The 69,769-nt window shown below is 43.1% G+C and overlaps 6 protein-coding genes and 3 long non-coding RNA genes across 17 annotated transcripts in view; 2 read left to right on the forward strand and 7 right to left on the reverse strand.

The window, feature by feature from the left end:
* Positions 1–3,200: 3,200 nt before the first annotated feature.
* On the reverse strand, positions 3,201–6,713 carry LOC145555169 (CD48 antigen-like). Its single transcript, XM_081616576.1, has 2 exons — positions 6,503–6,713; positions 3,201–4,339 (listed from the first exon to the last, which is right to left on the reverse strand). Exon 2 carries the CDS (start codon positions 4,329–4,331, stop codon positions 3,525–3,527), a length of 807 nt encoding a protein of 268 aa, XP_081472702.1. The 5' UTR covers positions 4,332–4,339; positions 6,503–6,713; the 3' UTR covers positions 3,201–3,524.
* Positions 6,714–6,822: 109 nt separating this feature from the next.
* LOC103477383 (NACHT, LRR and PYD domains-containing protein 3-like) lies at positions 6,823–19,969 on the reverse strand. Of its 8 annotated transcripts, XM_081616557.1 has the most exons (12): positions 19,821–19,969; positions 18,259–18,390; positions 17,799–17,912; positions 17,592–17,714; positions 13,020–13,098; positions 12,631–12,859; positions 10,706–12,497; positions 10,439–10,612; positions 10,136–10,309; positions 9,109–9,191; positions 8,017–8,063; positions 7,784–7,900 (listed from the first exon to the last, which is right to left on the reverse strand). In XM_081616557.1, the coding sequence occupies exons 2-11, from the start codon at positions 18,345–18,347 to the stop codon at positions 8,035–8,037; spliced, it is 2,886 nt and encodes a 961-aa protein (XP_081472683.1). In that variant the 5' UTR covers positions 18,348–18,390; positions 19,821–19,969; the 3' UTR covers positions 7,784–7,900; positions 8,017–8,034. The 8 variants fall into 8 exon arrangements, 7 of the variants coding, with proteins under 7 accessions (XP_081472680.1, XP_081472678.1, XP_081472682.1 ...); XM_081616554.1 differs by lacking the exon at positions 9,109–9,191 and having other exon boundaries at positions 6,823–7,900; positions 19,821–19,961; XR_014091264.1 differs by lacking the exon at positions 9,109–9,191 and having other exon boundaries at positions 7,851–7,900; positions 10,025–10,309; positions 19,821–19,967.
* Positions 19,970–20,559: 590 nt separating this feature from the next.
* On the reverse strand, positions 20,560–36,388 carry slc22a15 (solute carrier family 22 member 15). Of its 2 annotated transcripts, XM_081616573.1 has the most exons (13): positions 36,108–36,381; positions 35,497–35,646; positions 35,283–35,415; positions 34,746–34,910; positions 34,544–34,673; positions 32,598–32,658; positions 29,569–29,735; positions 28,684–28,824; positions 26,733–26,818; positions 25,389–25,497; positions 25,239–25,311; positions 22,350–22,499; positions 20,560–22,204 (listed from the first exon to the last, which is right to left on the reverse strand). In XM_081616573.1, exons 1-13 carry the CDS (start codon positions 36,189–36,191, stop codon positions 22,160–22,162), a joined length of 1,494 nt encoding a protein of 497 aa, XP_081472699.1. In that variant the 5' UTR covers positions 36,192–36,381; the 3' UTR covers positions 20,560–22,159. The 2 variants fall into 2 exon arrangements, with proteins under 2 accessions (XP_081472699.1, XP_081472700.1); XM_081616574.1 differs by lacking the exons at positions 20,560–22,204; positions 22,350–22,499 and adding an exon at positions 22,506–25,145 and having other exon boundaries at positions 36,108–36,388.
* A 3,081-nt stretch (positions 36,389–39,469) lies between these two features.
* Positions 39,470–40,396, reverse strand: LOC145555171 (uncharacterized). Its single transcript, XM_081616578.1, has one exon. The coding sequence runs from the start codon at positions 40,269–40,271 to the stop codon at positions 39,546–39,548; it is 726 nt and encodes a 241-aa protein (XP_081472704.1). The 5' UTR covers positions 40,272–40,396; the 3' UTR covers positions 39,470–39,545.
* Positions 40,397–44,428: 4,032 nt separating this feature from the next.
* LOC145555155 (uncharacterized) lies at positions 44,429–49,812 on the reverse strand. Its single transcript, XM_081616538.1, has 3 exons — positions 48,766–49,812; positions 45,047–45,227; positions 44,429–44,941 (listed from the first exon to the last, which is right to left on the reverse strand). The coding sequence occupies exon 1, from the start codon at positions 49,596–49,598 to the stop codon at positions 48,870–48,872; it is 729 nt and encodes a 242-aa protein (XP_081472664.1). The 5' UTR covers positions 49,599–49,812; the 3' UTR covers positions 44,429–44,941; positions 45,047–45,227; positions 48,766–48,869.
* An 8,563-nt stretch (positions 49,813–58,375) lies between these two features.
* LOC145555123 (uncharacterized) lies at positions 58,376–59,359 on the reverse strand. The gene has a single exon (XM_081616505.1). It carries the CDS (start codon positions 59,166–59,168, stop codon positions 58,452–58,454), a length of 717 nt encoding a protein of 238 aa, XP_081472631.1. The 5' UTR covers positions 59,169–59,359; the 3' UTR covers positions 58,376–58,451.
* A 728-nt stretch (positions 59,360–60,087) lies between these two features.
* Positions 60,088–62,056, forward strand: LOC145555124 (uncharacterized). Its single transcript, XR_014091212.1, has 3 exons — positions 60,088–60,443; positions 60,949–61,146; positions 61,483–62,056. It is a non-coding gene; the product is annotated as an uncharacterized LOC145555124 (long non-coding RNA).
* Positions 61,761–64,168, reverse strand: LOC145555125 (uncharacterized). Its single transcript, XR_014091213.1, has 2 exons — positions 63,478–64,168; positions 61,761–62,504 (listed from the first exon to the last, which is right to left on the reverse strand). It is a non-coding gene; the product is annotated as an uncharacterized LOC145555125 (long non-coding RNA).
* A 4,390-nt stretch (positions 64,169–68,558) lies between these two features.
* Positions 68,559–69,769, forward strand: part of LOC145555065 (uncharacterized) — a 7,739-nt gene continuing 6,528 nt past the window's right edge. The window contains exon 1 of the long non-coding RNA XR_014091139.1: positions 68,559–68,854. This is a non-coding gene — a long non-coding RNA (uncharacterized LOC145555065). The remainder of the gene's footprint in view (positions 68,855–69,769) is intronic.

The raw sequence follows: 69,769 nt of genomic DNA on the forward strand, positions 1-69,769 counted from the left end.
GATGCCATAAAGCTTCCTGCAGAGAGCAGCACAGTGTGAGTCCGTCTGTCTGTGGGGACAGGTGGACACGTTCACACGCCAGTAGCTGAACTGGTGAGACAAACAAAGAGATCCAGAAAGTTTCTCCGGGGAGACGATGTCCAGATCCAGCCTAGGATCTTTGAAACTAGACTGATTATCAGCTTGGTTGTGGAAACATGAAAGTCATTTCAGTGACTCTGATCTAACAAGCCATCAGTCAGGATGACCTTTGACCTTCAGGGAAACATTTGAGACCCTCCTGAACTTGCTGATTACATGAAATAAATAGAAAATGGATCTGAAACAAGATGGGCACAGAGCCAGGTGATCCAGACTGAAGCTAATGCTAATGCTAACACCTCACCTGACTGCTGACTGACCCTGGACAGGATGGACAGTTACATCCAGCTGAGAACTGAGAGCGGTCTGCTTTTCTCAGAGAATCAGCAGGAAGCAGCAGCTTTGCTCCCTGAGGAAACATCTCCTCTGCTCCGGCCTGCAGCTGCAGCAGGAGAAGGAAACACAGGAGGAAAACTGCAGCAGAGAGCAGAGCAGCATCATTTAGAGGAGGAATGGAGAACAGGACATGAGGAGGAAAACTGAGGAAAAGCTCAGAGATTTTCCCCAAAGTGACTTCATGTCATCCACGTCTGAATCACTGGGAGCTTTTTGGCTGCAGCTGAACTTCCAGCAGAGGTGAATAAATCAATGTTAGAGGTCAAACGTTATAAGAAACTTCAAGACTTGAGCTGCAGAAAGTGGAAGAAGTTCACAACAGATTCAGTTTCAGACCAGAGGCTGTTGAAAACTCATCTAAAAGCTTCGGAGCAACATCAACTAGAGCTTGATCTGTTAAAACCAGGCAGGATCAGCTCTCTGACTTACAGGGACAGATTTCCTGAACTTGAATGACCTTGAAGATGCTGCGTTTCCATGGAAACATTTGTAGCTCCATTTGGCCGCACATAGAAAGTGGGAATAGACGTTTCAAACTGCTCTCAAGAATCATATTAGTCCAGAGTTTACAAAATAAAAGGATGTTCTATGGAATCAAAGGCCTTGTGAGAATCCAGGAATAGTATCAAACTGATATCTAGAACCAAATCATGGCTGCAGCTGCAGCAGGAGAAGGAAACACAGGAGGAAAACTGCAGCAACGAGGAGAGCAGCATCATTTAGAGGAGGAATGGAGAACAGGACATGAGGAGGTTCCAGCTGAGGCAGGAGACTTCCCCCGCCTTCCTGTTGGTTGAAGATCAGCCTGGTGGTGGCGCTGCATGGCAGCCTCTCCTCTGACAGTGAGCCCCAGGGCAGCTGTGGCTACTATCCAGTAGCTCCCTCTCTGTAGATCTGGTTTGTTGCTGCAGTCTGGTCCAGTCCTGTGGATCATCCAAACCACACAGTGATGGACGGACACAGGACAGAGAGGCTGAGGGTTGGGAGAGCGGGGAGAAGTCCACAGTCCACCATCTCAAGCTGCAGTGGGCGAGGCGATCCACCATGACACATCTTCATGTCTTCATGGACCCGCAGGAGCAGAACCGTCACATGGCCTTCCTGTTTCCAGTTCTGCTTCCTGTCAGCTCGCAGGAGTTTCTTATAATAAACTAATACCTGTGTCTGTTCTCCAACCACAGAAGCTAACCTCAGTTTGAGTCTTCCGGTTTCGCTTTAACCCAATCGTTTCCTCCCTCCATCCAACGACAGTCATATTCAATATATTAGAATATGCAGTCGAGGAGTCTCGTTTGTCAGATTAAAATGTCCTTTTGAAAAAGAAAGACAACTTTTAAGCAGCCAGTAAACAAATGCAAAACTATATTACTCACAATGTACAGGGAATTAGCACAACTATGTACAACAGAAATGAGTTTCTTCCTTCTGTTTTACTATTTCCATTATTAGTAGATTATTATTATTTTATTACCATTATTATCAGTCAATCAAGTTTATTTTATAGCACATTTCAGCAAAGACCTATTTAAAAGCACTTTACATCATAAAAACATGACAATAAAAGCCAATAAAACATCATACAGTCACCAATTTCTGAAAAAGGCAACATTACATTTTGATGGACGCCATCATCGAGATCATTGATGCACATCAAATATGTCGGTCGATTAATTATGGAACAAAAGCAAACAGCTGGGTTGTTTGTCTAGAAAATCAGTGTTTCAGCAGGTTTTCAGCTTCCTGGAAGTTTGTTCCAGATTTGTGGTGCATAGAAGCTGAATGCTACTTCTACATGTTTGGTTCTGGTTCTGATGCAGAGCAGAACCAGAACCAGAACCTGAGAGGTCTGGAAGGTTGATACAACAGCAGCAGATCTTTTAAGCCTTTCAGCGATTTATAAACTAACAGTATTTTAAAGTCTATTCTCTGAACTGCAGTGGAAGGACTTTCATTAGTACTATTTTATAAATACGTTTTAGTTTATATAAATACTATAAAATTATAAATACAAAATTAAAAGTATAAAATACTTATACAAGTTTATATAAGTATTTTATAGTGCGTACATTGGACAGCAGTTGGTCATTATTCTGACTGTATCTCCAGTTGTCATTACTACTATTATGGGTTGGTAAATTTTCATTTTGTTTTAATGTAGTATAACTTATTTGTTAGTTTTTACCACAGTAAATTGAGCAGGCTTATTAATACCACAGCAAGTTTTTAATTACAATTTTCTGATACCGAGTTGGTAAGTGACATATTTCACTAAACTGAGATAAGGGATATGATTAAAAAAGTACTTCTTTTTACTACTTTTCAAACAGGAAATTAACTACTTTGTTCTGGTTGTGTATACACATTCTCTCTTGTCTTACTGGTTACTTGTTTTCTTTGTTTTTAAAAATCTGTTTGAAATAAATAAATACTTTTCCACATTTCTGTTTTAAAAATAGTTTTTTCATTGGTTTGATATAATATTCTAAGTTTAAATGTCATATTTTAATTTTCTGTTAGAAAATCATCATGATCAAGAAAAATAAAGGTGTTAAAACATCTGTCTTGTTCTAATTAGTAATGTGTAATGGACTTACTGAAATAAATGAACTTCTCAGTAACAGTCTAATTTATTGAATGGGTCATCCACCTTAATGCAGACCTGAAACACAGATTCTGTAATTCTCAAGCTTTAGATCGGCTTACTCAGAAATTTACCAAGAAGATTCTTGAGAATCCAAAACTTTAATGTTTCTGGTTAAAGAGAACAGAAGAGGATTCTGTTAGCACAAATATAACATCAATTTAATAACATATTAGGCAGAAAATAAAAACCACAAGCTTCTTGTTTTTAATAATATGCATCATTAATAACATGCATCATGAGTACAAAATGAGGAGGCTGATTTGGAGCTTTGTCAGCTGCAGAAACATTTCTCCAGAATACTAACAGCTTCACACAATTATTTATTATTTTCAAAGAAAAGTTTTTTATTATATGAATTATCCAAGTTTCTCTCCTCTAAAGCTCCAACATTCCTGAAGTAAATCTAAGCTTGGTTATCCTCTCTGGTTCTGCACCTGGTGCTCCGGTTCTGCCAAAAGAACCAAACAACGAGACTGAACAGAACCAGGAGAGCCACAGATCTCATCACAACACCCAGAACCTCAGAGATGAAGCTGCAGCGTGGAGGTTCTCCTGGGAAGACGGGGATCCTCGTTGGTTTATTCTTCTTCTCCGGTTCTTCAGGGAGGTCCAGGATGTGCAGAGGTCCGCTCTCCCTCTCACTGATCCGGTTCTGAATTTTGCAGATGATCTTTTCAACCGATGACATCTGAATCTTGGTGAACATCCAGTCCTGTCCTGGTTCCTTCCAGGCTCCATCTTCTACCAGCTTCCAGAAGTACTGAACGGGTCCAGAGTCTCTGGTGTCCCCATTGCAGGTCAGGTTGCATGAGTCCAAGTTCTTGAAGCATGTTGTTGGATTTTTCAGAACCACTGCAGGTTCAGGGACACGACTGATCCCCACAGCGTTAAAGCTGACAGGAAGGACTCTGTTGTTGATCTCCACCGTGAACAGCCCGTCCTCAGATTTTCTCATGTTGCTGACGGTCAACACTCCGGTGGTCAGGTTCACGTTTGCTCGGCCTTTTAAGTCACCCAGATATTGCATAGGAACCGCATCGTTGATGTATTCAGCTACAATGTTCCCCTTATGCTTCCAGGTGATGCTGCTGATGGCCTCAGAGGTCTTTGGGTTGAGCTTCAGAGTCCCGCCGATCTCAAAGTATTGAAGCTCCTGAGCCGCAGCCTGCAGCGCCATCAGCAGCAGCACAGCAGCAGATCGAACCTCCATGTTCTCAACTGTAGAAATGATGACAGAAACACCCTGAAAGGACCAACAGCGGCTTAGAGCCACATCCCCTCCAAGCTTCCTGTTCCGGTTTCTGATAGAGAACTTTACCTTTCTGATGACTACAGAGAGCTGGTAGGAACTACTCACATTTACTTGAGTAACCTTTGAAAGAAATGTTACTTTTAGGAGTATTTTTATGACACTTTACTTTTTTATTTTTACTTCCATACTATTTTATGAAGTGTCACTACTCTCAATTGAATAAAATGAATGGATACTCAACTAACTGCAAGTAACTTCACTGAATAAAAACCAAACACATTTTAAGCAAAATGTTCCAGATTCAGTCTCAAACTCACAGTTTATGTTTAAGTGAGACCTCCTGTTTGTACACAATCTTTGTTGTTCTGTTATTTTCTATTTGGAGATCAGGTGAATATACAGTAACCTGTTTACATCAATGGAAGTATTTCACCCTGTGCACACATTAACATATGTATTAATTGAATACATTTTATTCAGAATAACTAATTTGGAAAACTTTCTTCTCCCTGAACGTTATAAATGTATTCATGCTGATTTTTGTTCGTCTAAAACATGAGAATTTGCACATAACTTTACATTTTTGTCAGTATGATTATGATGACATAATTTTAAATATTAAATATGATTTGACTTGAGTAGCTTTTTTATCAAATACTTTAGTTATTCAGATGGCTACTTTTTACTTTTATTTGAGTAAAAATGTATTGAAGCTATTGAGTAAATTTTGTTGTACTCTACTCGCCCCTGATGTAGCAGAAATAAGCATAAAAAGTCTTCATGTTCTGCCTGGTAACAGTTTTTATCTGTCAGATTGTCCTGGAGGTGTTTTAACAGCAGCAGCAGATGGACTTCATCACTTCAACCACAGAAGGTTGTTTTTAGACTTCCTGCTGAGCATAAAGTCCTGACTGCACATTTAACCCACAATTCCACTGCAGAGCTTCAGCTTGAAACATTCACATGAGTTCAACTAAATAACTCATTGAAAAAAATCAAGAAAAAAAACACCAAGTCAGAACTTTTCTGCTGCCTCATGTAACTCAGATCCAAATGGATTCATTTAAATCGCTACAGGAGATGCAACATTTTTATGGTTTAGTTTTACTGTTTGAGCCCTGGGTCTTATCACATGACATGAGCATGCTCTCCGATTGGCTGAACCTCACTGTGGGCTTCACATTTTTCATTTAATAATCTGATACTTTCAGGTCCGACTGTCAAATTTTAAGGCCCTGATGCAACAAACCAGGCAGGTTTTAGAAGGTCAGAGTAAAATTTACTCATCACTGTAAAAGAAAAAAAAATACAGCAGTCAATAATATTGACTGTTTCAACATTAAATACAATTTAATGTTGAAAATACATAAATAAACTTACTCTGCACAACAAAATACAAACACACAGGGATAGATGACTGCCAAGTCAGAAACAAGAGGCAAAATACCAACTGTACAAAAGACTGTTTTCAGCCTTCTAGTTGTTTTCGAAAGGTTTTATATGTAGTATTTTATTTGCTCCATCATATTTGTTCATAGATCTGAGATTTGTTTAGTGCGGATATCAACTAGACATCGTTTATTACCGCTTTCAACTTTGTGCGTCCATTGAATGTAAGTAATACTGTTGGTGGTTTAGTTAATTTTCTTAAATGTCTAAGAGCTATATTTGCACTTTGTAGAATATTATGGTCGTTTGGTGTAGTTTATTCGTATGGTGGAGAGCTAACTGCTAGCCGTTTACATTAGATAATTAAGTTCGGTTTCAGGTAATTAGATGCAGCTGTTATCATTTTCCAATTAAAATGCCATTTTCTCTTATGTTTTATCGTGTGACACTATTATTAGCAAGGTTGATTATGTGTAATGATGTACATTCTCATGGCCTGTATTAATCAACTGCTAGTTTTATCTTTACCTCTTTAAGCACGTTTAAGACATTTTAGTTGTCTTTGTGAAAAAAGTATTTACAGAAAAGTACTTAATTTATATTCGTTTATTTATCTCTATAGAAAACCACACACACCTCCACGCATGCGCTTATTTATGTGCATGTAGGAACCTCAATAGTTATTTAAAGTCACGTAAAACTCAATTCTGGACTCGGACAGCCTCACTTCATTAACTCACCTGAATATATATCAGCTGTCCTACCCCGACACCATGGAGTGATTGCTAATCCAGTAACAAACGATCTTCAGTCTTCCATCCATCCATCCATCCATCCATCCATTTTCTTTAGAACTTTGTCCCTAATGGGGTCGGGAGGGTTGCTGGTGCCTCTCCAGCTAAAGTCCGGGCGAGAGGCGGGGTCACCCTGGACATGTCGCCAGTCTGTCGCAGGCTTCAGTCTTCATTACACTAATTATTTTTAAAACAATTAATGTTCATGCATTTAAAGAGACACAGACCCTGAAGACTAATAAAAAAGCTCCACAGAATTGCAGATATCAGTGAAAGCAATACTGTATTCGGTATAACATTTTGACACTTCAACCATAAACTATTCATATATTTTTGGATGTAAAAATAAAGTAGATATTGATATTTTATTCAGACACATAAAATTACCCTCCTTTTTTGGATGTTAAATAAATGAGTTTAAAGAATATATTTAAAAAAACAAAAACAGGAGTTGACAGAAAGAGATAATGTCCAGTGATTGAGAAAAACTGATCAACATTCTCTGTGATTTCATTGAAATGTTGAAAGGACAAAAAAACACATGAGAAAATCACAACATCCCGACTGGAAACAGAAAAAACATGTGAATCCTGAAGTAATCCTGGAATATTCCCAGCTTCCATTTTTAAAGGACTGGAAGAGGAAAAAGTTTCCAAGGAATCATTTAGAGTTTCAAACAGAAACGGATTGAATCCATAAATCTGAAAATGTGTTTCTGAGTGAAAGAGACAAACATGTAGAAACTGAACTATCTGTTAAACCGAGGGAGAGTTTCTCTGACAGGAGGACAATATTTAGACTCTTTAGACTCAACTCGGCACAGAAACACTGAAGAGGAACCAGGAAACCAGACTGTAAACCCAGCATAGAGAGGTTCAGTGAATGTGGTGTTGAAGGTGTGTAGGTGGATCAGAGAGTCAGAGGAGACGCTGTAGAAGGACAGAATGCCAGCAGGACAGTTCACATACACTGATACTCTGTTAGAGGCAGAAGAGGAGGAGATAAAGGTCTCTTGGTTATTGTGCCAGAAGGAGTAACCTTTATCACCATAACATCTCAGACTCCAGGAATGATCATTCCATCCAAACCAACAATCTCTACCGTCTCCTTTCCTTCTGATTCTTCTGTAACTCACTGATATCTCAACTCCTCCTCTCCACTCGACCTCCCAGTAACAGCGACCAGTCAGACCAGTTCTACACAGTAGCTGAGGCCAGTTATCAAATCTGTCTGGATGATCAGGATATGACTGAAACTTCTCCACACATATCACCTTCCTGTTGTTTTCAGACAGTTTCAGTTTTCTGCTCACTGTGTTTGTGTCGATGGTGAGTTGACAGGAATCTGATGGAGAACAAACACAATGCAGCTTCAGTTATTGATCTTTGATTTCTCCTGAATGAGTGATGTGACAGTTTGAGCTGCTTTGTTGTCATGAATCAGATGAAAAACACACTTACACTTCCTCAGACCTGGTGTCAACCATCGGACTCCAGCAGGCTCCACCCTGAAAGGAGGAGGGGGATCAGACCATCAGTTTCTCTCAGCAGCAAACATGGACATTACATGTAACACAAACACTGTCCTCCACTGAGACAGTCCAACATTTGGCTCCAAAAGCTCCAACAGAGAGGAGAAAGGAAGTCCCTCAGTAACAACCTGAAGAAACTCACTGAAGCCTAAAAGGACATCAGGAAACATTTCTGGAAGCTCAACTTGATTTAATAATCATCATTTAAATACAATCAATCTAAACTCTGATCAACACCTGGATACCTGCTCCATCCACTCTGATGAAGGAGTGAAACACTAAACAACCTGCTGCTAAAAACCTGCTGTGGCCTCACTGTGATATCCTGAAATACGAACATTAAAAAGGAGAAGCTGCATCACATCCAACAGAGTTCAACAAGAACCAAAGATTTGATCTCTGAGCTCAGACTGAAACCAGGGAGAGGCTTCCATCTTCACACACCTCTGACAAACACCTCCAACCTCTCAGCACTTCCTTTGCTAATCAACACCACCATGTGGCGCTGTGCACATTTACAATGAGACCAAGAAGAAGAAGCAGCATCCTGAGTCCAGCAGCTGCAGTTATGGGTTGTGAAAGAGTCTAAGGAGCATCAAGAACCATAACCAGCAGATCAACAACCCAGCAGATCATGTTTGCATCTTTCCTCTTAATTTTCAAGTTGTTCTGAGAGGGAGAGAAGTCCTGTTCTACTGATGATGTCACACTCTGATGTCACTGATCAGGAGCTGATGGACCTCTTCATTTCCAACATGGAGGACAGAGAAAATCTCAGCTCTGGCCTTCCTTCAAACTGATTCAGGGTCATAGAAATATTTCCAGATGAAGTCAGACTAAAAGTTTGGATTGTTGCAATCAGACCAAGAAGAAGCTTCAAGTTCTTTTCCTGTTCAGCTCCACGTTCCTGTCAGAGACTTCAGCTCCTCATGAGAACAACTAAAGCCTGGAGCAGACTGCCGCTAACATCCTGACATCCCTGAACAAAGCTTTGCAGCTTCAAGGAGACTCTTAGCGTCACCTATGGACAGGTTTCCTGTAAAGGGGGCAGAGCCTGGACTGGAGGAACCAGCAGCAGCTTCCAGGAACAAATCTTGGGAACCTCTGGAGGAGAACATGGGGATGAGATTCCTGCTTTAATCAGTGGATTCATTGACAGAACATGATGACTAAAATACCTGATAGCTGCAGATCCATTTTCTACAGATCTGCTGGATTCAGATCTGTAGAACAGCTGAAACACTGGGTGCCTTTAAATCTCAACTTAAAACCCACCTGTTTAGAGTTGCTTATGGCTAAATTAGGGTTAGAATGTGGGTTTTGATGTCTTCGATGTTTTTAATGTTTTTATCTTTACTTTTTATTCATTTATTCATTTTTTATTCCTCTTTCTCACTGTTTATGCTGTATTTAGTATTTAATGATGTACAGCCCACCCCCAGAGAGGCGCGGGTACTGTCCCCCAATCGTAGCCCTATTTGGGTTATAGTCCCTCGAGTAAAACGTGGGTTAGAGTCCCAGTTAAACGGCGTTTAATTGAAGTTCTAGAGCAGGGGTGGGCAACTCCAGGCCTGGAGGGCCGGTCTCCTGCAACTTTTAGGGTGTGTCTCTACTTCAACACACCTGAGTCAAGTAATGAGGTCGTTAGCAGGACACTGGAGAACTTGACTACATTTAGGAGGTGATTCAGCTGTTGGATTCAAGTGTGTTGGACCAAGGAGACATCTAAGAGTTGCAGGACACCAGCCCTCGAGGACCAGGATTGCCCACCCCTGTCCAAGAGGTTGGAATCCTTGTCAAACGGCGTTTTGACTAAAGTCCCAGATCGGGTTTGAGTCCCAGATAAGGACAGGGATACTTCTTAGATTTACTTGAGTAAAAATATATTGAAGTGGTGCTACTCTTACTTAAGTAAAATGTTTGGCTACTCTACCCACCTCTGTTCATAATTATGACAGTTTTTTTTCCTTGAGGGATATTAATTAGAAGAAGCATATTAAAACCTCCTCCATCAGCCCTTCTCTGCTCCTCCATCAGTTCCTCCCTACTTGAGAGTTTCCAGTCTCCAGTTTGGATCTTTCAGTCCAGCCGACAGCAGCTTCACTCCTGAGTCTCCTGGATGATTGTAGCTCAGGTCCAACTCTTTCAGAAGGGAGGGGTTAAAGGTCAGAGCTGAGGCCAGAGAAGCACAGCCTTCCTCTGAGATCAGACAGCCTGACAAGCTGCAGACACACAATTCAATACATGATAACCCAAGATCATGGATTCTCCAAATTTCTAATGTGTGAACCCTAATGAACTTAACCCTAATGGACAGAAGTTCTTTTTCTCCAGCATTAAGAACATCATACCTTAGAGTTTCGAGTTTGCAGTTTGGACTCTTCAGTCCAGCAGAGAGAAGCTTCACTCCTGAATCCTGCAGGTTGTTGTTACTCAGGTCCAGTTCTCTGAGACTGGAGGACTGGGAGCTGAGAACTGAAGACAGAACTTCACAGTTTTTCTTTGAGAGGTTACAGCCACTTAGTCTGAGGAGAGAAAAAAAGATATATAAAGAACTGATGAAAAAATTTGAATTTCTCTCTATTAAAACTACATTCAGTAACAATCTGTTTCCTTACTGAGCTTTGTTGGAGGCTTTAACCACTGGCAGCAGCCTCAGAAAAATCTCCTCTGAAGCAGAGTATTTCTTCAGGTCAAATTCATCCAGATCTTCTCCTGATGACACCAAGATGAAACCCAGAGCTGACCACTGAGCAGGAGAAAGTTTATCTGTGGAGAGACTTCCTGAACTCAGAGACTGTTGGATCTCCTCCACTAGAGAACGATCATTCAGTTCATTCAGACAGTGGAACAGATTGATGCTTTTCTCTGCAGACTCATTCTCACTGATCTTCTCCTTGACATACTGAACTGTTTCCTGATTGTTCTGTGAGCTACTTCCTGTCTGTGTCAGCAGACCTTGTAGGAGTTTCTCATTGGTCTGCAGTGAAAGTCCCAGAAGGAAACGGAGGAACAAGTCCAAGTGTCCATTTGGACTCTCTAAGGCCTGGTCAACAGCTCTCTGTTGGAAAGATTTTAATTTAGGCTTCCTAAATAATAAAGACCTGTTAGATATTTGTGTTTCTTCCATCAGGTTGTCACCAGAGTTGATGAAGGTCAGATGAACATGAAGAGCAGCCAGAAACTCCTGAACACTCAGATGGATGAAGCAGAACACCTTCTCCTGGTACAGCCCTCTCTCCTCTCTAAAGATCTGTGTGAACACTCCTGAGTACACTGAGGCTGCTCTGATATCAATATCACTCTCGGTCAGGTCTGATTTATAAAAGGTCAGGTTTCCTTTCTGCAGCTGATCAAAAGCCAGTTTTCCCAGAGACCTAATCATCTTCCTGCTCTCTGGACTCCAGTGTGGATCTGTTTCAGCTCCTCCATCATACTTGACCTTCTTCACTTTGGTCTGAACCACCAAGAAGTGGATGTACATCTCAGTCAGGGTTCTGGGCAGCTCTCCTTTCTCTCTGGTCTTCAACACCTCCTCCAGAACTGTAGCAGTGATCCAGCAGAAGACTGGGATGTGGCACATGATGTGGAGGCTTTGCGATCTCTTGATGTGGAAGATGATCCTTCTGGCCTGCTCCTCATCTCTGAATCTCTTCCTGAAGTACTCCTCCTTCTGTGGGTCAGTGAACCCTCTGACCTCCGTTACCATGCTAACACACTCAGGAGGAATCTGATTGGCTGCTGCAGGTCGTGTGGTTATCCAGAGGAGAGCAGAGGGAAGCAGTTTCCTCCTGATGAGGTTTGTCAGCAGAACATCCACTGAGCTGAACTCTGTAGCATCAGTTAGGATCTCCTTGTTGTGGAAGTCCAGCGGAAGTCTGCTCTCATCCAAGCCATCAAAGATGAACAGAACCTTGAAGTGTTCAAAGCTGCAGATTTCTTTGGTTTCAGTAAAGAAGAGATGAATCAGCCCCACCAAGCTGAACTTTTTCTCTTTCAGCACATTCAGCTCTCTGAAGGTGAATGGAAATATGAAGTGGATGTTCTGGTGGGCTTTGTCTTCAGCCCAGTCCAGAGTGAACTTCTGTGTTAAGACTGTTTTCCCAATGCCAGCCACTCCCTTTGTCATCATGGTTCTGATTGGTTGATCTCTTCCAGGTGGGACTTTAAAGAGGTCTTCTTGTCTGATTGTTGTTTCTGGTCTGTGTGGTTTCCTGAATGCTGTTTCAATCTGTCTCACCTCATGTTCATCATTGACCTCTCCAGTCCCTCCCTCTGTGATGAAGAGCTCTGTGTAGATCTGGTTCAGAAGGGTTGGACTTCCTGCTGTAGCGATTCCCTCAAACACATACTGGAACTTCTTCTTCAGACCAGATTTAAGTTGATGTTGACAAACTGCAGCAAGATGCTCTAAATAAACAGAATGTAAATGAGGAAGAAAACAAAATCATCTTCTACAAATTATTTTGATAACTGTGGTTCTATCTCATCATTAAATTAGTAATTTATCCTTCAGGTTAAATATTTGTAGAAATCCTCTTACTGCTCTGCAGATGGTCAGCCAGTTCCTCCTGCTTCATCCTTCTCAGGAAGTTCAGTGTGATCTCCATCACTGCCTTTCTGTTGCTCCTCCTCTGCTTTTCATCTTCACCTTCCAACTCCTCCTCCTCATCTCTCTGACTCTCTGGGCATTCTGGGTCATCTGGACTCAAAACCTTCTGGATCTTCTTCAGCTCGTTCTTCACAAAAGTGACAATGTTTTCCTCCAGCAGCTGGGACAGAATAATATATGAAGGAAACATCAGACTGAAACCATGGAGCCAAACATCAGATCCATGTTGGACAGACTGACAGTCCTCTGGTCTATAAAGTGCAGCAAGGAGATGACTGTGAACAGAACCATGGAAAAGTAGTTGTTAAACATGTACAGACCATAAATATGGAGTCCAGCTGTGCTTGATGCTGCTGGGCAGACGGATTACTGGGGACATCTGAGCTCTGCTGGTCCACTCTGTGGAGGAACCAGGAACAATTAGGAAGTCAGGAAATATTCATAAATATTCAAAATCTTCAGAATTTCACAGAAAAAATCCCCCAAACAGGAAAACAGCATCACACAGCAAATGGTTAATGAGAAATGGCTTGTACATGTCTAGCACTTCATCTAGTCCAGAAGACCTCAAAGTGCTTCACTCTACATTAATTCATTCATGCACACACTCCTACACTGTTGGTGGAAAGCTACTAGATAGTAGTTACAGCTGCTCTTGGGAAGTCTGTCAGAAAAACAGTACAACACAGTACATGAACACAATATAAAAAAGGTAAAAGAAGAAGATGAATTAAAAGATAAAGACCAGAAACATCAGAATCACCCATCAGACATTTAAAAACTGGCACTTCAAACTGCACACTGTCAGCAGATTTGAGGAATCAGCGACTTGTTCATTTACATCCAACTGGATGCAAGCCAAGAAAAAAACACATAAACAGCAGCTCTCAAACCGAAGTGTCTCAGCTGCCAGCCTCCAGAATGGGGAAAGACTTGTGAATAGGTCTTAAAATGTCTTAAAGAAAAAAATAATAATGATTTGGTTGTTTGATTTCAGCTTGTTTTACTAACAAGCTGTTCATGAACAATATTTTGAAGTATTCAGACCTGAGCATAGCTGAACACATTTTTAATATTGTTTAATTCAGTAAGCTAGTCTGAAGCTCAATTGAAAATAAATAAATCCATTGAGATATTTAAGAGCTGAAGAATGCCACAACTCTAAACTCCTGAGGGAGTAAAACTAGTCACTGGTTAAGATACGTGTGATTATTCCACCTACAGCTGATAAGAATTGAAACTCTTCTTCACTGGAACTGAGGAAGACTTTCAGATATGATGACAAAACAGTTCAGGAACAAAGAAAGTCAAACTGGTTTTCTGTTGAATTTGATTCAATCACTATGAATGTAAGAAAGGATCTAAACAGTCCAGTTAGTTTATCAACATGAAACAGAAAATCAATCAGACTAAATATTTCACTTTAACCAGAGAAAAGTGTTTAATAATGGTGAGTAATCAGTGAGGCCCGACATGATGTATCATCCATGACGCCTCCAACAGCCTTCATTGTTTCACTGCTGTGGTTCTGGAGAACATCCAACACACACCGCTTCACATATGAACATAGAAATGAGGGAAATAGAGCTGAGCTCACATTAAACACATGTTGGAATAAAAACATTTCAGACTGACTCAGTTTTTATGGTTACAGGAGTTAGAAACAGCTCACCTGTATGATGGTGGAGGTTCAGGAGATTTAAAGTCAATGGTGCGACTCATTGACCCGTCACTCTTTAAGGACACACAGCTGGGTTCTGGTTCTGGTTCAAGGTGAAACCTGGCAGAAAAAACTATCATTAAAACTACTAAAGAGCTGTGAGACCCAACAGAACCAGCAGATCATCAGTTTGATGTCGTAAATGATTCCCATCAGAACCGGTCTGATCCTCCAACATGTTCCTGATCACTGATCCTCCTGAATAATGTCCAGCCTCATTAAAGAGCAGAAAGATCTGAGTCTGAGACAAACATGTTGGTTTAAATGACTGAGGACAGTTGGGTGAAGTTGGTGTTGAGCTCTGACATGGAGAAGAACCAGGAGTCATTTCCAGTCTGATCCAAGAGGTTCTGATGGAGCTTCATTCAGAACCAGATGGTCTGTTGGAGACCCACTGCTGGATCAGATCCACATCAGATAATATCTGATGGTTGATGATCAGCCATGTTGGCCAATGATGTTTGAACCTGAGAGATAAAACTGGAAACATTAAATTAAGCCATAGAAACATTTTTTCAGCATTAATGTCTGGAAACTAAATTCATATTTAGAGAACGACCCAAATATCAACATCAAAACTAAATCCACTTCTGTCTGTGTGTCAATATTTATATTGGATTTCAAAACTGTTTCATAAGGCAAAATTAAGTTGATGCAAACAGAATAAGACTCAGTTAAATGTTTATGACTTTAACATAATAGTATATATATATATATATATATATATATATATATATATATATATATATATATATATATATATATATATATATACAGCACTGACACACAGCACTACAGCACTGACATTGGGATGTCATTCGGACTAGAGAAGTGTGGTCGGATGGTTACAAAGAGAGGGAAGGTCGCCCACACAGAAGGGGTCTCACTCCCAGAAGGAACAATAGCAGACATAGAGCACAGCTACAAGTACCTGGGAATACCACAAGCAAATGGCAACCTCGATGAGATCACAAGGAAAGGAGCCACAGCCAAATACATCCAACGAATAAGGCAAGTCCTGAGAAGCCAGCTCAATGGCAAGAACAAGATCCGTGCAATAAACAGCTATGCCTTACCAGTAATCAGATACCCTGCAGGAATAATTAGCTGGCCAATGGAAGAGATGAAGGCCACGGATGTTAAGACTAGGAAGCTACTAACCATGCATGGAGGGTTCCACCCCAAATCCAGCACCCTGAGACTGTACACGAGCCGTAAGGAAGGAGGCAGAGGACTAGTGAGTGTGAGAGCCACTGTCCAGGATGAAACATCCAAGATCCATAAATACATCAAGGACAAAGCCTCAACGGACGATGTGCTCAGCGAATGTCTCAGGCAATGGGGAACAGAAGACAAGGTGCTGGAAGTACCATCATGGGAGGACAAGCCCCTACATGGGATGTACCACCGACAAATAACTGAAGTGGCTGATGTCAGGAAAACCTACCAATGGCTGGAGAAAGCTGGACTCAAGGACAGCACAGAGGCTCTCATCCTGGCCGCCCAGGAACAGGCCCTAAACACCAGAGCAATAGAGGCTCAGATCTACCACACCAGAGAAGACCCAAGGTGTAGGTTGTGCAAGGAGGCCCCTGAGACAGTCCAGCACATAACAGCAGGGTGCAAGATGCTGGCAGGGAAAGCGTACATGGAACGACATAACCAAGTGGCGGGCATAGTGTACAGGAACATCTGTGCAGAATATGGACTGGAAGCCCCGAGATCACAGTGGGGAACACCCCCAAAAGTGGTGGAGAATGACCGAGCTAAGATCCTGTGGGACTTCCAGATCCAGACAGACAAGATGGTAATGGAGAACCAACCGGACATTGTGGTGGTGGATAAAGAACAGAGGAAAGCCGTTGTGGTGGATGTAGCAATACCAAGTGATTACAACATCAGGAAAAAGGAGCATGAGAAATTGGAGAAGTACCAGGGCCTCAGGGAGGAACTGGAAAAGACCTGGAAGGTGAAGACCACAGTGGTGCCTGTGGTAATCGGGGCCCTCGGGGCAGTCACCCCCAAACTGGAGCAGTGGCTACAACAGATCCCAGGAACAACATCAGACATCTCAGTCCAGAAATGTGCAGTTCTAGGCACAGCCAAGATACTGCGCAGAACCCTCAAGCTCCCAGGCCTCTGGTAGAGGACCCGAGCTCAGAGGATGAAACAGACCACCCGAGGAGGGTGAGAAGGGAATTTTTTTATTTTATTTTTATGATATTGATGGACAGGTAGAAGCTCTGGGTAGAGACTGTGGGTCTAAACGGACCCGTTTTATATTTTGAAGTTCTTTAAATGTTGCAGAACCAATAATCCAATTTGGACTTCATCGTCTCCATGGTAACATGTTTCCCTTTAGTTTGATGATCCAAAGTTCTCAGGAACCAAGGAAGGAGGTCCAGATGTTCCTGTTGGTGCCTCACATGATGGATTTATTTGAACATTAAAGGGGCAGTTCATGTTTTTCCCTCCATGGAGGCTAATCTTTACATTGTTTTATTACCTTTTGAGGAATGTCTGCCTGCTTTCGTCTCACATTAAAAGTTTATCCTTCCTTTTAGAAACTCTGTGATGTTTCTATATTTAATCTGATAAATACAAACTTTACCTTTTATTTCAAAATAGAAATACTCTGATGTTCTCTGTTTTACTAAAATCTCACTATTAACTATCAGTGTTTTCAGAGTTGACTCAAGTTTCTCAAAAGTGTCTGTTTTTCAGTCATCTCAATTTATCTGAGAAGAGTTTATCTCTCTATTATCAACAGAAAACTGAAAGCACAATAATCAACCTGGAGCTGCATAATCCAACATGGAAAAATACTGTTGCTTTTACAATACGAGTTTGTTTCAAATAATGTTACTACAAAGATTTCAATATAGAAATATCAAACACAGAAAGACCTGAATAATATAGACTTGTACTGGTTTATTTACATCTGTAGCTATAAAACATGTTGGAAAATTTTTGGATTTGAGTCTAAGGTGATGATTACTTAATTTTTCATAGATACTGAGATAAACAATCAGATCTGAAACACTGAAGGTTGGTGATGAACAATTATATTTAATAGGAAATTATAGGAGGAGAAACATGAAATATATTAGGAACACAGAATCATTTCAGACCGACTGAGTTTATACAGTTACAGCAGGTAGAAAGAGCTCACCTGTCTGATGGAGGTTCAGCAGATTTAAAGTTAATGATGGGATCCCTTGACCTGTCGCTCTTAAAGGACACACAGCTGGGTTCTGGTTCTGGTTCTGGTTCTGGTTTGAGTCTTTGATGGATCCTGACAAAAACATGAGGATTGGTTCTGGAGAACATCCAACACACACCGCTTCACAAATGAACACAGCAGGTAGAAACAGCTCACCTCTCTGAGGGTGGAGATCCAGGAGATTTAAAGTCAGGGTTAGCATCCTTTGACCTGTCGCTCTTAAAGGACACACAGCTGGGTTCTGGTTCTAGTTTGAGTCTCTGATGGATCCTGACAGAAACATGAGGATTAAAACCCATTCTGTGAGGTTCTGTTTACATACCAGCCAACATTTCCATCATGGACCCATCTGGACCAGAACCGGGCTGAAGTTGGTGATTCTCTCCATCTGTGTCCTCCTGGAGCCCAGACCTCTAACAACAGGCTGCTGTCACTCAGCTGCTCCTGCATCACTGACTTGCTGTCAGGAAGAAACACTGAACCAGGCTGAGCTGCTCTGTTCAGTCTGGATGAAGCAGCAAAGAGGAGCAGCAGCTTCACCACCACGTCTGTTTGGGCCTGATGTAGTGAACGCTGTGTGAAAAGGGCTGTGGACACTTAGAGATGGTGACCTCACCTCTGACCTTTGCTCTGGCTCTCATCTTCCCCACACAGAGTGGTTGTAGAGGGAGGGACTCCCTCCTCTCTGTCCTCACACTGATCCATGCTGCTGAATTCACTTCAGCTCACACACACTTTCTAGCTTCACCTGCAGAGGAAACACACATCATTCATCAGCTCTGATCATCTTTACATCATTAGAGCTGGAAACAGATCAGCTGCTCCTCCTCTGATTGGCTCTTCTTCTCTGCTTCATATCAGAGGAAGCTGCATCAGCTGCTGCACTTCTACCATCAGTCCACTAGATGGAGACATGGAGCTACATTACATTCAATGATTCAACCTGCACTTCTACCATCAGTCCACTAGATGGAGACATGGAGCTACATTACATTCACTGATTCAACCTGCACTTCTACCATCAGTCCACTAGATGGAGACATGGAGCAACATTACATTCACTGATTCAACCTGCACTTCTACCATCAGTCCACTAGATGGAGACATGGAGCAAAGTTTTCATTCACTGATTGAGCATCAGGAAGTATTTTATTTCAGTCATACTCTACAGTTGGATTATCCATCCAAGAGTAACAATTTAATAATCTAACTGAATCAAACGGATTTTAACAATATTTTATTTTGACAATACCAACAGGAAGCAGTTGGAAGCTGTTCGTCTGTCTTTAATAGCAGACAAAAAGTTTGTTTAGAGAAGAAAATAAATGAACATCAGCTGATGTTGATTCCAGTTAATCAATAATCTAATAATCTTGTAGATTAAAATCCAACCAGCAGAGATTAAATCTGAGCTGGAATCAGAAGTGAACATTTTCTCCAAACATCAGAGAGAAACAAGCAGTAAAGTTCCTGAAGACAAAGTTCAAGTAGGAAACAAAACAAACTTACAGTTTGTTCAAACGGTCCAAAGAGTTGAAGATCATCTGAACAGACTGAGACCCAACAGAACCATAACGGCTCTAACCAATCACTGTCCTTTATCACACGTAACACAAAAAATATCAGCTAAAATCGGAATTGGCAGGTCAAACATTTTAAAGATCAGTAGTTGACCAGTAAAATATTTTTGATAAACATTACCAAGAGACATAAAAACATACTTTTGTCTTTTTTGTCTTCTTCCTCTCTCCCTGAAGGATTAGTCCCTTTTTATAACGCTGTTTTGCTAGTTTATCTTCCACTGGTGCTTTGGAAGTTTGGATGCTCTTTGCACATCGCAGCTCATACACCTGGTGAAGCATGACCTACCACGGCCACCAGGGGGCACCAACGAGCAATTTGTTTTATTGTCCACATAAACAATTTCTACATTGTAAAAAAAAAAAAAATCAGTTCCACTTCCAATTCTGATAACTTCATTTTTAGGTTCTCAATTGTGCTAATAAGAAAACTAAAGTTATTTAGTTTGACCAGATCATGAACAATTGGAGTGTAATCAGATTATTCTCTCCGTTACATCGGATTGTGTCATTGGGGAAGCAGATTACTTTCTCTGCAGAAGTGACCCATTCCCTTCACTGACTAGAAGCACTTTTGGGGTGAATGTGTTGATCTTACCTCTTGTTGACGTTTGAAGGTTTCTGCTGGTTCCTGTTGAAGTTCAGAGAATCTGTCCTTGGAAGCAGGTCGGTGGAGCCGCTCCAGTTTCTGGTTTATTTTTCTTGGTGCAGCGGATGATGAATGTGGAGCAGGTGTTGATGACAGGGACAACTTGGGCTCAGAGCTGGTCACGCTGGCTCCTCTAGCGAGGGGGGCTCTGGTAATCCAGTCAGGCTGAGCTGCATACCTCCGCTCTGTGTTGAGCCGTTTCATTTCCAGAACCTGCATTTATCTGGATATTAACCTCCAGAGAAATCTTCATTTCTACTGCCTGAAGTTTGCGTTAAACTTATTCATGTCATTTTTATCCCTTTTTTTTTAATGGAAACACCACAATTGTGAAAATCAGAAAAGCTTTGCAGATTTGTAAATGAAACGCCGTTTTGTTTCAGGCTGAATCCCTGAGCTGCTTCACATCAACGATGGAAGGAGTCGACCCACCAGTTAAAATCCACCCATCATGTTTATCCAGCTCTCCTCGCTGGTCCGGTTCGGCCCGTTGACTTCAAACCCAGAACCTCAGGATCAGATTCCCACAGCATGACACCTGCTTCACTGTGCTTCAGTGTAACTGACAAACTCAGAGGTTTGGGATTCATGTTGATTCATTTAGGCAGAGAAATGGAGAAATTATCTATTTTTAAACCGATGAAGATTTTCTGCTCATTAAACCACAAAGAGAAAAAACAACGCAGGATGAGAAAATTTATATTTTTACTGAAACCAAAGATCCCAAAAGATACAATAACATTTTATTCATCTCAGTATTTACAGAGTAAACAAAAGTCTTTCAGGAATGTTTTAGTGTTTTAGTCCAGGAGCTTCGATCCCTTTAAAAATCCTTAATTATTATTAAAATGAACATAAATCCGACTCATTTACAGGTTTTACTTCTCTGGTGATTTTCTTCATGATTCAATAAAACAACTTTGACTAATTTACCAGTTTATTCATCCTTACTGGGAAAAAAATCAGGATTTAACATTTTTTACTACAAACTTTTAAATTAAATTATTTATGGTTGGTCCCATAAATATGCAGATTTAAAGTGCAGAGATTTTCTTACCTAGGAGAGTTAGAGACGCTGCAGCATGAGCCAGGAATTCATCTTTAGAGGCTTTTATCAAAAATTATAGGTTTTTATTCCAATTTTAGGATTTAATCAGTAGGAAAACTCAGATAGTTTGAACCCTAAACCTGATGTTGGTCTGATATCTGGATGGCAAAGCTGACATTTTACAGAATATCAGGAAGTAAACAGGGACTAGATAAATCTATTATTGGTTGTTTTCAGGATATTTGATGAACTTAAACGCAGCAAAAACAAAATATCACCAAGTATTTCAGTCTAGTTCCAATGCAAATATGTTTGAAATATGATTAAAGTAACTTTCCAACACAATATAGAAGCTTGTTTTAATAAAACAATTCCTTAATATTGATGGAAAACAGTTACTCTGGCTGAGTATTTCACTTCCAACACGTCATTAAAACATCTGCATGTTTCTGAAAGTTTGTTCATTTTGTCTCGTTTCCAGTGAACTGAGATGTTTGGACCAGAAACCCGACAGGAATCCTGGGTGATATTTGAGTTTTTAAGGCTGTTAAACATCAGAGGCAGTTATTACCAGCCATCGTTTCTTCCTCAGTTCAAAATGAGTTCAGGTAGAAAAACATCGACTGGAGTTCAGGAAAGATGTGAAAACCCAGAGTTTCCATCAGAATCACATTTCAACGTGTCAACGGGTCAGAACCCAGATCTACGTGTGATTATAGAACGGCTTCGCTCTGATAGTTTCCACATCGTGACTCGGCATCGCCTCTGCTTTGAAATAATCTGTGATCCAGTTCGGTTCGGCCTCCTGACCTGCTCACTGTCGGCCACCAGGGGGCAGCAAAGCTTGATTCATACAAAATGGAAAATATCAAACATCACTTGATCTTCTTCACCTGAGCTGCCAGGTGTTACATGATCATCATCACTTTCACTGAAAGTGAAGAAAGTTTCTCTAACGGATCAGAACCGCGACCCGGTTCAGATTAAAGCTCTGCTCCCAGCAGATCACGTTTCCCAGTGAACTTTGACCTGGCTTCATTCAGAGCGACGGCCAGAGGAATGTTTAAAGTTTGTGCTTCACTTCCTGCCAGCAACATCTGGACTGAAGCCAGGAGAGAAAAACCTGAGGAGGAACCGAGGAGAACCCGGCAGGCGGCGACCCGGAGACTCTCCGTCTTAAAGGGACGGTACGCCGCTCTGACACAGCCGCTCCCTCTGGACCGAAACGAAGACCAGAGCTTCACTTTTGGTTTGATTTCAGTTTTTCATCCTCGTACAGCAGAGCCTGCAGAGAGAAACTGGAGATAATAATCTGAGGAGTTTCCTTTTGTTTTCAACATGTGGAAACGATCCGATGATGACTCAAACGGGTCGGAGAGGATCCCTGAAGACGCTTTAGCGTTTGGAAGGTTCTGGATCTGCAGCCTCACCTTGTTCTCCAGAACCCGGCTGCTGCTCAGCTCCTCCAGCGTGTCGGCTGCAGGTCTGTTCAGGGTCTCTGGCAGCAGGAGGCCCAGGCAGCCAGCAGACAAACCGCTCAGACAGAACACCGTGAAGGGCATGGAGGCGTGCAGCGCGCGCTGAAACACACACACACGTTCACACACACACGTTCACACTACAGCAACACCAGAGGGACAAAAACATACTGACAGAAACTTAGAACTCCTGGCCGTTATGGGATAAATCACGTTTCCAGTTTAAACCTGAAAAAAATTGAAGATGTTTTTTATCATAGTGTCTAAAAATTTGACCAATGATTTTAAAAAAAGATTGAATATAAATATTTACAATGAAAATGCTAATGTTTACATTGCATCAAGTGTTATCAAGCTAAACATCAGCCCTGGTGTTAGCTTTAGCATGTTAGCGTAGCATTATAACAAGCTACTATCATCACAGTGTAAATATTTTGGTCTGACAGTAATTATGGTTTTTCATTCTATCATTTCTGGACTGGTGTTAGCATGCTTATATTAGCACTCACATGCTAACAGTGTAAACATAAATAGTTTGGTCCTCCAGTGTCAGTATAATAACACAATAGCAAGCAGTGAACTTGGTGTTAGCATGCTAACAATAGCAGGATGAAGCATAGAGAGAAGAAGGAAGTTTAAACCCTTTTTTCTGTCTGACCAGACAAAGAGCAGCAGCAAAAGCAAAGGAGGTGGATTAGCAGAGCTAGCCAACAACTGATGGAGACATTCGGGACATGTTGCTGTGAAACATCATCTCTGATGCCTGGATGTTGAGCCGTTAGCATGTCAGGACAGTCATGAAAGGATCAGGCAGCAACAGTCTTCAGTCAGAGGCATCTTCATACTGGCTGCAACACTGACTGCTACCAAACGTCCTTCCTGAACACAGCATCACTGTCTGTCTAAAAGGTTCTGCTTTTGGTCTTTTAGCACCATTTCCCTGATGGCAGCAGTTCATGCCGAGTCGCCAGGTAAAACTTTATATTTCATGATTTCCTGTTATCATTTTCTAATAACAATCCAGGCAACTTGTTTGATTTCACCTCAGTGACTCCACACTGCTGCGTCTTGGTTCCTCAAAGTTAAATCTTTATCCATCTTTTTAGTTTTGAGGTGAAAAATGCAGAAGCCTGAACTGTTCCTATCTGCAGTTCTCAGAAGCTCCACCGGGGGCCGCCACATGCTCGCGCTTCTGGGCTGGAAAGTCCCGAGGTTTTTGGTTTCTTGGGTAGTTTTGGCCTCTGACCCAACACAGTGTTACAGTGAAACTGTTTAACAAGATGTTGCAGTTATCTCTGAGGAAACGTTGGCAAGTGCAGCGGCTTCAGATGGAGGTGTGGTCGGCTGCTTACATAAACGTCTCCATGACGACGCTGTCCTCCGTCCTCTGGAGTTTCCGGCTCCAGAAACGTTACTGTGGGTCATTTTCAGCCTGAATCATCAGACTGGAGTGAAGCTGCAGCATAAATTCATGTCCAGGCAGCTTCACCTGCTGACTCGGCATCTCTGCAGTCAAACACTTTCTGTCTGGTGCAACCCGAGCTGCTGTCCTCGTCAGCCATGTCTCCAATCAGAAAGACGGTCCTCGGACAGTCAGGACACCAGTTGATGGAGTCCAGACGGGTCGGAGGGAGAGCGACCAACGCCCTGGAAAACCGGACTGAAGGAGGAGGGCGGTTCTGATCTTCAACCAAAACTATGCTCTCTGTGAAACAGCTGCCAGAAAGTCCATCTGCTGGAGGAAATGGTGGAGAGCAGGACAGAGAATCCCCCGAACGACACGCGGCGCGTCGACTCAAACAGGCTCCTCTCATGTAAAACCAGCATTTAAAAGATTCCTGAACTGTGAGGAGCTTGAATCCAACTGGGCTCATGTCTCTACATGCTGCCAGTCAGCAGAGAGGACGACCTGAAAACAGCGGAAAACACTAAACATGGAGCCCCGTGGAGGATCTGTCCTCTGCTCTGGTCCACCGAGACCTTCAGCACTTTCTAACTTCCTCTGGTGCATTTTGAGGATGTTATGAAAGTCTAAGAACAGGAAGTGTTTCATATTTTCCCTGGAATCAAAGAGTCAGCTGAATAATCCACCGAGTTAAAGATCACAGTCACACAAACATGTTTGGGTTTGTTTGGATCCATCTCCTGGTTCTCTGACCCATAAAATCAGAACCTAATAACTACATGTAGTGACTGGATCATAGCATTAGCATTGCTGCTGCTCAAGGCAGCAGCTTCTTAAAGGAACATCGACCGCTGGGCTCGGATCCGGTTCCGTTATTTAAATAAATACGCAGTAAGCCATGTCCCGGGGTGTTAGCATGCTAACAGTAGCATCACTGTCATGATGTTGGGTCATTAAATCACCATCTTTCCTCTGAAGAGACAACATGGCTGGAAACTGATGATGAACCTGCAGCTTCAGTCACTGAGAAAAAGGCCAGAAAAACGGAGACAGAAAGCTTCCAGACTCCATGACCTCTGACCCCTGGATGCACGGCTCCTGCAGCATTTTGATGATGACTGCTATCTGACATGCTGCAGCAAAGATCCAAAATGGCTGCTCAGCCCAGTCCAACATCCTGTTTCTGCTACGAAGGTCCAGAGTTTTCTCATTGCCTCCAGCTCTCCCCTCCCAGTATGAAACTCCAGCCCAGTACAAAGTCTGACCCTGTTGTACTGGGAGCTTCAGGCCAGAGGAGCAGAAAGCAGACGAACCCGATGAGGAAGAAACGCTTCAGTGGTTTTCTTCACATGAAAAAGACAAAATGCTGAAGCTAAAAGCAGCTGATCTGCAGTAGAACCGGATCAAACATCCGACCAGAACCGACCAGAACTCACCATGGAGGGAACAAACGGCGCCAGGATTCCCCCGACTCGGCAGGACATGGAGCACACTCCCAGCCCGGCGTTCCTGCAGCACAAACGGCTCATTTAACCTCTGACCCCTAGCAAACCCAGCCCAGCTGTGGCTGAACGCCTCCAGGTCACCTGATCACAGTCGGGTAGAGCTCTGAGGTGTAAACGTAGGCGATGTTGAACGCAGCGCTGACCATCAGCTTCCCCAGCAGGGCGAGAGACGTGATGCTCAGCACAGACCCTGAGAGGAGGAGGAGGAGGGAGGAGAAGGAGAGGGGGAGGAGAGGAGGAGGAGAGGAGGGAGGGAGGAGGAGAGGGGGAGGAGGTGGGAGGGAGGAGGAGAGGGGGAGGAGGAGGGAGGGAGGAGGAGGGGGGAGGGGAGGGAGGAGAGGAGGGAGGGAGGAGGAGAGGGGGAGGAGGAGGGAGGGGAGGAGGGGAGGGGGAGGGGGAGGAGGGGGAGAGGAGGAGAGGAGAGGAGAGGAGAGGAGGGAGGGAGGAGGAGGGGGGAGGAGGTGGGAGGAGGAGGAGAGGGGGAGGAGGAGGGAGGGAGGAGGAGGGAGGGAGGAGGAGAGGGGGAGGAGGAGGGAGGAGGAGGAGAGGGAGGAGGAGAGGGGGAGGAGGAGGGAGGGAGGAGGAGAGGAGAGGAGAGGAGAGGGGGAGGGGAGGAGGGAGGAGGGGGGGGAGGAGGAGAGGGGAGGAGGGGGAGGGGAGGAGGGGGAGGAGGGAGGGGGAGGAGGAGGGAGGGAGGAGGAGAGGGGGAGGAGGAGGGAGGGAGGGAGGAGGAGGGAGGAGGAGGAGAGGAGGGAGGGAGGAGGACAGGAGGAGGAGGAGAGGAGGAGGGAGAGGAGAAGGAAGGAAAGGAAAAAAGGAGGGAAGGAGAGGAGGCGGCAGGAGGAGAGGAGGGAAGGAAGGGAGGAGGGAGGAAAGGAAAGAAAGGAAAGGAGGAGGAAGGAGAGTAGGAGGGAGGAAAGGTAAGGAGGAGGAAAGGAAAGCAGGGAAGGAGAGGAGGAGGGAGGATAGGAGGAGAGAGAAACGAAAGGAGGAGTGAAGGGAAGGAATGAAGAAGTCAAGTTTTTCATTATGTCTCATTTCAGCAACAAAGCAGGTCAAAGAGTTTTACATCATAACATTCAGTCAGCAGTTATGAAAGAAGCAATAATCATTAAATTCTAGCAAACAAAATCACAGAAATGTGTTTATTGATGTTACATTTATTACTAATCAAAGGAAAGAAAGGAGGGAAAGGAGGAATAACAAAGGAAGGAGGGAATGACGGGGAACGGAAAGAGAGGAAGCTCCCACAGCTAAACGACGTCTGACGATTATTCAGAATCTGCCAGGAAGTTTCTGTCAGCTTCTGAATAATTTATAAAGAGGAACCAACATCAGATCGCCCTCTCTCCTCTTCCTCACTGAACTTCATCCTCATCATCATCAGACCTGAGGAGGCCCGGGCAGCAGGAACCAGAACCTCACCTGAGTTCTCGGGGATGAGCGTGGTGCAGAGGCAGGCGGAGCCGGCCAGGAACAGGAAGCTGGACATGCTCTTCCTCCTGCCGGCCCTGAAACAGGAAACCGCAGAGAAACTGTGTTAACATCAGGAAGGAGACCAAACGTCTCTGAGGCTTTTATTATGTTAGCTAAAGGCTAACGTTAGCATGACGGCTATCACTAGAGCAACTAGCATGTTGCAGCTTCCAGTAGAATGTGGCTGATCAACATGTTGACCAACGTTGACTTATTTTCACTTTCTTTGTAAAATCAGCTAAATGCCAATGCTAGCTTGATGAGCTACTGCTCATCTGTGGGCTGCCATTAGCATGTTTACCGACTAGCATGTGAATATTCAGATGAGCCTGTAGAATAAAACACTTTTCCTTCAGGAGGGTCAGGATCCGTTACTGTTCACCCTGCCTCGTTAACGCCGGAGCCCCGCAGGGCGCCGGTCCGACTGGGGCGCCGGTCCGACTGCAGCCGGAGCCCCACAGGTGTGTCGGTCCGACTGGGGCGCCGGTCCGACTGGGGCGCCGGTCCGACTGCAGCCAGAGCCCCACAGGACGCTGGTCCGACTGCAGCCAGAGCCCCACAGGTGTGTCGGTCCGACTGCAGCCGGAGCCCCACAGGACGCTGGTCCGACTGCAGCCAGAGCCCCACAGGTGTGTCGGTCCGACTGGGGCGCCGGTCCGACTGGGGCGCCGGTCCGACTGCAGCCAGAGCCCCACAGGTGTGTCGGTCCGACTGGGGCGCCGGTCCGACTGCAGCCGGAGCCCCACAGGTGTGTCGGTCCGACTGCAGCCAGAGCCCCACAGGTGTGTCGGTCCGACTGGGGCGCCGGACCGACTGCAGCCGGAGCCCCACAGGGCACCGGTCCGACTGCAGCCGGAGCCCCACAGGGCGCCGGTCCGACTGCAGCCGGAGCCCCACAGGGCGCCGGTCCGACTGGGGCGCCGGACCGACTGCAGCCGGAGCCCCACAGGGCGCCGGACCGACTGCAGCCGGAGCCCCACAGGGCGCTGGTCCGACTGGGGCGCCGGTCCGACTGGGGCGCCGGTCCGACTGCAGCCGGAGCCCCACAGGGCGCCGGACCGACTGCAGCCGGAGCCCCACAGGGCGCCGGTCCGACTGGGGCGCCGGTCCGACTGCAGCCGGAGCCCCACAGGGCGCCGGTCCGACTGGGGCGCCGGACCGACTGCAGCCGGAGCCCCACAGGGCGCCGGACCGACTGCAGCCGGAGCCCCACAGGGCGCCGGTCCGACTGGGGCGCCGGTCCGACTGGGGCGCCGGTCCGACTGGGGCGCCGGTCCGACTGCAGCCAGAGCCCCACAGGTGTGTCGGTCCGACTGGGGCGCCGGTCCGACTGCAGCCGGAGCCCCACAGGTGTGTCGGTCCGACTGCAGCCAGAGCCCCACAGGTGTGTCGGTCCGACTGGGGCGCCGGACCGACTGCAGCCGGAGCCCCACAGGGCACCGGTCCGACTGCAGCCGGAGCCCCACAGGGCGCCGGTCCGACTGCAGCCGGAGCCCCACAGGGCGCCGGTCCGACTGGGGCGCCGGTCCGACTGCAGCCGGAGCCCCACAGGGCGCCGGTCCGACTGGGGCGCCGGTCCGACTGCAGCCGGAGCCCCACAGGGCGCCGGTCCGACTGGGGCGCCGGACCGACTGCAGCCGGAGCCCCACAGGGCGCCGGACCGACTGCAGCCGGAGCCCCACAGGGCGCCGGTCCGACTGGGGCGCCGGTCCGACTGCAGCCGGAGCCCCACAGGGCGCCGGTCCGACTGGGGCGCCGGTCCGACTGCAGCCGGAGCCCCACAGGGCGCCGGTCCGACTGGGGCGCCGGTCCGACTGCAGCCGGAGCCCCACAGGGCGCCGGTCCGACTGGGGCGCCGGTCCGACTGCAGCCGGAGCCCCGCAGGCGTGTCGGCTCTCACCAGCTCTTATTGATGAAATAGATGCAGAGCGGGTAGGCCGGCAGCTCCACCAGGCCGTACATGGCCACGTTAACGAAGCGACTCCCAGACGTGGCGCTGGCTCCCAGGGTGAGGCCGTAATACACCAGGCTGCAGCAGTACCTGCAGCACACACACAGGTAGAGTGTTACCTGCTGACCAGGCCTCAGCTCCATCTTATACCATCAGATCAGGAACATTGAACATCGGAGCTGGAAGAAAAGAAAAACTTTCCCGTCCTGGAATAAAAACCGTGGAGGCCGAAAACACGAACTCTACTGTCTCAAAGGACATTTAGCATTTCGATCCACACCCTGATGACATCATGTCACCCAGCAGATGATGTCATCTGAGATGGACAAGATGCTTCAGTCCAACGTCTGTTAGAAAACAGCAGCAAGACGAGAAAAAACTGGAAACACATCAATTTATTAATATAAAATCACATTTATAAAGCATTAATGCCAGGCTAAGTATCTTAGAGACTAAAGTCACATTACTGCAAGAAAATGAGTCTCAATAAACGAGAATAAAGTCGTATAAAATAAAGCTAAAAGTAATTAGGATTAAATCATATTACCAGAATAAAATACGACCAAGTCGCCACAATAAAAGTCTTAATGAGAAAAAGACTGAAGTCTCAATAATACGAGAAATAAATCATAAGACAAAAAAGTCAAAACTATGAAAAACAATAATAAAAGAAAAAATCATAATAATAAGAGATAATTTTATAAATAAAACTAAAACTGTCTGATTTCCTGAATCAAAAACTGAAACTCGTCTCAGTTCCACATCAGAACCTCATTTATCTGGACTGAGGGTTAAAATGGCGGAACAGAATCGGCGGCCGGGTCCGATACTCACCACACGTACATGAGCACCATCGTCCTGAGGCGCAGCACCGGATGGACCGCCAGCTGCAGGACGCCGCCCCGCCTCCTCACCGGGCCGCCGGGCCTGGCGGCGCCGACCCGCTGCAGAACCAGGCTGGTGGCGTTGCTGCCGTTCCTCAGCGCCATGTAGCGCAGAACCTGAGGTTACAAACAGCATAAAGACGAGAAACCTGCAGCCATCGGGTCGGTTCTGAAGAGGAAATGGTTCTGAAACTGATTCCTAATTTTACTGTGGTTGGAACCGCAGAACCCAAATCCTCCAGAGACAAACGTCCCGTCTTCAACAAAAACATTTTAATCACTGATCGGTTTTCAGGACCCGAATCCTCCGGTTTTAAAATGTTCTGGTTACAAAATAACATAAAGATTTACTGCACAAGAAAATAAAGAATAACTTAATAATTAAAGAAAATTAGAGATCAAGAAAAAATATGCAAGAAAATGAAGTATTAAGAGAAAAGAGAGGATACATTTTATTTTAGTATAATAAGAAAAAGAGCAAGAAAATTTAATAAGTAAATAAAACTAAAGGAAAATAAATAAGGAAAATAAAATTAAACAAATACGTCAGAGCATGAATTGGTTTAACACAAATACATGCATTATTTATTTATAATCAAATAAATAAATAACAAAAGTAACAAATTGATGGATATGTAAGAAAGTTTCACTGGAAATAAAACTAAATTTAGAAAATAAATGGAAACTCATGTTTCTCCCTCTGAATGTTTTAATAAAACCTCATTTATTTTTGTCTTGCAGGATGATCAGCATAAATCAATAGGAACTGAGTGAATCAGCATTTCTCAGCCAATCAGCTGATGGACCTGCTGAGCAGAGACTGACTGATGATCAGGGAGGTTTGCTGCATCGCCGCGCCTCTGCTGCAGCAGAAGCTGCAGCCTCTGCTGGAACCTCTGCTGCAGCCTCTGCTGCAGCCTCTGCTGGAGCCTCTGCTGGAACCTCTGCTGCAGCCTCTGCTGGAACCTCTGCTGCAGCCTCTGCTGCAGCCTCTGCTGGAACCTCTGCTGCAGCCTCTGCTGCAGCCTCCGCTGCAGCCTCTGCTGGAGCCTCTGCTGGAACCTCTGCTGCAGCCTCCGCTGCAGCCGCAGCCGCAGCCTGAGCCACTGCTGCAGCGGAGGCTACAGCCTCTGCTGGAACCTCCGCTGCAGCCTCCGCTGCAGCCTCCGCTGCAGCCGCAGCCTGAGCCACTGCTGCAGCGGAGGCTGCAGCCTCTGCTGGAGCCTCCGCTGCAGCCTCTGCTGGAGCCTCTGCTGGAGCCTCTGCTGCAGCCACGTTTGGCTCAATAAGACAGAAAAGAAGCAAACTGACTCGCTGTGGGAGTTTTAGTTTGTTGGATCAGAAGTTGAACTAACTGCTCCAGCTTCCTGATTTCTAACTTTATTGTTAAAACTGTTAAATCTTGAGCTGGAAGCCACTGACGGACCCTCAGAAGGCGTAAAGAACGTCTGGCTGGAAGCAAACCTTCCCATAATGCCTTGCAGGACGCAAACAGACGACCCGGGTCAGAAACACGAGAGGAAACAAATTCCTCATTCTGATCCCTCAACGCCTCAGAGTTCAGCAGAAACACCTACTGGTTTCCAGGGAAACCATGGCAACGAGTCAGGAGACACACACACACACACACACACACACATTCCTGCTGTAGGAGGAGGGCGGTGATGAATCTGAACGCTGATGCAGCCGCTTCTCCACAGGACAGATTGTCACATTAGAGCTGAATTTATCTCAAACAGGAAGTGACATCACTCCCTCAGATTACTGCATGAGTTTCAGTCCCAGACCAAAACCACATAACTCACAGGAAACCCCCCACTCACCCTCAGAACCGCTGTGATCCAGCAGTCGGGTTCTGAGGTATCAGCGGCCATGTTGAGACTTTCAGTGTTGCATACAATGACAGCTGGGAAATATCACCGTTGCTCATTCTCTCAGCTCTTTTTTTGGAGAGGGGAAATGTCGAAATAACGACAATGTGAGGAAGTGACGTCGCGATGCGCGTGCAGGAAGTGACGTCACGATGCGCGTGCAGGAAGTGACGTCACGATGCATGTGCAGGAAGTGACGTCACGATGCGCGTGCAGGAAGTGACGTCACGATGCATGTGCAGGAAGTGACGTCGCGATGCGCGTGCAGGAAGTGACGTCACAATGCGCGCAGGAAGTGACGTCACGATGCGCGTGCAGGAAGTGACGTCACGATGCGTGCGTAGGAAGTGACGTCACGATGCGCGTGCAGGAAGTGATGTCACGATGCGTGCGTAGGAAGTGACGTCACGATGCGTGCGTAGGAAGTGACGTCACGATGCGCGTGCAGGAAGTGACGTCACGATGCGCGTGCAGGAAGTGACGTCACGATGCGTGCGTAGGAAGTGACGTCACGATGCGCGTGCAGGAAGTGACGTCATGATACGTGTGCAGGAAGTGACGTCACGATGCCTGCGTAGGACGTGACGTCATGATGCGTGTGTAGGAAGTGACATCATGATACGTGTGCAGGAAGTCACGACACGATGCGCGTGCAGGAAGTCACGACACGATGCGTGCGTAGGAAGTGACGTCATGATGCGTGTGTAGGAAGTGACATCATGATACGTGTGCAGGAAGTGACGTCACGATGCGTGTGTAGGAAGTGACATCATGATGTGTGTGCAGGAAGTGACGACACGATGCGCGTGCAGGAAGTGACGTCACGATGCGTGCGTAGGAAGTGACGTCATGATGCGTGCGTAGGAAGTGACGTCATGATGCGTGTGCAGGAAGTGACGTCATGATGCGTGCGTAGGAAGTGACGTCATGATGCGTGTGTAGGAAGTGACGTCACGATGCGTGCGTAGGAAGTGACGTCATGATGCATGTGCAGGAAGTGACGTCATGATGCGTGCGTAGGAAGTGACGTCATGATGCATGTGCAGGAAGTGACGTCACGATGCGTGCGTAGGAAGTGATGTCATGATGCGTGTGCAGGTGTCCGTACCTCTTCAGCTCGCTCCGTCTGTCCCTGAGAATAAAGCCAGCGAGGAGATTCTGGAAGAGTTCTGCAGGAAAACACAGACGGGACGCACTAATCAGCAACAACAGAAATTTAACATGCAGATTTTATTCTATTAAAAAATCCCACAGCTTCACTGTGATTTTCTGACGATCCAACAGCAGGAGAAAAATTTAAAACCCACTAAACTTTTCCATATTTTGCCTTTCAGTTTTTTTAGTTATAAAAATGTTTTGAATCGTATAATTTTCTTTCTGCTTCAGTCGTATTACACTGTGTGTTGGTCTGTCACATTAAATTCCAATTAAATATATTTATGTTCATGGTTGACACAATATGTAAAAATTAAGTGGTATGAATACTTGTGAAAGTTTGGGATTAAGTCGCATTTAATCTGCAGCATTTTTGAAGTGAGCCGAGTTGTGAGGCCGTTTCCTCTGAATATCTGAGATAAAAACAGATCAGAGCTCTGAAACCAAACATGTCTGCATCCTGTTAGTTTCACACAGCAGCTTCATCTCCCGTCATTCAGACTTTATTTTCAGTCAGGCACATTTCATCTCCTCTGACGCCTCAACGTGCAGCACAAATAAACGTCATAAATGAACCAGACACACATTGAATGCTGATGTTTCAAACAGGCTGAAAGGAGCTTCAGCGCAGGACTTTAACCTCCAACCTTCATCCTGAAATGTTTAACATCAACGTTATTTATGGAAAAGGTTAAGACTTTAGATAAATAAATCACAATCAGGATTAACTCAGCAATGATTTAGCTAATTATTTCTATCAGAGAAGCTCATCTCACCTCTGAGGATCTCAGGAATCTGTTCCTCCAGGGTTGTAGTTTTTAAGTAGAAGAGTTTCAGCTGCTTTCTACTCCCGATCTGAAGCTGCAGCGACCAACACATTCTCTCTCTCTGTTATTGTTTAGGCTGGGAAACTCTGAGGAAAGCCCAGATTGGTTCCACTACCTGCAGAGGATTTCCTCCTCCTCATGAGTTTATGGTTTTAAACAGAAACCAAAACAGAAATGATGAATTCCCCAGCCTGACTCAGAGCTTCAGTCACTCCCTGCCGTCACTCATGACTTCACTGAAGATCAGAACAAACACTTTATGGTTTATAAACTCTGCAGATGTTCCTCTTCTAGGTTCACTTCCTTGTTTTTACAGGAAGGATCTGTTGATTTGGTTCAGAGCTGTCAGGACTTTCCCAGGAGTTACAGGTGACCCATTACGCTTCCTTGAACAGATTAGGATTTTATTTTTTGTACAACATTATTCTTAGATAATCAGGCTTTATCTGCTCAGTTCTGCCTATTTTGAGTTGTTTTGGGGTCTCTGTCACTTTAAATCCACATAACCTGCTGCTGGCCACGCCCCCCGATCAACATTTACACTCATCAGTGAAAATATCCGCAAACAGATGCGCAATTATTCAACCGTACCTCGGTGAACAGCATCAGTAGAGCCTGCAGCAAATTGTTTTTGGATGGCAAGTCAACAACAAAACACTCCTCGTTTCCAGCAGCCATTGTACAGCAGTAAAACCAGCTGACCAGACATGCTGGAGCTCAGTTTGGGTTGCTTGGTAACAGGTGTAGCCATTCTGGGGCTGTAGGTTTTGGAAGATGTTTGATCATTTGCCAGAAACCAGCTGGGTGTTTTTTAATGGCGTGGAATGTTTTTAGAAACAGTTCAGACCCAAATGGAAGTACAAAAATGTGCAAATGTGAATTCTGCATAATAGTTTAAACTTCATGCTAACCTTGGACTTTAAAAGTAAAAATCACAGATTTTCTTCAAAATACTAGCTTAGCTTCACAAATTCTTATCTTATTACAAAAGGAAGTTGATATTTCAAATGCAAAAACACTTTATTGACCCCAAAGAGAAATTAAATCTTCCTGCAGCTGAGTTTCTACTCACACAGACAGCAGGAAGAACAGGACGCCGGAGGAGTTGGCCACCATGGCCAGAGTCCTCCAGGGCCGGACGAAGTAGCCCAGCGCTCCGAACAGAGCGATGCCGACGGCGAAGATCATGCTGGTCAGCGTCCCTGCAGAGACAAGCAGCTGCAGCTAACAGAGTCCAGGCAGCAGGGGGAGCGAGCGGGTCAGCGGCGCCGTACCGGTCATGGCCCAGTAGGACTTCCCCACGTACTCCTGGGTGAGGACGAAGCAGACGAGGCCGATGCCGCCGTTCATCAGCCCCACCAGGAGCCGAGAGGCGGCGAAGACCTCGTAGCTGGGCGCCAGGGCGGTGAGGTAGCCGAACATCACCTCAAAGAACAGACCTGGGGGGCAAAGGGGGTAGAGCATGAGGAGGACCCAGCGGAGCCTGGAGGAGGCGCATAACTTAATTATTGATGTCTGAAATAAATGCTAAATCTGCTAAAAGCAGATTTTATGCTAAAACTGCCTGCCATAGCCTCCTGGAGTAAAACATCCCAGCTCTGTGATGATTAAACTCTGAGTGAAACTCCTCCACCTCGTGTCTGATCCCATCTGCTCTCGTTTATTCCTGGATTGAACCTTCAGGCTGATTCCTGACACACTGGGATACAGCATTCCAGGCTGGGAGCAACGCAACAACCTCCGGCAACGACAAAGCAACAGGCAACCCTGATCCTGCTGGTCAAACCAACCTGATCCCCGTTTCCCCTCACCTGTCAGGTAGACGGGTCTCCGTCCGATCCGATCAGAGAGCGGCCCAAAGACGACGTTCCCCACCAGCAGCCCGGTGAAGAACAGCGACCCGGCCAGGCTGACCTTATAGGCCTGCTGTCTGATGAGGGCCCACTGAGGCGCACAAGGACAGGAGGAAACCCGTTAAAGCCTCAGTGTTTTACTTCCTGTCTGCGGACGCTCGGCTCTGCAGACCTCGGTGACGATGGAGTCCACATCCTCCGTGAAGATGACATGCTGCTGCAGCTCCCGGTGGCCAGATGAACCACCGTCCTGCTTCTCGACCCGATACTCTGGTGTGTATCCGACCAGAACGATCAGCATGGACTGGCAGGCCATGTAGACCTGAAACACAGCACACCAGAACTTATACCCTACTCCAGCATTTCTCCAACCATACGGACATTTAAAGAAGAGCAGAAACAGCAGTGCTTGCCACTTTCTTCAGTCAGAGGCTTCATCAGGTTGATTGCAACACTGACTGCTAACAGCATCAACAACATCACACCAGCAGAACCAGTTTTCTGGCCACATTTTAGACCGAAATGTTAATAAAACGGAGACTTAGAATAACTTTCCGCATTCTTTAACCAACACGACCTTATAGGTTTGTGGTAAACTCGCCAACAGTCTGACGTATTTATGGAAGATTCATTTTCACACCAGGGTCAATATTTGGATGTTTGTTGTCGTTTTGGGCTCATTCTGACAGCCACGTAGCGCTACAGCTACTGCTAGCAAACAGTTTCATGTCTGTTTTTTTTCTATTTAATCGGTTAAAATAAAAATATTTAAATATGACACACCTGCGCCAGAACCAGCACGGTGACCGCCCGCTTCTGGTACGGCCCAAACTCCCCAACCGTGTGGAAAGCGGTCTCTATATCCATGCCACCGAGGCCGAGCCGAGCTGGCTGCTAGCCAAGCTAGCATCGCCGCCCAGAGATGAGCTGCACCAGCAAGATAGTTAGCTTCTTTAACTTCCGGGTTCACTTCCTCGTAAATCTATTTGAATGTTTTCAAAAGCTTCGGTCAGCAACACAGCTGAGAACTCAGCTGATATGCTAACTTAAATGTTTGTGCAGAGTTTTAGCGCAATATGTTGCGTCAGATATGAGCCAAATCAAGAGTGTGCCCTACTTTAACTTCCGTGTTCGCTTCAGTTCAGCGCGAGTGGCGAAATTAAATTTACTCAAGAAGGCACGTTACGTTACAGAGCAGTGAAAAACAAATTAATACACGAGTAGCACAGGACAAACGGACATTTCCGGTCCAACACAAACATAAACGAGTCGCTTATTCCTGTCGTTTCTTTTGTTGTTTTGTTTGCCTCAACTCTGGACACTGACAGTGTCGCCAGTCATTCATGCGTTACAGAGACTTTATATAAAATAGAGACAATTATGGACCGCATCTTGTTAAGCTGTGTTAACCATAGAATTACGCAAATTGCTCTTGCAAAAATAATTCACTTAATGGAAACAAGCCAATTTCCGGGGGGAAAGTAAGTTTTTGGATTAAGAAAACTGCGCTAAGATGAGGTTGTTTAAGGTATCCAAATGAATTTACAGTATTTGCACAACTGCAACAGAAATACTTTTTTTGCGCCACACGAGTCAGGTGATCAACAGCTGGACGTTACTACTAGCGAAAACCACGAAGAAGACAACAGGAATTAGTCTGATTTATGGTTTGTAGTTAGTTTTTTCCAGATAATGACCAGCTGGCTTCACCAGAGCTCTCACGGCATCGCACAGTTCATAAAAAGTTGTATTTAAAACATAACTCTTCTTTAACACTATGATACATAACTGGTTCCTTTTTGACCCGGTGAGGTTATATTTTTGCAATATCTTTGTAATTAAAAGTTTTCATCACTTCATATTCCAGGGATTCCTCAAGAAACATGTTACTGATAACATGCAGTTAAAATTTTTAATTTACCTTCCATATATTTTAAGAAATAGCATGTTTTACATCACTATCCCATTCTTCCGTGAGTGGGTCCAAAATGACCCGCATTCATTTCCTATGGATTTAATGGGAATCTTTGTTTCTTACCAACTGTGACTGTCAGGAAAACATTTTTTTGTGAACCAAACACACTGAGACCTAAGTGTCACCCCTGAATAATATTATTTTACACAGAAAGAACTCTTACATATAAGTATAATCTTTATTTTTTATCTCACAAATGTGTTTGTATGTCAATCATGAGTACTGTGACAGCGTTATTGTCACAAATCAACATGTTAGCGTTCTTCAAAGTTAGCCAACTCTAGTTATCTAACCAACTAGCTAACATTACCACCTAAACTTTATTGGGCATGTGAATTATTTGTGTGTGTGTCTGACACCATGGTTGAGAAAACCAAGAGAGAGAATGTGTTGAATGACATGCAGGACCTGTTGATCAATGTTCTTTCTTTTATCATCTCAATAAAATAAAAATTCATAGCTATAGAAATAAATGCATAAATAAATGAGACAGAAAAGTATAGAGTGTCTTCTCTGGGTCGGGGAGGATGTCCTGCCCCAGGTGGAGGAGTTCAAGTGTCTCAGGATCTTCTTCACCAATGAGGGAAAAATGGAGCGGGAGATCGACAGGCAGATTGGTGCAGCGTCTGCAGTGAAGCGGCGCTGTATCGATCTGTCGTGGTGAAGAGAGAGCTGAGTCACAAAGCGAACCTCTTGTTTTAGCGGTTGATCTAAGTTCCTACCCTCGTCTATGGTCATGGGCGTTGGGTCATGTCCGAAAGAACGAGATCACGGATACAAGCGGCCAAAACTAGTTTTCCCTGGTGTCTGGGCTCTCCCTTAGAGATGGGGTGAGAAGGTCAGATATCCAGGAGAGACTCAGAGTAGAACCGCTGCTCTTTCATGTCAAGAGGACCCGGTTGAAGTGACTCAGCATCTGGTCAGGATGCCTCCTGGACGCCTCTCTGGTGCGGTGCTCCGGGCACGTCCCACCAGGAGGAGGCCCAGGGAAGACCCAGGACACACTGACGATGTTTCTCAGCTGGGAACGCCATGGGTTCCCCCAGAGGAGCTGGAACAAGGGGCAGGGGAGAGCGAAGTCTGGGCCTCCTTACTTAGGCTGCTGACCCCGCGACCCAACCCCAGATAAACGGAAGATGGATGGATGGATGGATGGATGGATGGATGGATGGATGGATGGATGGATGGATGGATGGATGGATGGGATGGATGGATGGATGGATAAATCACACACACACTCACATGCGTGATACACATAGCATATATAGAATAGAGACAGTAACATTAGCTAGCTTCAGGAAATGTGCTCTTTTGCAGCCCACCCCCATGCCCACACACACACACACACACACACACACACACACACACACACACACACACACCCAATAGATGTTAACATTATCCATTATTGACATTTCATCATTGTTGTTGTAAAATTACTGCTGTTGTCGTTTTGTTTCAAAAACGTTCTACAAATTGTTCTAAAAATGCTTAAAAAAGTGAAAAATGAAAATATTTCAAACATGAAATAATCCGGTAACACTTTATTTGAAGGGGGGTGAATAAGACTGTCATGACACCGTCATAAACATGACATAACGCCTGTCATGAACATAAATAAGCCTTCATGAATATTCATGACTGCTGTCATAAAGCGTCATTAGGTAAATTATGACACTTTTAATACAAAGTTGACATTATTCAAAATGTCTTTGTTATGACAACGTGACATTAACCAATAAATCATTACTGTTTAAACTTTACCTTTAATAACAAAGTTACCTAATGTTTAAAGTGCAATCAGTAATACTTTTATAACAAATTTATATCAGTCATGAAGGCTTAAACCTGTTCATGACAGTCTTATTCACACCCCTTCAAATAAAGTGTTACCAATGATTCTTGTGTGAAATAAAACACAGTAGAAAGTAATATACAAAAAATTATTTTCAATCAAAATGACAAAAGTAGCATAAAAACACATTGATTGGAACCCGGGTCAAAAAGGACCCAGTCACGGAAGTCAGTCACTCTCACATCAGAGGGTTAAAATGGCTGACTACAGTTTCCCCAAACAACATCCAAGTGTTTACATCAATGATGGTTAATAACTTCTATGCATACCTAACTGGGCAATTTACCTTTTTGGACGAATAAAGTTTTTTTGTAATTCTTTTTTTGAATTATTTTTATTTGTCACGATGTAAACCAAAAAGGTTTTGGACAAATGGCGGCTTCTTGTTAAGTTAAACAACAACTGCTGCTCCAACTGCTAAAACGGCCACAAGCAGAATCGCAGGCATCGGGTCCGGGCCGCTGCTGCTGTCCAAGGGGGTCAGTTTCTCTTTCTTGTCGGCCTCGATATCGCTCCGCTTCTCGCTGACTGGATTCTTCACTTTGCAGGCGTAGTCTGAAAGGTCCTTAGTGTTCTTGGTAAAGACGATGCTGAGAGTCTTATTCCCCATATTCCATTCTCCCGTTTTTCCCGCCTTCCAGAAGTACCGGACGGGTTCGGCACCTTCAAACTGTTCACCACAAACCAGGGTACAGTTCTTGGAGGTACGACGGCTGCAACCCTTGGGACTCACGAAGACTTCAACAGGGTAGCCGGCCAGGTTATTGATCCCCACAGCGTTAAAGCTGACGGGAGGGACTCCTACGTTGATCTCCACCGTGAACAGCCCGCCGTAAGATTGTTTCATGGCGATGATCATCAGAGATCCGGAGGTCCGGTTCAGGTTTCCTCGGTGTTTAAATTCACCCTCATATTCCAGAGGTAGATAACCCAACTCGGTTGAAAATTCAACTAGAAGGTTCCCTTTATACTTCCAGGTGATGTTCTTGATGGCCTGAGGGAAATTGGGGTTGAGCGTCAGAGTCCCGCCGTCGTTATCAAAGTAAACCGTCCGGATCTGAGCAGCGACCGGCAGCGTCATCAGCATCAGGAGGGAGAGACCAGCAGTCACAGCCATGACAGAGCGAATCTACTAAATGTCGACGTTTAACTTGAAGAACTCCACACCCATCCAGCCTGGGTTGGTTTGTCATCAAAATGGCGGCCGTTCTCCTTGGCGGTTGGAAAGAAACGTCACGGTTTGTAACGGCTCGCAGCTGCAGCACTGAGTAGGTCGAGATGTTTCTTTAAGTAAAACAAAAAAATCTGTCATACATATTGGACTTTTTATTATTTTCCCGCTTTACTATTACCAAAATTGTGAAAAAAAAAAAAAAAATGGCCTTTTTGTGTCCAAACATCCTTTTTTTATTTGGTGATTTGGCGCTCAGATGCTAAATGTGACTGAGCAGTGAAGCCACCTAAAAATGAATATTGGACGTTAAAGCTATGAAATCTTGAAGGAACATCTGTGCAGAATATGGACTGGAAGCCCCGAGATCGAAGTGGGGAAAAAACCCTAAAGGTGGTGGAGAATGACTGAAGCTGTGGGACTTCCAGATCCAGACAGACAAAATGGTGATGGAGAACCAACCGGACATTGTGGTGGTGGATAAAGAACAGAGGAAAGCCGTTGTGGTGGATGTAGCAATATCAAGTGATTAGAACATCAGGAAAAAGGAGAAACTGGAGAAATACCAGGGCCTCAGGGAGGAACTGGAAAAGACCTGGAAGGTGAAGACCACAGTGGGGCCCTCGGGGCAGTCACCCCCAAACTGGAGCAGTGGCTCAAACAGATCCCAGGAACAACATCAGACATGTCAGTCCAGAAATGTGCAGTTTTAGGCACAGCCAAGATACTGGAGGAGAACCTCAAGGTCCCAGGCCTCTGGTAGAGGACCTGAGCTCAGAGGATGAGACAGACCACCCACGGAGGGTGAGAAGGGAAATTATATATATATATATATATATATATATATATATATATATATATATATCTGATGTGTTCCAAAAAAAGTGGAAATAAAAGGGCATGCTGCGTAATCCAGAATCCACGGTGCATCAGGTGACTATTTGAGTTGGATTCACCTTTTTGTTTTGATCACCTTTGAGTTTTGAATTTAAGTTTTGGGACAAATGGCCACTACACGCAGTACCCGCCCGTATCCCCTTACTCTCACCCGTTATCTGTGTATTTGGCGCAGCCTGCGCCTCTAGCATCAGAGTCCAGCCGTCACCGCCATGATTTGGAGAGAAAACACCGAGATAACAGCCGTAAATACCGACGTTTAACTAGAAGAGCTCCACAAAGCTTCCTCCTGAAATGGAGTGAGGCTCAAAATGTCTTCATTTATATAAATATAATCATCCCAGAGGTCGGCAGAGTATCCAAAAATGGTTCTCAAGTAAGAGCATCACTGCTTCAGCATATTTTTAGTAAAAAGTAGCCATCCAAAAAAAAAACTCGAGTAAAAAGGTATTTGGTAAAAAGTCTATTCAAGTACTGAGTAACTGATCAAATTATCATTTAATATTTAAATATTGCTAACTAAAAATATAAAGTTAAGTTTTATTTATTTTGGTATTCTAATGACGGAAATGACAATTACATCTAGGAAACAAAAGGTGACAAATTTTACTCAAGAATAGAAATACTTCACAATAAAATTACTCAAATAAATGCAAAAAGTACAGCAAAGTAAAAAATACTCCTAAAAGTATTTTCTCAAAAAAGTTACTAAAGTAAATGTAACTAGTTACTACCCAACTTATTCTGACTCCAGTAGAGAAATGTGAGTAAACCAGCAGATCTCGTCTCCAGGACTCCTCCTCAGCTTCAGGGCTGAAAATGAAACCGACTGTTAAGAAAAATAACCAAGAAGTGTTAAAGTCTGAATCCCTGTCAGGTTTAGTAATATCTCAAACAGACAAAAAGTAAAAACACAAACAAATGAATAAAACAAAGCTGTCATGCCCACTTTATGCAATTTTACATAATTTGTTCAAAATTAGAGGAGGGTCCGTCGGATAGTCGAACCTCGGATTCAGGAAGAGCAGTGTGGTTCTGGTTCTGGTCGTGGAACACTGGACCAGCTCTACACCCTCAGCGGGGTCCTGGAGGGTGCATGGGAGTTCGCCCATCCAGTCTACATGTGTTTTGTGGACTTGGAGAAGGCGTTCGACCGTGTCCCTCGGGGGGCCCTGTGGGGGGTACTCCGGGAGTATGGGGTACCGGGCCCTTTGATACGGGCTGTCATGTCCCTGTATGACCGGTGTCAGAGTCTGGTCCGCATTGCCGGCAGTAAGTCCGGCTCGTTTCCTGTGAGAGTTGGACTCCGCCAGGCTGCCCTTTGTCACCGATTCTGTTCATTACTTTTATGGACAGAATCTCTAGACCAGCCGAGGTGTTGAGGGGATCCGTTTTGGTGGCCTTAGGATGACATCTCTGCTTTTTGCGGATGATGCGGTCCTGTTGGCTTCATCGGAACGTGATCTGCAGCTCTCACTGGAGCGGTTCACAGCCGGGATGAGGCTCAGTGCCTCCAAATCCGAGGCCATGGTCTTGAGCCGGAAAAGGGTAGAGTGCCTTCTCCGGGTCAGGGGGGTCGTCCTGCCTCAAGTGGAGGAGTTTAAGTATCTGGGGATCTTGTTCACGAATGAGGGAAGAAGGGAGCGGGAGATCGACAGGCGGATTGGGGCAGCGTCTGCCGTGAAGCGGGCGCTGTACCAGTCCGTCATGGTGAAGAGAGAGCTGAGCCAAAAAGCGAAGCTCTCGATTTACCGGTCGATCTACGTTCCCACCCTCATCTATGGTCATGAGCTTTGGGTCATGACCGAAAGAACGAGGTCACGGGTACAAGCGGCCGAAATGGGTTTCCTCCTCCGCAGGGTGGCTGGGCTCTCCCTTAGAGAGAGAAGCTCGGTCATCCGGGAGGGACTCAGAGTAGAGCCGCTGCTCCTCCACGTCGAGAGGAGCCAGTTGAGGCTCGGGCATCTGGTCAGGATGCCTCCTGGACGCCTCCCTGGTGAGGAGTTCATGTCCCACCGGGAGGAGGGGAGACCCAGGACACGCTGGAGGGATTAAGTCTCTCGGCTGGCCTGGGAACGCCTTGGGATTCCCCCGGAGGAGCTGGAAGAAGTGGCTGGGGAGGGAAGTCTGGGCCTCCCTTCTGAAGCTGCTGCCCCCGCGACCCGACCCCGGATAAGCGGAAGAAAATGGATGGATGGATGGTGTTTATGCTAGCTGTGTAGCATCGTGCCTTCTGCTCACATTAGCTGTCAGCTCCTAGAGCTTCAGGCCAGAATTTCAACATAAATAATTTCTTACTTTATCCATTTTTGTCTTGGGGAATCTGAAGGTACTCGGTGACATTCTTGGTGGTAATGGTAGCCATCTTGCTAATTATGTCTAGGCCTTGTGATTTCTCAATATGATTTCATTCATATTGTGTTAGGATTCATACTTTTAAAAGGAATGTGACGTCTAGTTTGGGTTACAATATTGTTGCCATCTTTTAATCAAATTGGTAATAAAATGTTGCACTGCTAGATAATTGTATTTATGCTGTCAAACTACAAAAATGGGTGACGTGGGGGTAGAGTCCATCACTCTGTGGCCTTGCGGGAGAATAAGTGCCTCATTTGCATTTAAAGAGACAGCACCTACTCCAACATCTACCTAATCTTAGAGATTTCAAGAGGAGCAGCAGAAACAGACAAATTGTATTGATTGCAACACTGACTGCTACTGGAGATCCTTCCTGCAAACACAGGGGTGTCCAAAGTGGGTCCAGGAGACCCGGCATCCTGCATGTTTTAGTTCTCTCCCTAGTGGTAGCAACATAAAATAAAGTTTAATGCGGATGTTTTACATTTTAACCTCATTCAGCGGCGTCTTAAACTGGTGTAGCTTCAGCGACGCTCCGAGCTAGCAGCTACATTTAGATCATACCCTGCATTAACCTTCCGAGTCCACTTCCGGGTAGATTTACAACCGTTACTTCAGTTTATTATCAAGCCCCAGAGAGCGACACAACTGAGATCTCATTAATATGCTACATTTAAAAGGTGTCTGCATATTCTTCCCTTTTTAGCAGCATCTGAAACCGATGTTTAAGTGACGCTCCAAGCTAGCAGCTAAATTAAGAGTGTGCCCTGCCTAAACTTCCGGATTCGCTTCAAAGGGACTTTCATGTAATGCCTTTAAGTTTTTGACTTCAAAGAAACTCTTCAGAGTCGGCGACGCAATGAATTTATTTTAAAAGGCACTTTACATAGCAGTGGAAAAACGAATAAATACATGAGTAGCACTGAAAACAGGCTTTTACGACGCAACACAAAATTAGATGCTAACAGTTTTAATTCCATCCATCAATATCTCACACACACACACACACACACACACACACACACACACACACACACACACACACACACACACACACACACACACACACACACACATTCCTGCTGTAGGAGGAGGGCGGTGATGAATCTGAACGCTGATGCAGCCGCTTCTCCACAGGACAGATTGTCACATTAGAGCTGAATTTATCTCAAACAGGAAGTGACATCACTCCCTCAGATTACTGCATGAGTTTCAGTCCCAGACCAAAACCACATAACTCAAAACCTCAGAACCGCTGTGATCCAGCAGTCGGGTTCTGAGGTATCAGCGGCCATGTTGAGACTTTCAGTGTTGCATTCAATGACAGCTGGGAAATATCACCGTTGCTCATTCTCTCAGCTCTTTTTTTGGAGAGGGGAAATGTCGAAATAACGACAATGTGAGGAAATTACGTCATAATGCGTTTGCAGGTAGTGATGTCACGATGCGTGTGCAGGTGTCCGTACCTCTTCAGCTCGCTCCGTCTGTCCCTGAGAATAAAGCCAGCGAGGAGATTCTGTTAGAGTTCTGCAGGAAAACACAGATGGGACGCACTAATCAGCAACAACCACCGTCCTGCTTCTCGACCCGATACTCTGGTGTGTATCCGACCAGAACGATCAGCATGGACTGGCAGGCCATGTAGACCTGAAACACAGCACACCAGAACTTATACCCTACTCCAGCATTTCTCCAACCATACGGACATTTAAAGAAGAGCAGAAACAGCAGTGCTTGCCACTTTCTTCAGTCAGAGGCTTCATCAGGTTGATTGCAACACTGACTGCTCACAGCATCAACAACATCACACCAGCAGAACCAGTTTTCTTCCAGAATTTTATGCTTTTTAATTTAAGACACTGAGCCTTAATGCAAACTGTTCTTAGATTAGACCAATTGTTAGATGACTCAGATCTTCTTGACTGAAAGGAAACTGTTCTGGTTAATAAACCTTTAAATAGGTTTCATTTACCTTCATAAGGACACATTTTAGACCGAAACGCTGGGTGTTTGGACCCAGTGGCTCCTGTGAGTCCTCCTCTGTTGACCTTTGACCCTTGGAGGTATATTTTAAACCTGTTATTACAGATCTTGGTTTTAAGGTGGACAGTGATTTTAAACTGGACAGCCAAATCAGAGCCGTGGTTAAGTCCAGCTTTTATCATTTAAGGCGACTGGCGTCAGTGAAATCTTTTCTTTCCATTTTGAAACGGTGATCCAGGCTTTTATTTCCACTCGGTTGGATTACTGTAACTCCCTTCATCAGGGAGTCAGTCAGTCGCTGCAGCTGGTTCAGATGCTGCTGCACCACTTTTAACAGGAACTAAAAAGAGGGAGCATGTGACCCCTGACCTGGCCTCACTTCACTAGCTGCCTGTATATTTTAGGATTCATTTTAAAATTCTCATGTTTGTTTTTAAATTACTGCATAATCTCGCCCTGGCTGACCTCTCTGAGCTTCTTCACCCCTTACGTACCTTATCGGTCACTCAGGTCAGCATATCAGCTGCTCCTGGAGGTACAGAGGTCCAGGAGGAGCTCAGAGGGGACAGAGCTTCTCTGTCATGGGCCCTAAGTTATGGACCGACTTGCCTTTGCAGGTCAGAGAGGCCCCTTCACTGTCCACTTTTAAAGTTAGTCCTAAAACCTTTTACTTGGCTTTCGACTCCAGCAGGATCTAGTTTTAAATTGTATGTTTGTTTTTAAACTGTAAGAGTTTTTATTTTTATCATGTCGCTCCTTCACCCTGACGTTCCTTCCCTGGGGGGGCGCCGATTTATGTTTTCGCATCCATATTAAATAATGTGTAGTTGCGCCACTGTCACCGAGGCCGAGCCGAGCTGGATGTTAGCCAAACTAGCATCGCCGCTCAAAGATGAGCGAGAAGGACGAACCACTGTCAGTCTCTTACCTTATTTGGAAATGGGACCGTTGCACTCCGGAAGTGAAGGGGGCACTATTTCCTATATTATCGGCGTTCTCCCGTTTTATTTTTATTTTTAAATTTGTGATATAGCTTCATCTTTAGGAAGGAGTTTCTCTCTCAGCATGTATTTGAACTTCTTTTATTTACTCCAGCGCAGCTCACAGTTTTTAACAATTTCCGTTGCTTTCTGTGTACTTCTAAATCTGCTTCTTTTTCGCATCTTTTCGGGCCTACTACTGCCTCTAGTGGCGAGGGGGTGGTAGCACAACTAATATAAATACATTACTAAATCAGAATACCAAAGTCTTTATTATTTATTATTCATTCTCGCATAACTGAAACAGCAAAAGATAAAATCCCTCACAAAACACCAAACCTTTTAATTTTCTTAAGGAAATAGAGCTAATTAAATGACATAAAACCTGAAAGTGGTTCCAGTTTCGTTGGCCAACCTGTTGAAACTATGGCAAATTTTTAATACCTTGGATCATTCCAGGACATTCAGCTCAATTTTGCTGAAAACACTGGCTACATTTTTAAGAAACGTCACTTTATCTTTTAAGAAGACCCAGTGATCTTGTGGTTACCTAACAAGTGCAACTCGTGCAAAACCTCTAGTTAGCTAGAGGTAACATTGGCTAACATTACCTCTAGTTAAGTAATGTTAACATTTTAACAATGAGTTAAAATGTTAAAACTTAAAAATTTAACTTAAGTTTTAAGTCATCTCAAGTTTTAACTGTTGAGTGCTATAGCTTTTCATCTCCTCGGCTGGTTTGGTCATATGAGCTGCAGACTAACAGACAATCTTCTAAGAATATTTGAAGTAGCAGGAAAAACAATAGTAGGTAAATAGTGGTGAAACCAAAAACAACTCTGTCTAAACTGTTTAGAGCATCCATCCTCTTTTTTTCGTCAGTTTGAGCTCATGAAGGCGTTACTGTGTTCTTCTGGTTAATATAGAACATCCATTAGACGTCATTCACTGACAATAACCCCAATTACCACCCCCTCGCCACTAGAGGCAGTAGCACTGCAGGCCCGAAAAGATGCGACTAAGAAGCAGATTTAGAAGAACACCAAAAGCTACGGAATAAGTTAAAAGCTGTGAGCTGCGCTGATGTAAATAAAAAAGAGAAGTTGAAATACATGCTGAGAGTGAAACTCCTTACTACAGATGAAGTTATATCACGTATTTCAAAAGAACATTTAAACGGAAGAACGCGGACAATAAGGGAAATAGTGCCCCCTTCACTTCCGGAGTGCAATGGTCCCATTTCCAAATAGGTAAGAGACTGACAGTGGTCCGTCCCGCGCCTTCCTGTTTGCTGCAGCGAGGTGTACTTGGGATGAGCTGCACCAGCAAGATAGTTAGCTTCTTTAACTTCCGGGTTCAATCTATTTGAATGTTTTCAAAAGCTTCGGTCAGCAACACAGCTGAGAACTCAGCTGATATGCTAACTTAAATGTTTGTGCAGAGTTTTAGCGCAATATGTTGCGTCAGATATGAGCCAAATCAAGAGTGTGCCCTACTTTAACTTCCGTGTTCGCTTCAGTTCAGCGCGAGTGGCGAAATTAAATTTACTCAAGAAGGCACGTTACGTTACAGAGCAGTGAAAAACAAATTAATACACGAGTAGCACAGGACAAACGGACATTTCCGGTCCAACACAAACATAAACGAGTCGCTTATTCCTGTCGTTTCTTTTGTTGTTTTGTTTGCCTCAACTCTGGACACTGACAGTGTCGCCAGTCATTCATGCGTTACAGAGACTTTATGTAAAATAGAGACAATTATGGACCGCATCTTGTTAAGCTGTGTTAACCATAGAATTACGCAAATTGCTCTTGCAAAAATAATTCACTTAATGGAAACAAGCCAATTTCCGGGGGGAAAGTAAGTTTTTGGATTAAGAAAACTGCGCTAAGATGAGGTTGTTTAAGGTATCCAAATGAATTTACAGTATTTGCACAACTGCAACAGAAATACTTTTTTTGCGCCACACGAGTCAGGTGATCAACAGCTGGACGTTACTACTACTAGGAATTAGTCTGATTTATGGTTTGTAGTTAGTTTTTTCCAGGTAATGACCAGCTGGCTTCACCAGATCTCTAACGGCATCGCACAGTTCATAAAAAGTTGTATTTAAAACATAACTCTTCTTTAAAATGGCTGACTACAGTTTCCCCAAACAACATCTAAGTGTTTACATCAATGATGGTTAATAACTTCTATGCATACCTAACTGGGCAATTTACCTTTTTGGACGAATAAAGTTTTTTGTAATTCTTTTTTTGAATTCTTTTTATTTGTCACGATGTAAACCAAAAAGGTTTTGGACAAATGGCGGCTTCTTGTTAAGTTAAACAACAACTGCTGCTCCAACTGCTAAAACGGCCACAAGCAGAATCGCAGGCATCGGGTCCGGGCCGCTGCTGCTGTCCAAGGGGGTCAGTTTCTCTATCTGGTCGAACAGGCTCTCCTTCTGGCTCCGCTTCTCGCTGACTGGATTCTTCACTTTGCAGGCGTAGTCTGAAAGGTCCTTAGTGTTCTTGGTAAAGACGATGCTGAGAGTCTTATTCCCCATATTCCATTCTCCCATATTTCCTGCCTTCCAGAAGTACTGGACGGGTTCGGCACCTCTAAACTCTACACCACAAACCAGGGTACAGTTCTTGGAGGTACTACGGCTGCAATCCTTGGGACTCACGAAGACTTCAACAGGGTAGCCGTCCAGCTTATTGAGCCCCACAGCGTTAAAGGTGATGGGAGGGTCTGTGTTGATCTCCACCGTGAACAGCCCGTCTTCAGATTGTCTCATCTCTCTGATAGTCAGAGTTCCGGAGGTGACGTTTATGTGTGCTCGGTATTTAAAGATATTCTGATATTCCAGATCACGATAACTATAATCTGTTGAATATTCAGTTACAATTTTCCCTCTATGCTTCCAGGTGATGTTCTTGATGGTCTCAGGGTAATTGGGGTTGAGCGTCAGAGTCCCGCCGAACATGTGAAAGTAAGCCGTACGGATCTGAGCAGCGACCGGCAGCGTCATCAGCATCAGGAGGGAGAGACCAGCAGTCACAGCCATGACGGAGCGAATCTACTAAATGTCGACGTTTAACTTGAAGAACTCCACACCCATCCAGCCTGGGTTGGTTTGTGATCAAAATGGCGGCCGTTCTCCTTGGCGGTTGGAAAGAAACGTCACGGTTTGTAACGGCTCGCAGCTGCAGCACTGAGTAGGTCGAGATGTTTCGTTAAGTAAAACAAAAAATCTGTCATAGATATTGGACTTTTTATTATTTTCCCGCTTTACTATTACCAAAATTGTGAAAAAAAAAATAAAAAAATGGCCTTTTTGTGTCCAAACATCCTTTTTTTATTTGGTGATTTGGCGCTCAGATGCTAAATGTGACTGAGCAGTGAAGCCACATAAAAATGAATATTGGACGTTAAAGCTATGAAATCTTGTTGAAACGTTTGACAGAAAGACTTGAAATGAAGCCAGTCCATGACTGCTTCATCTGTGGATGTGTCTGAGCCCGTGGATCTGTTTTAACTCGGAAATGAAAGTTTATGAATCTAACAAGAGACGAGTTGAAACATTTAAGTTCAATAATGTTGAACTGTGAGTTTTAACTTAATGCTGCAATTTAAACCAAATATTTATTTCACAACAAGAAAAATCTGCCCTTGCCTAGTGAAAGAGCACATATTTCTCTATTATTTTACTCACCATGTCAAGATAATTATTTTACTTTAGAATAATTTAAATCCTTCTTTTCAAATTGCATTAACATAATTTCTGATCTTCTAATACATTTTATTAAACATCACAAGTAATTCTGCTCTAAAGCATCCAGTGTGAACAGAACATTATCCTCAAACTGATGGTTAAATTAACATTTGCCTTATAACACAAGAGTCAGACCAATGTAACGCACTTCATCTCAGGATACAACAACCTGCCGCTAAGAACTCTGGGAAATAATTCACATTCCTGTGTTTCTTCAGTCACTTTTTCTTTTTTTAGAGTGCTAACCTAATAACTAGTTTATTCAACTCTTGGATGTTTGACAAAATTAAAAGGTTAACAACTCACTATAAGTTTATCTTTCACAAATTTAGGTTCAAAATCTAAAACTTGTTAAATTTATTTGACTTAAAGAGTACAAGATAGTAAACACAACTAAATGCGTCTCAAATGTTTTACAGTGTATATGTTTGTGTGATGAGCAGAAATTTGTCAAAAAAGTGATTGCAGTGTCCTTATTCTTTTTTTTTATTTTATCAAATATGGCTTAAATTGCCAATACTTTGATGCCTAAAATATGTATTAACGATCTACAACATTTAATTTACCTTTGGGATCAAAAAGTATTTGTACAAATAAATTCTTTACATTTTTCACTCCCAACCAAGGAGATTTTGAACAAAAGGTTAAAGGTGATGGGAAGGACTCTGTTGTTGATCTCCACCTTGAACAGCCCGCCGTCAGATTTATCCATGTTGTTGATGGTCAGTGTTCCGGTGGTCAGGTTCACGTGTGCTCGGGATTTAAAGGCACCCAGATATTCCAGAGGAACCCAACCGTTTATATATTCAGCTACAAGGTTCCCTCTATGCTTCCAGGTGATGCTGCTGATGGTCCCAGAGTAATTGGGGTTGAGCGTCAGAGTCCCGCCGAACATGTCAAAGTAAACCGTCCGGTTCTGAGCAGCGACCGGCAGCGTCATCAGCATCAGGAGGGAGAGACCAGCAGTCACAGCCATGACGGAGCGAATCTACTAAATGTCGACGTTTAACTTGAACCCAAACCAACCCATCCAGCCTGGGTTGGTTTGTGATAAAATGGCGGCCGTTCTCCTTGGCGGTTGGAAACATAGACATGAATATGTAGACGCCTCATGCAGCGCTGAGTCGTACGTAAAATAGTCCGCCATCTTCTATGTTGCAGCACCGCAGTGAAGTTAGTTTCAAGTTGGATGTTCGAGCTCCGGGGAGTAGCGGCGTTTAGCTCAAGGTTGATCCGATTTATGAACGCTAATGTCGGCCGGCGGTTCTCCACAACTCCCGGCCGAAGCGCCCGAAGGTTCACTTAGGAACTGTCAACAAATTACCGAACCAAACTAAGTAATTGTAAGTGCTAATTCCTGCTTTTAAATGAGACACAATGTCATCTATTAAATTTTAAAGTCATATATTTTCAATAATTTTAATATTAAACAATATGTTTTCTTCAATGGCTTCCAGGTCATGTGAGGTATTGACTCAGAATCACTTAGAAATTATTCTACTAGTCTGTATAGATGAGGCACCAACATTTGTTTCCCATTTTTAGCCATTTTCCATTTTTTAGGAATTATTTTGTTCAAAATTGAGTGTTTTTCTTCAATAGCTTCCAGGTCATGTGACCTATTGACTCAAAATCACTTTCAGGTAATTATACTAGTCTATATAGATGAGACACAGACATTTGTTTTCCATTTTAACCCATTTTCCATTTTTTTGCTCAAAATTGAGTGTTTTTATTCAATAGCTTCCAAGTCATGTGACCTATTGACTCAAAATCACTTTCAAATAATTATACTAGTCTATATAGATCAGGCGCAAACTTTTGTTTTCCATTTTTAGCCATTTTCCATTTTTTAGGATGTTTTTTGGTCAAAATTGTTTTTCTTCAATAGCTTCCAGGTCATGTGACCCATTGACATGACCCATTGTGACCCAGTGTGAAATTGTTCACACTGGTTCTGGGCCTGGACTGTGCCTCCTGTATATATGAGGCACAGTCATTTGTTTTCCATTTTAATGCTTTTTTATTTTTTAGCAATTTTCTTTGTCACAATTTAGTAAGTTTTTGTAATAGCTTCCAAGATATGTGTCCTATTGATTCAAAGCCACTTTGAAATTGCTTTACAAATCATTAGAGATGAGGCACCCTCATTCTTTCCCCATTTTAGATGTTTTTCCATTTTTTCCATAATTTAAATTTACAAATTAAAAAATATGGTGTTTAATAGCTTAAATTGCATGTGACCCACTGACAATGAATAAAAAGGGTTAAATGGAATAAAAATGAGTGTGCACCATCTATCCAGTCTAGTAGAATAATTTTACATTGACTTTGAGTTAATAAGACCCAATTAACTTATGGGTCTTATGACCCATAAGCTATTGAAGAAAAATCAATCAATCATCTTCCCCTGGTCCGCAGTCATGTTGTGGGGTCAGCAGAGGCCCAGACTTCCCTCCCCAGCCACTTCTTCCAGCTCCTCCAGGGGATTCCCAAGGCGTTCCCAGGCCAGCTGAGAGACATAGTCCCTCCAGCGTGTCCTGGGTCTTCCTGTGGGCCTCCTCCTGGTAGGACGTGCCAAAAAGACCTCACTAGGGAGGCGTCAAGGAGGCATCATAATCTGATGCCTGACCCTCCTCAGCTGGCTACTCTTGAAGTGAAAAATCAGCGGCTCTACTCTCTCTCCTGGATGACTGAGCTTCTCATCCCATCACTAAGGGAGAGCCCAGACACCTTATGGAAAAAATAATTTTGTCTGCTTGTGTTTGTGATTTTGTTCTTTCAGTCAAGACCCTTAAACCTATGCAGTGGGTAGGGACGCAGATCGACTGGCTAATCGAGACCTTTCCTTTTTGATCCAGCTGCCTCTTCACCACCACAGACTGGTCCAGCTCCCACTTTACTGCAGACGCTGCGCCAATCCGTCTATTGATCTCCTGTTCCATTTTCCCTCATTCTTGATGTTATGGATTCTTTATTTTCCTCCATCACTTTTAGCCTCTTTCATCTGCTTAACACGCTGCAGCATACATAACCATGTTTATATGTGACTGCTGGCAGTCATATAGACTGAAACTGATTAGAGTACCGTTTAGGGAGGGTCCAGATTGCAGAGATGAATAAAAAGCTAAACTTGCTACAATCTTTGCCTCACTTGGCTTCTTGTCACTTGGCCCCAGCGCTGGACGGTGAATGTAACCTAAGAAGCCTGATGTTCCATTTGGATGATATGTATGGATTGTGAAATTTGATCATTTTTTAGCATTAAAGCTTGTTTTTATATATAACCAAATCTCATTATTTCTCAAGGTCATTTACAATGAGTGGTTCTGGTCGGGTCCTGAAACTGGTTAACGGACATGGGTGGTGAACAGAGACAGAAATGAATGAACTCCAACAATGAACAAGATCCTAAGATGCTTAAACTCCTCCACTTGGGTCAGGACAATCTTCCCTGACCCAAATAAGGCACTCGACCCTTTTTCAGCTCAAGACCATGGCCTTGGATCTGGAGGTACTGATCCTCCTCCCGGCTGCATACTGCTCCAGTAAAACTGTAGCTCATGACCTGATGAAGTCAGTAGGGCCACATCATCTGCCAAAAGCAGAGGCAAGAATCCCAAGGCCACCAAAATGGATCCCTTCAAAACCCCGGTGGTGCAGAACGTGGCCTCGGACAGAAAACCCCCAATCAAAAAATCTAATAAAATTTTAGATATCACATTTCAACAACAAGGCATTTCAAAGAGCTTTACACCATAAAAACACAAAAATACAAAGTCATAGAAACACAGCCAACAACTGAAACGTGACAGTTTCTCACTACATATCAGATTGTTAATTAATGTTTCATTAATTAACGCATGGCTCTCGAGTCATGCGATGAGATGAGACTATTTCTAGTTAGAACCTCTCAACCTCACACACCAGCTCAGGCTCCCACCAGAGAGGTGACTGATAGGTATTTTCCTAGAACCTACATAAAAGAACCACAGACAACGTATATGAATTTCATGACAAAGCTTCTGCAAGCAAAAGGAGAAGACTCTGTCAACTGCTTCTCAGAGCTGTTCACAGAGCGTTCTGCCAATCTTTGGATACAGCTTGTCTTTTATTATCAAACTTCAAAGAGGGAGGATAGGCAAGATAGACAGCAGAGGAAACAGCAGAGGTCGTAAAACAATTTAACATCTGTCCCATGATCTGAGCCCGGTTCAAATCTCGGTCAAACTGTTTCACATGAAGATAACAGGCAGCTGTGACTTCCAGGTCAGTTCACACATACAGTTTAAAGAGGAGAACACTTTAAACTGATTATGAACTAAAGTAACAACAAAATGATAATACCAAAAAATCCCTATCAACTACAGTTTCCCCAAACAACATCCAAGTGTTTACATCAATGATGGTTAATAACTTCTATTCATACCTAATGGGGCAATTTACCTTTTTGGACGAATAAAGTTTTTTTGTAATTCTTTTTATTTGTCACGATGTAAACCAAAAAGGTTTTGGACAAATGGCGGCTTCTTGTTAAGTTAAACAACAACTGCTGCTCCAACTGCTAAAACGGCCACAAGCAGAATCGCAGGCATCGGGTCCGGGCCGCTGCTGCTGTCCAAGGGGGTCAGTTTCTCTATCTGGTCGAACAGGCTCTCCTTGTGGCTCCGCTTCTCGCTGACTGGATTCTTCACTTTGCAGGCGTAGTCTGAAAGGTCCTTAGTGTTCTTGGTAAAGACGATGCTGAGAGTCTTATTCCCCATATTCCATTCTCCCATATTTCCTGCCTTCCAGAAGTACCGGACGGGTTCGGCACCTGTAAACTCTTCACCACAAACCAGGGTACAGTTCTTGGAGGTACTACGGCTGCAATCCTTGGGACTCACGAAGACTTCAACAGGGTAGCCGTCCAGCTTATTGAGCCCCACAGCGTTAAAGGTGATGAGAGGGTCTCTGTTGATCTCCACCGTGAACAGCCCGCCGAAATATTGTCTCATCTCTCTGATAGTCAGAGTTCCGGAGGTGACGTTTATGTGTGCTCGGTTTTTAAAGATATTCTGATATTCCAGATCACGATAACTATAATCTGTTGAATATTCAGTTACAAGGTTCCCTCTATGCTTCCAGGTGATGTTCTTGATGGTCCCAGAGTAATTGGGGTTGAGCGTCAGAGTCCCGCCGTCGTTATCAAAGTAAACCGTCCGGTTCTGAGCAGCGACCGGCAGCGTCATCAGCATCAGGAGGGAGAGACCAGCAGTCACAGCCATGACAGAGCGAATCTACTAAATGTCGACGTTTAACTTGAAGAACTCCACACCCATCCAGCCTGGGTTGGTTTGTGATAAAATGGCGGCCGTTCTCCTTGGCGGTTGGAAAGAAACGTCACGGTTTGTAACGGCTCGCAGCTGCAGCACTGAGTAGGTCGAGATGTTTCGTTAAGTGAAACAAAAAATCTGTCAGTTATTGGATTATTTTCCTATTATTTTCCCGCTTTACTATTACCAAAATTGTGAAAAAAAAAATAAAAAAATTGCCTTTTTGTGTCCAAACATCCTTTTTTTTATTTGGTGATTTGGCGCTCAGATGCTAAATGTGACTGAGCAGTGAAGCCACATAAAAATGAATATTGGACGTTAAAGCTATGAAATCTTGTTGAAACGTTTGACAGAAAGACTTGAAATGAAGCCAGTCCATGACTGCTTCATCTGTGGATGTGTCTGAGCCCGTGGATCTGTTTTAACTCGGAAATGAAAGTTTATGAATCTAACAAGAGACGAGTTGAAACATTTAAGTTCAATAATGTTGAACTGTGAGTTTTAACTTAATGCTGCAATTTAAACCAAATATTTATTTCACAACAAGAAAAATCTGCCCTTGCCTAGTGAAAGAGCACATATCTCTATTATTTTACTCACCATGTCAAGATAATTATTTTACTTTAGAATAATTTAAATCCTTTTTTTCAAATTGCATTAACATAACTTCTGATCTTCTAATACATTTTATTAAACATCACAAGTAATTCTGCTCTAAAGCATCCAGTGTGAACAAAACATAAGTCCTCAAACTGATGGTTAAATTAACATTTGCCTTATAACACAAGAGTCAGACCAATGTAACGCACTTCATCTCAGGATACAACAACCTGCAGCTAAGAACTCTGGGAAATAATTCACATTCCTGTGTTTCTTCAGTCACTTTTTCTTTTTTTAGAGTGCTAACCTAAAAACTAGTTTATTCAACTCTTGGATGTTTGACAAAATTAAAAGGTTAACAACTCACTATAAGTTTCTTTCACAAATTTAAATTCAAAATCTAAAACTCGTTACATTTATTTGACTTAAAGAGTACAAGATAGTAAACACAACTAAATGTGTCTCAAATGTTTTACAGTGTATATGTATGTGTGATGAGCAGAAATTTGTCAAAAAAGTGATTGCAGTGCCCTTATTTCATTCTTTTTTTTTAATCAAATATGGCTTAAATTGCCAATACTTTGATGCCTAAAATATGTATTAACGATCTACAACATTTAATTTACCTTTGGGATCAAAAAGTATTTGTACAAATAAATTATTTACATTTGTCACTCCCAACCAAGGAGATTTTGAACAAAAGGTGGCTTCTGCACAAGTCATCCAACAACTGCTGCTCTGGTTGCCAACATGTAAACATCACCTCGAAGATCAGACCTGGGGGGCGAAAGGGGTAGAGCATGAGGAGGACCCAGAGGAGCCTGGAGGAGGCGCATAACTTAATTATTGATATCTGAAATAAATGTTTAATCTGCTAAAAGCAGATTTTATGCTGTCTGATGAGGGCCCACTGAGGCGCACAAGGACAGGAGGAAACCCGTTAAAGCCTCAGTGTTTTACTTCCTGTCTGCGGACGCTCGGCTCTGCAGACCTCGGTGACGATGGAGTCCACATCCTCCGTGAAGATGACATGCTGCTGCAGCTCCCGGTGGCCAGATGAACCACCGTCCTGCTTCTCGACCCGATACTCTGGTGTGTATCCGACCAGAACCATCAGCATGGACTGGCAGGCCATGTAGACCTGAAACACAGCACACCAGAACTTATACCCTACTCCAGCATTTCTCCAACCATACGGACATTTAAAGAAGAGCAGTGCTTGCCACTTTCTTCAGTCAGAGGCTTCATCAGGTTGATTGCAACACGGACTGCTCACAGCATCAACAACATCACACCAGCAGAACCAGTTTTCTTCCAGAATTTTATGCTTTTTAATTTAAGACACTGAGTCTTAATGCAAACTGTTCTTAGATTAGACCAATTGCTGACTCAGATCTTCTTGACTGAAAGGAAACTGTTCTGGTTAATAAACCTTTAAATAGGTTTCATTTACCTTCATAAGGACACATTTTAGACATTTTTACAGAGCAGTGGAAAAACAAATTAATACACGAGTAGCACAGGACAAACGGACATTTCCGGTCCAACACAAACATAAACGAGTTGCTTATTCCTGTCGTTTCTTTTGTTGTTTTGTTTGCCTCAACTCTGGACACTGACAGTGTCGCCAGTCATTCATGCGTTACAGAGACTTTATATAAAATAGAGACAATTATGGACCGCATCTTGTTAAGCTGTGTTAACCATAGAATTACGCAAATTGCTCTTGCAAAAATAATTCACTTAATGGAAACAAGCCAATTTCCGGGGGGAAAGTAAGTTTTTGGATTAAGAAAACTGCGCTAAGATGAGGTTGTTTAAGGTATCCAAGTATTTGCACAACTGCAACAGGAATACTTTTTTTGCGCCACACGAGTCAGGTGATCAACAGCTGGACGTTACTACTACTAGGAATTAGTCTGATTTATGGTTTGTAGTTAGTTTTTTCCAGGTAATGACCAGCTGGCTTCACCAGATCTCTAACGGCATCGCACAGTTCATAAAAAGTTGTATTTAAAACATAACTCTTCTTTAAAATGGCTGACTACAGTTTCCCCAAACAACATCCAAGTGTTTACATCAATGATGGTTAATAACTTCTATGCATACCTAACTGGGCAATTTACCTTTTTGGACGAATAAAGTTTTTTGTAATTCTTTTTTTGAATTATTTTTATTTGTCACGATGTAAACCAAAAAGGTTTTGGACAAATGGCGGCTTCTTGTTAAGTTAAACAACAACTGCTGCTCCAACTGCTAAAACGGCCACAAGCAGAATCGCAGGCATCGGGTCCGGGCCGCTGCTGCTGTCCAAGGGGGTCAGTTTCTCTTTCTTGTCGGCCTCGATATCGCTCCGCTTCTCGCTGACTGGATTCTTCACTTTGCAGGCGTAGTCTGAAAGCTTCTTAATGTTCTTGGTAAAGAAAATGCTGAGCGTCTTATTCCCCATATTCCATTCTCCCGTTTTTCCTGCCTTCCAAAAGTACTGGACGGGTTCGGCACCTGTAAACTCTTCACCACAAACCAGGGTACAGTTCTTAGAGGTACGACGGCTGCAACCCTTGGGACTCACGAAGACTTCAACAGGGTAGCCGGTCAGGTTATTGATCCCCACAGCGTTAAAGGTGATGGGAAGGTCTGTGTTGATCTCCACCCTGAACATCCCGCCGAAATATTTATCCATGTTGTTGATGGTCAGTGTTCCGGTGGTCAGGTTCACGTGTGCTCGGGATTTAAAGGCACCCAGATATTCCAGAGGAACCGAACCTTTTACATATTCAGTTGCAAGGTTCCCTCTATACTTCCAGGCGATGCTGTTGATGGCTTCAGAGTAATTGGGGTTGAGCTTCAAAGTCCCGCCGAACATGTCAAAGTAAACCGTCCGGATCTGAGCAGCGACCGGCAGCGTCATCAGCATCAGGAGGGAGAGACCAGCAGTCACAGCCATGACGGAGCGAATCTACTAAATGTCGACTTTAACTTGAACCCAAACCAACCCATCCAGCCTGGGTTGGTTTGTGATAAAATGGCGGCCGTTCTCCTTGGCGGTTGGAAACATAGACATGAATATGTAGACGCCTCATGCAGCGCTGAGTCGTACGTAAAAGAGTCCGCCATCTTCTATGTTGCAGCACCGCAGTGAAGTTAGTTTCAAGTTGGATGTTCGAGCTGCGGGGAGTAGCGGCGTTTAGCTCAAGGTTGATCCGATTTATGAACGCTAATGTCGGCCGGCGGTTCTCCACAACTCCCGGCCGAAGCGCCCGAAGGTTCACTTAGGAACCGTCAACAAATTACCGAACCAAACTAAGTAATTGTAAGTGCTAATTCATGCTTTTACATGAGACACAATATAATCTATTAAATTTTAAAGTCATATATTTTCAATAATTTTAATATTAAATAATATGTTTTCTTCAATGGCTTCCAGGTCATGTGAGGTATTGACTCAAAATCACTTAGAAATTCTTCTACTAGTCTGTATAGATGAGGCACAAACATTTGTTTTCCATTTTTAGCCATTTTCCATTTTTTAGGATGTTTTTTGGTCAAAATTGTTTTTCAATAGCTTCCAGGTCATGTGACCCATTGACCCAGAACCAGTGTGGAATTGTTCACACTGGTTCTGGGTCTGGACTGTGTATGGAAGTAAATATGTGCCATCAGAATTTGAATAAAAAATGCATCTGAAACTTGAATGTTGTATATTTGCGCTTACTTTTTCAATTTCAAAATTAATTCAGAATACAATTTCGACCTAAAAAAAATTCAGTGTCATTATTTGTACACGTTTGCAATTTTCATTTGTTAAAAAAATTCACATTCCTATTTCAAAGTGATGAAAATTTCAATATATATATTTTTCAAGGTTAAAAACATTCAGCATATAAAAAAATTCAAATGCAATTTTTTCAGTGTCCTAAAAATTCAACTTGCTCAAATTCGCTGTCTCAAATTCAACATCTAAAAATTCGCTGTACAAAAATGGCGAGGTTACTTCAGGTCACAGACATTAGCAATCGTTGTCAGATTTCAACACCCAGCCAATCAGGTCACAGACATTAGCAATCGTTGTCAGATTTCAACACCCAGCCAATCAGGTCACAGACATTAGCAATCGTTGTCAGATTTCAACACCCAGCCAATCACATGACCTAAGCGTCATATTGAAGAAATACCAGCATCACCGAGGCCAGCGACCATGGAGGCGAACGCAAACCCAACGGTGAGTCTATGCTTTCATATTTCTGTAGTACATTTTATTTTGCGCATGAACTTTGATACATGATATTAAAGCTTGATTTAAAACACGGGTTTGGGCCGTTGTTAATCTTACGCCATGTAATGCTGGCATATTAGTTCTCGCTACCTGCTAGACCTCCACCCCCTTCTCTTGGCTGTCCTACACCCAATTTTCCCCTGTTTTATTTAAAAAAGGAATATCACTTGCGCCAAGTCTAGAATCTTTAAGGATAACTGATGGGTGGCGACTTTCCGGGTTGTTTGTATGTGTCTTAGGTGAGCAACATTAGAAACTACCTCCTTTGTTTTTTCATTTGATTTTAACTCATTTTGAAGAAAATATATGCTTGCAAGTACAGCTGTTAACTTATTTTAGAATAAATATCATTTAATTTAATTTCTCAATACTGACCTACGGATTTAAAAAAAAAAGTTTTTTTTATTTTACCGACAATGTTTTTGACATTTTTTTTCTTTTTTCTTTCAAGGAACTTTTAAGGATCATATTTTTGATGGACTCCGTGATCGTTTGGAGCCATTTCTATTTCTACAATTACAGATGGTCCTGCAGTCAATCAGTTGCTCACAGGTGAAGAAGCAAAGTGATGACGGTGACAACAGCGATGATGTCTTGGAAGCAGAAACTACGCAGGTGACAGGGTTTCTCCATCAGTTTCTCAAAGAAGGTAAAATGTCTGTTTAAACATTTGGGCAATGTTTGTTATTTTGAGAATGATGAGACGTGCAATACATACCAGCATAATACAGTACATTTATTTTCTTATAATCATGTCTTACAACACTGCACAGATAAAGCTGATAAAGCTTTTCAGGTTGATTAGTGAACATGGCAAAAGGTATTCAAATGATTTTTGAAGGATATCACATACATATTCATTAGTTTCTTAGATGGAAAAGACATTCGCATAAAGTCATATCTCAAAGTCAGCTTTATGAATGATTCCATCTACAGGAAACTCACCATGTATATCTGAAAATAAAAAAATATATACTTTTCCTAGCATCTTCAGACAATCTGCACCAGCTCATGAGATTTTGGGTTGGCTGGGAGGCTCCATGCCAGGAACTGAAGCCTGAAGTAGTGCAGTCAACTGGACCAAACCACAAGCCCACTTCATCCACCTGCAGTGAACGTTTACGCCTTCCAAGCCATTATTCTACCTACCAGGCTCTGTATGCTGACATGACGGTGTGTCTTAAATCGGTTGGGACTGGCTTTGGTCTTCTTTGAGAACTCAGTGCATTGGTGTTTCATTTGTTCAATAATTGCATTTCAATATGGCAATTAAGTAAAAATACAAAGTCATTTTATTGTTAGCTTTTTTTTTTTTTTACAAATACTGTTCATCATTCACCGCAGTCTTGACATTAAGTTGTTCTTTGAAGTGACGACTAAGTAGCTGAAATGTTTGTCAAGCATTCCTGTAAATCTTAAATGTTAGAGTAACTATGTTCAGAGTTTCTGAGTCAGCACTGTTTGTACAGGAAATGTGAAACGGAAACTGTTTTTATGCAATATTTTATTGAATGTTCATCTATGCTTGAAGTATTAGAAAATAAATGACATTAGACAAACTTAACTTTTCCATTCTTATAATTCAAGGAAATTAAGGTCCTACACACCTGTACCTACTAGGTTCCTTTTGAGAAAAGAACAATCAACTCACACATTTAGAACATTTTAGTTCTTTAACATGTCTACCATAAAATCACTATGATTCACCTTTCCAAAACGCAAATTTTTACCTGTGTGGTAATATGATCAGCACTTAGCTTTACATTTCATAAATGCTGAATTTTGAAACTGGACAAGTTTCACAGAGTGAAGAACTGTTCACAAAACAGAACTGCAGCAATATAAATGTCACAACCAAAAGACAGTGATGTGCCTTTTGGGTTTACTGCGTCTCTTAAGTCCATTTGTTCGTCAGTCGGTTGCACATTTGAATTTGGTACTGTGACGTTTGACTCTTCCTGAAGAGGAAGCCCGCTCTCCTCCCATTCAATTTCGGGAATCTACACCCTGGAAAACACAAAGAAGGGATCAAGAGAACTCAAAATGTACTTGATTGCAGATTCCTATGTTACAAATTAAATGAATGATAGTATACATGCTACACATTAAATTATCCAATTAAAATGTACCTCTATCAAGGCACTGGGGTTCAGGAATTGAATGGTGTGTAACTTAATCAGAAATTGCTTGTAATTACAACATTAATCACAAATTTTAGCATAGCTCAAACATTCTTTGTAACCAAAAATATATTTTGGAGATACAAAGTAGTGGGGATCAAAATGATTTTAATAAGTTAACAGCTGTACTTGCAAGCATATATTTTCTTCAAAATGAGTTAAAATCAAATGAAAAAACAAAGGAGGTTGTTTCTAATGTTGCTAGGTAACAGAACGACGTTTTGTACCGCAAAGTAAAAAGAATGTAAATTAATATATATCAACACTTGTCAGATAAGAGAAGCAGTAGTTTGGATGACGCTATAATGACCATAAATGTATTAATTTATTCATAAATGAAGTCACATGAACAACACAGTAGATGAACAGAATGGGGTTGTGGTTATAATTAATGTCGGTAGAGTTCACAGCCCCTCCTTGAAGCACACAAGGCAGCCATGTTAGCTACATTAGCGGTAGCATCTCCTGGGAAATTACAACTTTACTAAGACCGCCTGTCTCAGTCTCACCTAAGACACATACAAACAACCCGGAAAGTCGCCACCCATCAGTTATCCTTAAAGATTCTAGACTTGGCGCAAGTGATATTCCTTTTTTAAATAAAACAGGAAAATTGGGCGTAGGACAGCCAAGAGAAGGGGGTGGAGGTCTAGCGGGTAGCGAGAACTAATATGCCAGCATTACATGGCGTAAGATTAACAACGGCCCAAACCCGTGTTTTAAATCAAGCTTTAATGTCATGTATCAAAGTTCATGCGCAAAATAAAATGTACTACAGAAATATGAAAGCATAGACTCACCGTTGGGTTTGTGTTCGCCTCCATGGTCGCTGGCCTCGGTGATGCTGGTATTTCTTCAATATGACGCTTAGGTCATGTGATTGGCTGGGTGTTGAAATCTGACAACGATTGCTAATGTCTGTGACCTGAAGTAACCTCGCCATTTTTGTACAGCGAATTTTTAGATGTTGAATTTGAGACAGCGAATTTGAGCAAGTTGAATTTTTAGGACACTGAAAAAATTGCATTTGAATTTTTTTATATGCTGAATGTTTTTAACACTGAAAAATATATATATTGAAATTTTCATCACTTTGAAATAGGAATGTGAATTTTTTTAACAAATGAAAATTGCAAACGTGTACAAATAATGACACTGAATTTTTTTTAGGTCGAAATTGTATTCTGAATTAATTTTGAAATTGAAAAAGTAAGCGCAAATATACAACATTCAAGTTTCAGATGCATTTTTTATTCAAATTCTGATGGCACATATTTACTTCCATAACTGTGCCTCCTGTATATATGAAGCACAGTCATTTGTTTTCCATTTTAATGCTTTTTTTTATTTTTTAGCAATTTTCTTTGTCACAATTTAGTAAGTTTTGTAATAGCTTCCAAGATATGTGTCCTATTGATTCAAAGCCACTTTGAAATTGCTTTACAAATCATTAGAGATGAGGCACCCTCATTCCTTCCCCATTTTAGATGTTTTTCCATTTTTTCCATAATTTAAATTTACAAATTAAAAAATATGGTGTTTAATAGCTTAAATTGCATGTGACCCACTGACAATGAATAAAAAGGGTTAAATGGAATAAAAATGAGTGTGCACCATCTATCCAGTCTAGTAGAATAATTTTACATTGACTTTGAGTTAATAAGACCCAATTAACTTATGGGTCTTATGACCCATAAGCTATTGAAGAAAAATCGATCAATCATCTTCCCCTGGTCCGCAGTCATGTTGTGGGGTCAGCAGAGGCCCAGACTTCCCTCCCCAGCCACTTCTTCCAGCTCCTCCAGGGGAATCCCGAGGCGTTCCCAGGCCAGCTGAGAGACATAGTCCCTCCAGCGTGTCCTGGGTCTTCCTGTGGGCCTCCTCCTGGTAGGACGTGCCAAAAAGACCTCACTAGGGAGGCGTCATAATCTAATGCCTGACCCTCCTCAGCTGGCTCCTCTCGAAGTGAAAAATCAGCGGCTCTACTCTCTCTCCTGGATGACTGAGCTTCTCATCCCATCACTAAGGGAGAGCCCAGACAACGTATGGAAAAAAATTATTTTGTCCGCTTGTGTTTGTGATTTTGTTCTTTCAGTCAAGACACTTAAACCTATGCAGTGGGTAGGGACGTAGATCGACTGGCTAATCGAGACCTTTCCTTTTTGATCCAGCTGTCTCTTCACCACCACAGACTGGTCCAGCTCCCACTTTACTGCAGACGCTGCGCCAATCCGTCTATTGATCTCCTGTTCCATTTTCCCTCATTCTTGATGTTATGGATTCTTTATTTTCCTCCATCACTTTTAGCCTCTTTCATCTGCTTAACACGCTGCAGCATACATAACCATGTTTATATGTGACTGCTGGCAGTCATATGTAAACAGACTGATTAGAGTACAGTTTATGGAGGGTCCAGATGAATAAAAAGCTAAACTTGCTACAATCTTTGTCTCACTTGGCTTCTTGTCACTTGGCCCCAGCGCTGGACGGTGAATGTAACCTAAGAAGCCTGATGTTCCATTTGGATGATATGTATGGATTGTGAAATTTGATCATCCTTTAGCATTAAAGCTTATTTTTATATACAACCAAATCTCATTATTTCTCAAGGTCATTTACAATGAGTGGTTCTGGTCGGGTCCTGAAACTGGTTAACAAACATGGGTGGTGAACAGAGACAGAAATGAATGAACTCCAACAATGAACAAGATCCTAAGATGCTTAAACTCCTCCACTTGGGTCAGGACAATCTTCCCTGACCCAAATAAGGCACTCAACCCTTTTTCAGCTCAAGACCATGGCCTTGGACCTGGAGGTACTGATCCTCCTCCCGGCTGCATACTGCTCCAGTAAAGCTGTAGCTCATGACCTGATGAAGCCAGTAGGGCCACATCATCTGCCAAAAGCAGAGGCAAGAATCCCAAGGCCACCAAAATGGATCCCTTCAAAACCCCGGTGGTGCAGAACGTGGCCTCGGACAGAAAACCCCCAATCAAAAAATCTAATAAAATTTTATATATCACATTTCAACAACAAGACATTTCAAAGAGCTTTACACCATAGAAACACAGCCAACAACTGAAACGTGACAGTTTCTCACTACATATCAGATTATTAATTAATGTTCCATTGACTCATCTCGAGTAATGCGATGAGAGGTTCTAACTATTTGTAGTTAGAACCTCTCAACCTCACACACCAGCTCAGGCTCCCACCAGAGAGGTGACTTTCAATGCCCAGTGATAAAACGTCCATCGCCCAGGGTCAGATGGCCAAGGTCCCCTCCCTCGGCCTTCTAACATCCCACATTGCACCCAGCCCTTTTGGCCCCACCCACAGGTGGTGAGCCCATGGGAAGGTGAACCCACTTTGGGCTGAGCCTGGCCAGACTCCATGTGTTTTGGCACCATATGCCACAGAGCACCAACTCCAGGCCCGGCTCCAGGGTGGTGCCCTGGTGACCTGCGTCCAGGTGAGAGGACACTGTATCCATATGTGCTCTTCATAAAGGGTCTTTGGGCTGCTCTTTGTCTGGTTCATCACCTCTAGCACTGGGTGACCCTACAAGGGGTATGAAGCCCCTGACAGCATAACTCCTGGAGTCACTTCAACACTCAAACCCTTTCATCACGATAAGGTGGCAGCCTATGGAGAGGTGAAGAGAAAATAGGAAATATATTTTTAAATATAAAATTGCCTAAAAAATAAAAAAATGGGTCAAAATGAATTAAAAATACCTCATCTCTCCTGTCTACTTAAACCATTTTACACTGATTTCAAGTAATTGGGTCACAGTTTAGTGAGAACTCCTCACGTTCTCACTAAAACCAGGAACATGGAGCCATAACTTCAGTCTTAAAGTCCCCACACTGGCTCCCTGAAACTCAGATGATAGACTTTAAAATACTGTAGCTAGTTTATAAATCACTGAACGGTTTAGCACCATGAAAGATCTGCTGTTGTATCAACCTTCCAGACCCCTCAAGGCTACTAGTTCTGCTCTGCATCCAGAACCAAACGAGGAGAAGCAGCATTCAGCTTCCATGCACCACAAATTTGGAACAAACTTCCAGAAAATTGTAAAACAGCTGAAACACTGATGTCTTTTAAATCTCGACTAAAAACCCACCTGTTTAGAGTTGTATTTGTAACGTAATAAATTACGAATTTAATGATAGCTCTTGACTTAATGTAATGTTTTGATTGTTGATTCTATGTTGCATGACTCTGTTTTCATGTTTTTATTATGTAAAGCACTTTGAAATGCCTTGCTGCTGAAATGTGCTGTACAGATAAAATTGGATTGATTTATTGATGACCTAGAAGCTAATATAAAAATACCTACAAATTATAAAAAGGACTCAAATTGAAAATAAATGAGTATGCCTCATCTGTAGAGACTAGTATAATTATTTGAAAGTGATTTTGAATCAATAGGTCACATGACCAGGAAGCTATTGAAGAAAACCACTTAATTTTGACCCAAAAAAAATCCTAAAAAATTAAAAATGGCTAAAAATGGAAAACAAAAGTTTGTGCCTCATCTAAAGAGCTTCGGAGCGTGACGTCACTGCTCCAGTCGGAGGGGTATCGGCGCCATCTTTGTTCCCACCAACAAAACGACTTGTCTCACAGATATTTTAGCTATGGCACGAACTTGCTGCGTTATTGGGTGTAATGTCCGATCACACGACCAAAAAGGTAAAAAGATGGAAAACGGACTTTCTTTTCACTATTTTCCTGCTTGGAAACAACGCGAGGAGGCTAAGCTAACGGAGCTAACAGAAGAAGACGAATGTCCGGGTGTCCGCGGTGAGACGTCCTGATATTTACCTTCTCCAACATCCCCAGATGCCTACAAGTTTCTTCCAGACATTTCCATTCTGGTGAGTGTCTAAATTTGCTTTGTTGATGTTGTGTCATAATTTTTTGCTATGATTTTGTCCGAGTGTTCATGTTCCGTTTATGTTGAGTTCATTTAAGTGGGTCAATCTTGTTTAGGTCGTTTATGTAGCATAGTCCGAGTTTTGTCAGTGGGGCTGGAAGCTATTGAATAAAAACACTCAATTTTGACCAAAAACCCCTAAAAAATTAAAAATGGAAAACAAAAGTTTGTGCCTCATCTAAAGAGCTTCGGAGCGTGACGTCACTGCTCCAGTCGGAGGGGTATCGGCGCCATCTTTGTTCCCACCAACAAAACGACTTGTCTCACAGATATTTTAGCTATGGCACGAACTTGCTGCGTTATTGGGTGTAATGTCCGATCACACGACCAAAAAGGTAAAAAGATGGAAAACGGACTTTCTTTTCACTATTTTCCTGCTTGGAAACAACGCGAGGAGGCTAAGCTAACGGAGCTAACAGAAGAAGACGAATGTCCGGGTGTCCGCGGTGAGACGTCCTGATATTTACCTTCTCCAACATCCCCAGATGCCTACAAGTTTCTTCCAGACATTTCCATTCTGGTGAGTGTCTAAATTTGCTTTGTTGATGTTGTGTCATAATTTTTTGCTATGATTTTGTCCGAGTGTTCATGTTCCGTTTATGTTGAGTTCATTTAAGTGGGTCAATCTTGTTTAGGTCGTTTATGTAGCATAGTCCGAGTTTTGTCAGTGGGGCTGGAAGCTATTGAATAAAAATACTCAATTTTGACCAAAAAACCCCTAAAAAATGGAAAATGGTTTAAAATGGAAAACAAATGTTTGTGCCTCATCTATAGAGACTAGTGGAACAATTTCTAAGTGATTCTGAGTCAATACTTCACATGACATGGAAGCTATTGAAGAAAACATATTTAATATTAAAATTATTGAAAATATATGACTTTACAATTTAATAGATGATAATGTGTCTCATGTAAAAGCTCTTAGTTGGTTACAATTCAAGGCATTTATTAACATTTATTTGACAGGAATGTTTGGTTCGGTAATTTGTTGACGGTTCCTAAGTGAACCTTTGGGCGCTTCGGCCGGGAGTTGTGGAGAACCGCCGGCCGACATTAGCGTTCATAAATCGGATCAACCTTGAGCTAAACGCCGCTACTCCCCGGAGCTCGAACATCCAACTTGAAACTAACTTCACTGCGGTTGTGGCAGCAGGGCGATCGGAGCTCCTCAAGTTCTTTGCTGTGTGTTTCAATACGAAACAAACTGGATTCATTAGGATTACCTTCCCCAGGTAAGGATGAAAGATCAGAATTACTTGACTTTGCAGCCAGAAATTTGCTTCTAAAAAACCATAAAATATGTCCCATGTAGCTAAATTGGCCCGAAATAACCGCTGATTGTTAGCATAGCAGCTAATATAACCGCTGATTGTTAGCATAGCAGCTAATATAACCGCTGATTGTTAGCATAGCAGCTAATATAACCGCTGATTGATAGCATAGCAGCTAATATAGCCGCTGATTGTCGAGAAAAGTCGAGCTCATCCCACTTCCCCATGCTGGAGATTTTAGTTTAATAGTAATAACAAATAAAATTACCGTAAAATTAATGACATAGGTGACATCAAGACCCAACAATAGAGTCAGACTGTAATAAAATGAATCTGGTTGTGTGTGTTGTTATTGTGTCCTGCAAACTTTGCTTTAATTCTACTTTTTTCTATTTAATCATAAAAAATCATAGTCAGGCAGAAAGAAAGTCATGAAACAGGAAAGGTTGATTTCCTTAATAAAGAGGAAGTTTCTTTCTTGCATCAGGCTAAAAATAATTCAGACCATTCCTTATTTTAAAGCATTAAAGGTTTTTAAAGAATAAAATCTAAACATTTTGAGAGATTGGATAAAACCCAGAGTAAAATACTTAAAATAATGACTTATAATTAGGCCAATAATTAATATTGGTTTAACCAGTGGTTGATGTTGGTTTGATTATAAGAATATTTACACTTACTCTTACACTTGTGGAAGTACTTAAAGGTGAAACAAGTAACTGTAATTTGGTATCAGATAATTACAATAATGGATTATTATTGGGTTCTTTTCAGAAATGTCTGTAATAACTCACCTTATGATTATAATAAAAGTAACTAATAAGTTATGGTTATTATAACATTATAAATGAATGTTGAATCAGATAAACTAAAAGG

This window comes from Poecilia reticulata, chromosome 15 (assembly GCF_904066995.2).
Source record: "Poecilia reticulata chromosome 15, P_reticulata-male-v2, whole genome shotgun sequence".
Classification (NCBI taxonomy): domain Eukaryota; kingdom Metazoa; phylum Chordata; class Actinopteri; order Cyprinodontiformes; family Poeciliidae; genus Poecilia; species Poecilia reticulata.

Excerpts from the sequence above, each read along its gene's own strand:
- LOC145555169 (XM_081616576.1), bottom strand. The coding sequence starts at position 4,331 with ATGGAGGTTCGATCTGCTGCTGTGCTGCTGCTGATGGCGCTGCAGGCT.
- slc22a15 (XM_081616573.1), bottom strand. The coding sequence starts at position 36,191 with ATGGATATAGAGACCGCTTTCCACACGGTTGGGGAGTTTGGGCCGTAC. Across the intron at positions 34,674-34,745 it reads GTCCTACTGGGCCATGACCG|GGACGCTGACCAGCATGATC; the intron begins GTACGGCGCCGC and ends TTGTCTCTGCAG. Across the intron at positions 25,498-26,732 it reads GCTCATCCCCGAGAACTCAG|GGTCTGTGCTGAGCATCACG; the intron begins GTGAGGTTCTGG and ends TCCTCCTCTCAG.
- LOC145555155 (XM_081616538.1), bottom strand. The coding sequence starts at position 49,598 with ATGGCTGTGACTGCTGGTCTCTCCCTCCTGATGCTGATGACGCTGCCG.
- LOC145555171 (XM_081616578.1), bottom strand. The coding sequence starts at position 40,271 with ATGGCTGTGACTGCTGGTCTCTCCCTCCTGATGCTGATGACGCTGCCG.
- LOC145555123 (XM_081616505.1), bottom strand. The coding sequence starts at position 59,168 with ATGGCTGTGACTGCTGGTCTCTCCCTCCTGATGCTGATGACGCTGCCG.
- LOC103477383 (XM_081616552.1), bottom strand. The coding sequence starts at position 18,347 with ATGGATCAGTGTGAGGACAGAGAGGAGGGAGTCCCTCCCTCTACAACC. Across the intron at positions 12,498-12,630 it reads GGCTGACCATCTGCAGAGCA|AGCATCTTGCTGCAGTTTGT; the intron begins GTAAGAGGATTT and ends CTGTTTATTTAG. Across the intron at positions 10,613-10,705 it reads AAAGCCTCCAACAAAGCTCA|ACTAAGTGGCTGTAACCTCT; the intron begins GTAAGGAAACAG and ends TTCTCTCCTCAG.